General features: G+C 48.4%; 1 protein-coding gene across 1 annotated transcript; it reads right to left on the bottom strand.

The window, feature by feature from the left end:
- Positions 1-17,186: 17,186 nt before the first annotated feature.
- LOC129713069 (tetraspanin-5-like) lies at positions 17,187-67,476 on the bottom strand. Its single transcript, XM_055661947.1, has 8 exons — positions 67,370-67,476; positions 41,471-41,522; positions 37,937-38,080; positions 32,858-33,028; positions 30,259-30,384; positions 23,631-23,681; positions 22,357-22,470; positions 17,187-19,152 (listed from the first exon to the last, which is right to left on the bottom strand). Exons 1-8 carry the CDS (start codon positions 67,441-67,443, stop codon positions 19,081-19,083), a joined length of 804 nt encoding a protein of 267 aa, XP_055517922.1. The 5' UTR covers positions 67,444-67,476; the 3' UTR covers positions 17,187-19,080.
- Between the last annotated feature and the right edge of the window lie 818 nt (positions 67,477-68,294).

The following is a 68,294-nucleotide window of genomic DNA, read 5'->3' as shown; positions in this document are numbered from 1 at the left end:
CCGGCACGGCCGGCCACCTTACACATGCTCACAGCTACGGCCAGCACATCATCGGCCGCCCTGCGCATGCGCACTGCCAATGCAACTGGTCAGCGCTGGGCACTTTCTCACTCACTTTGAATTGTGGGAGATCTGGCCGCCATTGCTGTCCGGTCGCCGCCTCGCCACGACCGCTAAAAACCAACGCAGAATCACTCCCTGGAGCTGGATATGAATGTATATAAACTCCCTGGAGTAACTCTTGCTTCTGGTTTCCTGGTCCTCTGAAAATATTCCAAATGGAATTTAATCTGGAGGTAGTGGAGGGTTCATCTTCAAACTCCAAACTCTGAACAATAACAGCCTATTGCATTTTATCTGTTGATTTATTGCGTATATATGTATATCATGTAGGTCAATGTATATAAACACACTGAAACACATAAACATCTCCTGTTCTGGATTATGTTTACATATTCTTTTTTTTTTTTTATATTTTATTTTATTAGAAGTGCCTAATATATATTTTCAGAATACATTTTATGTACAGCTTCTTATTTTTTTTGTTATAATAAAGAAAGATGAGAATAAGAAAAATAAATTAGATAGTAAAGGATAGAAAAGCAGAGATATAGTGTGTGAAGAAAAAGAAAACAGATGAATGAGTGAAGAAAGTTGAGGAAAAGAAAATAGAAAAAAGAGAATAAGACATAAAACATTTTTTTTTTAAAAAGGTAAGGAGATCATTGTTTATAATCTTGACCATCCCTCGTCCAGTCCTGAAACAGTTAGTTTTTACAATTGTGTTGCACCATATGATTCCAAAAAGACCACTACATATTCTGTTTAAGAGGGGGTATAGTATTTTTAAATATTATATTTAAGAGGCAGTTAGATGTGGCCCTTGTGGCTAAAGGGATCAGGGGGTATGGAGGTATGGAGAGAAGGCAGGTACAGGATACTGAGTTGTATGAACAGACATGATCATATTGAATGGCCGTGCTGGCTCGAAGGGCCGAATGGCCTACTCCTGCACCTAATTTCTATGTTTCTATGTTTCTATGTTGTGCTGCAGCAAACAAGAATTTCATTAGGATGGAGAGTGACATTGTTAATTCAGAAACAATGGTTTTGAACTTAAAGAAAGGTAACTTTGAGAGTATGAGACGTGAATTGGCCAAGATTGACTGGCAATTAATTCTAAAAGGGTTGACGGTGGATATGCAATGGAAGACATTTAAAGACTGCATGGATGAACTACAAAAATTGTTCATCCCAGTTTGGCAAAATAATAAATCAGGGAAGGTAGTGCATCCGTGGATAACAAGGGAAATCAGGGATAGTATCAAAGCGAAGGATGATGTGTACAAATTAGCCAGAAAAAGCAGCATACCGGAGGACTGGGAGAAATTCAGAGACCAGCAGAGGAGGACGAAGGGCTTAATTTGGAAAGGAAAAATGGATTATGAAAGAAAACTGGCAGGGAACATAAAAACTGACTGCAAAAGTTTTTATAGATATGTGAAAAGAAAGAGATTAGTTAAAACAAATGTAGGTCCCTTGCAGTCAGAAACAGGTGAGTTGATCATGGGAGACAAGGATATGGCGGACCAATTGAATAACTACTTTGATTCCGTCTTCACAAAGGAAGACATAAATAATCTGCCAGAAATAGGGGACCGCGGGTCAAAGGAGTTGGAGGAATTGAGTGAAATCCAAGTTAGTCGGGAAGTGGTGTTGGGTAAATTGAATGAATTAAAGGCCGATAAATCCCCAGGGCCAGATAGGCTGCATCCCAGAGTAATTAAGGAAGTAGCTCCAGAAATAGTGGATGCATTAGTAATAATCTTTCAAAACTCTTTAGATTTTGGAGTAGTTCCAGAGGATTGGCGGGTAGCAAACGTAACCCCACTTTTTAAGAAGGGAGGGAGAGAGAAAACGGGGAATTACAGACCAGTTAGTCTAACATCGGTAGTGGGGAAACTGCTAGAGTCAGTTATTAAAGATGGGATAGCAGCACATTTGGAAAGTGGTGAAATCATTGGACAAAGTCAGCATGGATTTACAAAAGGTAAATCATGTCTGACGAATCTTATAGAATTTTTCGAGTATGTAACTAGTAGCGTGGATAGGGGAGAACCAGTGGTTGTGGTGTATCTGGACTTCCAGAAGGCTTTCGACAAGGTCCCACATAAGAGATTAGTATGCAAACTTAAAGCACACGGCATTGGGGGGTTCAGTATTGATGTGGATAGAGAACTGACTGGCAAACAGGAAGCAAAGAGTAGGAGTAAACAGGTCCTTTTCACAATGGCAGGCAGTGACTAGTGGGGTACCGCAAGGCTCAGTGCTGGGACCCCAGCTATTTACAATATATATTAATGATCTGGATGAGGGAATTGAAGGCAATATCTCCAAGTTTGCGGATGACACTAAGCTGGGGGGCAGTGATAGCTGTGAGGAGGATGCTAGGAGACTGCAAGGTGACTTGGATAGGCTGGGTGAGTGGGCAAATGTTTGGCAGATGCAGTATACTGTGGATAAATGTGAGGTTATCCATTTTGGTGGAAAAAACGTGAAAGCAGACTATTATCTAAACGGTGGCCGATTGGGAAATGGGGAGATGCAGCGAGACCTGGGTGTCATGGTACACCAGTCATTGAAGGTAGGCATGCAGGTGCAGCAGGCAGTAAAGAAAGCGAATGGTATGTTGGCTTTCATAGCAAAAGGATTTGAGTATAGGAGCAGGGAGGTTCTACTGCAGTTGTACAGGGTCTTGGTGAGACCACACCTGGAGTATTGCATACAGTTTTGGTCTCCAAATCTGAGGAAGGACATTATTGCCATAGAGGGAGTGCAGAGAAAGTTCACCAGACTGATTCCTGGGATGTCAGGACTGTCTTATGAAGAAAGACTGGATAGACTTGGTTTATACTCTCTAGAATTTAGGAGATTGAGAGGGGATCTTATAGAAACTTACAGAATTCTTAAGGGGTTGGACAGGCTAGATGCAGGAAGATTGTTCCCGATGTTGGGGAAGTCCAGGATAAGGGGTCACAGCTTAAGGATAAGGGGGAAATCCTTTAAAACCGAGATGAGAAGAACTTTTTTCACACAGAGAGTGGTGAATCTCTGGAACTCTCTGCCACAGAGAGTAGTTGAGGCCAGTTCATTGGCTGTATTTAAGAGGGGAGTTAGATGTGGCCCTTGTGGCTAAGGGGATCAGAGGGTATGGAGAGAAGGCAGGTACGGGATACTGAGTTGGATGATCAGCCATGATCATATTGAATGGCGGTGCAGGCTCGAAGGGCCGAATGGCCTACTCCTGCACCTAATTTCTATGTTTCTATGTTTCTATGTTTCTATTATCCTATCTGGGACACATGACAATAAAGTCTGAAGAAGGGTTTCGGCCCGAAACGTTGCCTATTTTCTTCGCTCCATAGATGCAGCCGTACCCGCTGAATTTCTCCAGCAATTTTGTTTACCCACATGACAATAAAACTCTCTTGACTCTTTTTTTTTTTAATTTATTTATTTATTTATTAGAAGTAAGTACAATACAGTGGTACAAAAATCATGTTGACCTATTACATTCTCTGTACAACTTCTTTTTTTTTTAAAGAGAAAAGTAAGAAGAGAGTAAGAAAAAAAAGAGTGGTAAGAAAAAAAAAAAAAAAAACAGATGAAGGGTTGCGGCCCGAAACGTTGCCTATTTCCTTCGCTCCATAGATGCTGCTGCACCCGCTGAGTTTCTCCAGCTTTTTTGTGTACCTTTGATTCTCCAGCATCTGCAGCTCCTTCTTAAACAATTATATTCTTGGCATGCACTGCCCAATAATAGTATAAAAAATTAGGTAGTGCAAATCCTCCCATCTCTTTGGGCTTGCACAAGTGATTTATTTTAATTCTATGTGCTTTATAATCCCAAATAAAATTTGAAATATTCGAGTCTAATTTAAAAAAAGTGTTTTGGTACATATATTGGTATAGATTGGAAGAAATATATTATTTGTGGTAGAGGTATCATTTTTATACCATTTATTCTGCCGATTAATGATAGTGGGAGCGTTCTCCAAAATTTAATCAGGGAATTAAATTTATTTAATAATGGTATAAAATTAGCGTTAAATATTGATTTACATCTTCTAGTAACTTGAATGCCCAAATACTTAAATTTTTCCGTTGCAATTTTAAATGGAAATTTTAATAGGTGATTCGCTTTCTGGGATTTTAATGACATATTTTCACTTTTATTCCTGTTTATTCTATAACCGGAGAAAGAGCCGAATTCCTATATTAGATTTAATAGATTCGGGATGCTCGTTTGGGAATTTGTCATATATAAAAGTATCCGAATATAGTGAAATTTTATTACTAGTATCTTTAGTATTATATCCCTGAATATCCGGGTGCCTTCTTATCCTTTCAGCAAGCGGCTCTATCATAAGTGCAAATAGCAGGGGTGATAAAACACAGCCCTGCCTGTTGCCCCTCGATAATTGAAATTTTGGAGATAACATATTATTAGTTAGTATTCTCGCCATTGGTTTATCATATAGTAATTTAACCCATCTGATAAAATTCTCTCCCATATTAAATTTTTGGAGTACTTTGTATAAATACTGCCATTCTACTGGATCAAATGCTTTCTTTGCATCCAAAGATATAACTGATAAGTCTTCCTTTTCCGTTTTGTATGAATACATTATATCAAAAAGGCGTCTCAGATTGTTAGATGATTGTCTTTTAGGTATAAACCCTGTATAAATCTCTGTGGCCCTTGTGGCTAAAGGGATCAGGGGGTATGGAGAGAAGGCTGGTACAGGATACTGAGTTGGATGATCAGCCATGATCATATTGAATGGCGGTGCAGGCTCGAAGGGCCGAATGGCCTACTCCTGCACCTAATTTCTATGTTTCTACGTTTCTATGTTGTGCTGCAGCAAACAAGAATTTCATTATCCTATCTGGAACACATGACAATAAAATCTGAAGAAGGGTTTCGGCCCGAAACGTTGTCTATTTCCTTAGCTCCATAGATGCAGCCGTACCCGCTGAATTTCTCCAGCAATTTTATTTACCCACATGACAATAAAATTCTCTTGATTCTTGACTTGGACTTAAGCAAAAAAGGGTTCTTGTGGAAAAAAGAGCTACCTTAAATTTAGTTGTGTCTGGTTGGGTAACTATGGTAGGGTGAAGACCATTCCATGCTTTAATTGTGCGGGGGAACTCATGGAGCAACCGGCAACTCTGGATAGATGAAATTTGGGTAGAGACCCTTCTTTAGACTGCCTCTGGTTTTAGTGTTTTTAGTTTAATTTAAAGATACAGCGTGGAAACAGGCCCTTCGGCCCACCGAGTCCACGCCGACCACCGTTCACCCGTACACTAGTTCTATCAGCACAACAGAATATAACCATATAACAATTACAGCACGGAAACAGGCCATCTCAGCCCTACAAGACCGTGCTGAACATTTATCCTCCCCTAGTCCCATCTACCTGCACTCAGACCATAACCCTCCATTCCTTTCCCATCCATATACCTATCCAATTTATTTTTAAATGATAAAATCGAGCCTGCCTCCACCACTTCCACTGGAAGCTAATTCCACACAGCTACCACTCTCTGAGTAAAGAAGTTCCCCCTCATGTTACCCCTAAACTCCTGTCCCTTAATTCTCAAGTCATGTCCTCTTGTTTGAATCTTCCCTACTCTCAATGGAAAAATCTTATCCACGTCAACTCTATCTATCCCTCTCATCATTTTAAAGACCTCTATCAAGTCCCCCCTTAACCTTCTGCGCTCCAAAGAATAAAGCCCTAACTTGTTCAACCTTTCTCTGTAACTTAGTTACTGAAACCCAGGCAACATTCTAGTAAATCTCCTCTGTACTCTCTCTATTTTGTTGACATCCTTCCTATAATTGGGCGACCAAAATTGTACACCATACTCCAGAATTGGTCTCACCAATGCCTTGTACAATTTTAACATTACATCCCAAATTCTATACTCAATGCTCTGATTTATAAAGGCTAGTACACCAAACGCTTTCTTGACCACCCTGTCTACATGAGATTCCACCTTCAGGGAACTGTGCACAGTTATTCCTAGATCCCTCTGTTCAACTGCATTCCGCAATTCGCTACCATTTACCATGCACGTCCTATTTTGATTTGTCCTGCCAAGATGTAGCACCTCACACTTATCAGCATTAAACTCCATCTGCCATCTTTCAGCCCATTCTTCCAAATGTCCTAAATCTCTCTGTAGACTTTTGGAAATCTACTTCATTATCCACAACACCACCTATCTTAGTATCATCTGCATACTTACTAATCCAATTTACCACACCATCCAGATCATTGATGTACATGACAAACAACAGTGGACCCAACACAGATCCCTGAGGCACCCCACTAGTCACTGGCCTCCAACCTGACAAACAGCCATCCACCATTACTCTCTGGCATCTCCCATTCAGCCACTGTTGAATCCATCTTGCTACCCCTGCATTAATACCCAACAATTGAACCTTAACCAACCTTCCATGAGGAACCTTGTGAAAGGCTTTACTAAAGTCCATATAGACAACATGCTTTACTCTCATCAATTTCCCTAGTAACTTCTTCAAAAAATTCAAGAAGATTAGTCAAACATGACCTTCCAGGCACAAATCCATGTTGACTGTTCCCAATCAGACCCTGTTTATCCAGATGCTTATATATATTATCTCCAAGTATCCTTTCCATTAATTTGCCCACCACTGAAGTCAAACTAACAGGTCTATAATTGCTAGGTTTACTCTTAGAACCCTTTTTAAACAATGGAACAACATGCGCAGTACGCCAATCCTCCGGCACTATTCCGTTTCTAAAGACATTTGAAATATTTCTGTCATAGCCCCTGCTATTTCTACACTAACTTCCCTCAATGTCCTAGGGAATATCCTGTCCAGACATATGTAGACATAGTACTCTGTAAACAATGTTATAAACGAGAAAACAAAATGGTGTATATTTATATATGATTTTACTTCGGAGTCACGTGAGTGACTATGTGATGACCCCGTCCAGCACGCATGCACGACATGAGCGTTCACGCAGTGCAACAGCGACGAACGGGAGTACGGGCGCTCCCGCTACAAGCTTGAAATAACGGACCGTTAGGTAAGCACTTACCCAGAGGTTCGAATGTACAAACTTTGCTCTTCTTTGTGCACCAGATTGAAAGCTGGAAAGAGCAAAGCAGCACAGGGAAAAACCGCCCCCGTTCGACTCCAGGGAAAGTATTCAAGGGTAAGTTGAATTTAAGGAAACTTCCCACCAATTCAGCATGCACCTCAAAGGGGGTTTACCCTCTCACTAAAAAGAGAACATGAGAGACAAGCTGAACTGGAGAAGTTACATACAAAGGGGTCATAAAGAAGTCTAAATATGAACCTTTGGAATTTGTGTTAAATTTACTAAAACCAAAACAAATGGCGAATGTCGCACGATTACTGACTTAACCACATTGAATACTTTTGTCTGGATTACACACGTTAATGGGAAATGTTTGCATAGCCAAACAATGGATTCCTAGGATACTTTATGGTAGGCATCGAATAATAGATGCATACTATTCAATACCCATCCATAAGATCATCGAAGATACCTAAAAGGTTACCTGGATGAGGTAACAACGGCAGCACAAATTATAGATTCATGTACTAACATGAGCCAAAACTGTTTCAAAGAAATTTAAATCAGCCCTGACACTTAAGGAACATGTTGTCATGGCATATCTCGATGATATTTAACAATAGGCAAAACCATGGAGTTAGCTAATTCAGCAGCATTAGCTACTAAAAACAAATTAAATGGTAACAACCAACCGACCATTCGACTAAGTGGCAAGAGTAATTGGGAACAGTAGCAGCATTGTCACCTACTCAACTTGGACCTCTGCATTAGAGCAAAGGTGCTAGCGGTTAAACAACATACAGGTCACTTTGACTGATCCATGAAATTGCCTATTTCAGACCTATAATGATGGAAAGAGAACATTGGCGTAGTACCAGTTCCATCATTTGTCAATGACCCATATCCAGAACAGGTGGCAGATGGACTAATCTAGAGCCATCACTACCACAGACACTGCACATAAAATCTAGTTGGAAATGTTGGGTGCGTTCTATGGGTTAAAAAGCATATTGTTCAAAAATGCACCATTTTGCATGTTCGTTTACGATTTGACATCACAATGGTGGCCTATACTAACCGCATGGGCGGGATAAAATAGTAAGATTAAACGAGAACTTAACAGTTTGAAGTTTAATCTGTATTTTATGAGGCGTTACGATGAGGGATTACGTGAAGAGCCCACTCAGCGCGCATGCGCGGCATACTTCCAAGCAGCGGTGTGGAATCACGGATAGACACAGTTATTGAAGTAAACATAGTAAAGAAAAGGAGACATCAGTTTATCAGTTTGACCCATATTATTGAGGGTGGGAGCGGAGGGCACGTAATCCCTCATCATAACTCCTCATAAAATACAGATCAAACTTCAAACTGGTAAGTTCTCGTTTAATCTTACTATTTTGCTTCGGAGTCACGTGAGTGACTTCGTGAAGACTTCAAAGCTCTGTGATTTCAAACCGTGTAACAGTTATTACTTCACGCACTGCCGAAGTCCTTGAGGGAGGAAGTATGTTATCGTAATCAACCATGAATCTGTTTGTAGAAAAACACAATGGTATTTTTTTAACAATAACAACAAAGAAATTAAATTGCTCCCCTGGGCTTAAATTAAATATTTGCAGTCTGTAAAAAAAAAATTTCTGCAAATAAAACAGGCTTTGCCAACGGCTTATTATAAAATTTCTGAACGGTCTTTCCCCCGACCATCCTGCTGTAGCCAGGATGTGGTCTATAGGCACATCCATTCTTTTACCCGTCGACGTGGATGCTGCCCTGGTGGAGTGAGATTTGTACATGTTAGTGTTTATCCCAGCAGCTTTTAGCATCTGCTTGAGCCATCTCGAAATGGTTTGGCTCGTCACCCGACCATAAGGTTTTTTATGACTGACCCACAAGGCTTTTCATCTCCCTCGAATACTTTTGGTTGTGTCTATGTAGGATAGTAGGTGGGTCATGGCACATAACCGTGTTTCTGGTGGGTAAGCCCGGAATTCCATGACTGGATTAGGTTCCTGGTCTGCTCTGTTTGATCATTCCCTGGATAACGACAGAGATCTGGTCTGGAGCTGTGAGCATGCTGTCCAGTCGCAATAGGTGCAGTGACTGGACCCTCTGTGCAGCTACAAGTGCCATCAACATGAGTGTTTTGAGCATAGATTGTTCCAGGTTGAGGGATCTGGCTGGTGGCCATCCCCTGAGGTATGTCAGGACCACACTGACATCCCATATATGGGTGTACCTTGGTCTAAGGGGTTAGTTGTAAATACCCTTCATTAGTTTGACCACCAGCGGGTGGGACCCCATGGCCTGTTGTCCTGGAGCTGGTTTTAAATAGACAGGCAGGGCAATTCTAGCTGTGTTGATGGCTCTGTAGCTGAGTCCTTCATCGTGGTGAAGGTTCGCCAGGAATTCCAGTACGTTGGTAACTGTAGCGGTTGAGTAGGTGGTCCCTGTATCCAAGCAGTACTTCTCCCATTTTTTTATGCTGGACAAGTGCTGTTTTTTAGTGGATGTTCGGAGGGATGCTGACATGGTGTCGACGGTTTGCTATTATAATCCCAGTCCCAGAAATGGTTTGTGCAGAATCTGCAACCCAGGAGTTTGATTTTTTCATGGCACGGGTGGCTTGTGCCCGACACTGGGTGTTAATAACTCTGGGTCACTGGGGAATACCATCGGAGTTTCAACAACCATGTCATGGAGCATTGGGAACCATGGTTGCGTAGGCCTGTCGGGTACTATCAAAATACCAGAAGCAGAGTCCATTTGTATTGTGCGTAGTGCCCGACTGATGAGGCAGAAGGGAGGAAATGCATAGAAGAAGAATTTCCCCAATCCAGCGCGAACGCATCTACTGCTGCTGCCTCAGGGTCTGGTTCCTAAGCGACATACATAGGTACCTGGTGATTTAGCCTTGATGCAAATAAATCGATATCTGGCATGCCATATTGCTTGATAACTTTTGCAAATTTTTGGGGGTTTAACATCCATTTGATGTTGTCATTAAATTTACGTGACCTGGTGTCTGGCACTGTATTTAGCTTACCTGGCAGGTAAGTTGCTGATAGCAAAATATGTCTTTCGACACACCATTGCCAAATTGTGTTGACCATCTTGTCGCATGATACCGATTTTATGCCGCCCATATGGTTAATGTAGGTCACCACCGTAGTATTGTCTATTTGTAACCGTACATGCAAGTGATGCATATTTGGGCATATGCTTTAAACCATAAAAGTCACCCAACATCTCTAGATAATTAATGCCCAGTGTAAGTGGTAATGATGACTCTGGGTTAGTCCATCTATTACCTGTGCTGGGTATAGAGTTAGTTGCTCCCCAGCCTTGAGTTTGGATAACTAACATAGGGTTAGTGATGATAATAGGGCTGAAAAACTATGCCAAACGTTTTTTGCCCACCACTGTAGTTCTGATATTGCTTCAGTGGGTAACTTCATGACACGATCATAACAACCTGTATGTCGTTTTTGGTGCCTGTACCTTTGCTCTTTGTAAGTTTTGACAGTGCAAAGGTCTGAATTGTGTAGCCGGAAATGCTGCTACCATTTTCCCAATTACTCCGTTACTTGTCGAATAGTTGGTAGTTCGTTGACCATTAAATTGTTGCATGATTGTGCCAATTCAACTATTTTGTCTCTTGGCAATGTTACAGTCTCGTAGACTGAATTAATTGTGAAGCCCAAGTAGTCCATGATTGTGGATGGCTTCAACTTAGATTTATCTGGATGTAAGACAATCCCAGGTTTTCGAATAACTGTTTGGTAGCTGATACAGCTAACATAGTCAATTCCATGGTCTTGCCTACCATTTAAGATATCATCAAGATATGCCATGACAATATGTTTTTGTCTTCTGAATATTGCCAGAGCTGGTTTTAGTATCTTGGTGAACAATCTTGGGCTGATGTGAACCCATTGGATAACGCTTTAAACTGCTATAGCTGCCCCATCCAGGTAAATTTCAGGTATCTGCGATGATCCTTGTGAATGGTACTAAATAGTAAACATCTTTAAGATGAATGCTTGCCATGAAGTATCCTTTGGAAATTAGTTGTTTGGCAGTAACAACCGTTTCCATTTTGAAATGTATATACTTAACAAACATATTTAGTGAAGTTAAGTCAATGATGATGCGACATCCACCATCTTTTTTGGGTTTAGTAAATATATTTGATACGAATTCCAAGGGCTTATGTTTCCCCATGATACCCTTTGTAATTAGTCTGACCAGTTCAGCTTGTCCCTCTCGTTTCTTTAACGGAGAGGGGAAAATACCCTTTGGGGTGAATGTTGAACTGGTGGCAATTTCTCTAGTATGAATTGTATTTGTATTCACTAATGCCATTGAGTATATACTGATCACTCGTGATAGACTCCCGTGCTTCTTTAAACAGATGTGATCTCCCCCCTGTTAGTATTACTCTATATGCTGGTAGGAACCAGACCCACCTACCTCCATGGTTATGTTGTCTGACGTGGCGGTGATGTTGGGGGGTGGCACATTTTCCATGGGGTCCGCTCTGGGCCCTGGTCTAAAGAAGACTTTCGGGGATAGAATGCGGACCCCGAGCTTTCACCAGTCCCATATGGTAGACGTTGACTGATGGACGCGATAGGGTGCTGCTGCTTAGGAAATATTGTTTTTGGTTTGCTCGTCCCGGCCCTGCCATCATGAGACCGAAAGTTTTGTAAAACCTCTTGCATGTCCTTCATATGCTTTGTGAGGTTTTTGCCAAAGAGCAGTGGGTCTGGCTCAGTGGCTGGGGTATGCACAACCCCGCAAACTTTGGATTTTATGGCAGGTCTTATGATTTGTTTACGAAGGTTGTGGTCATCTCCGTATTTGTCCACGGAACGAGCAGACGATGTGATGGCTGTCGTCAGGCTTTTAACGGCCTCCTGCACATGGGGTTCACCACGTAGCGGTCCACCACACCTAGCAGCTCTTCCTGTTCCTGCACCCCTTGCATACTCCCGAGATCTTCAGCCATCTTGTTCTTGACCAGCCCAGTCCTGGTCACCAAAGCTACCCTCGGGTATGGAGGAAGCAATGAGCAATGCACAAGACACTGTGGAGGGAGTGCCTGAACTCCCCCTGCGAGAGCTCCCCTCACGAAGTGCGTCCCGCTGGAGCTCCTGCTCCAGGAGCCGCTCCATGCGGGTCAGGCGGCTGTCTCCCCTCCCCGGGCGGGTGGAGAGACGTCCCCGTCCGACAAGTCGGAAGCCTCCGGCCGGACGCCTCTTCCGTGGCTTTACTTCCAGCCTGCTGCTCAGGCGCTAGCGGGCTGGGCTCGGCATGGTGTCGGGGTATAGCGGAGTGCCGGGTAAGCGGTCCTACAGCCTTGCTGCTGCCCCCCCCCCAGATGGAACGCTCCTCCGTGGAGTCGAGCGGGGGACAGGTTTGTCCAAGAGCCTTTCTTCTCTGCCTGAAAGCAGAAGGCTCCTTGTGAAAGAAAAACCAGACCTCAGAGCTTACCTGGCGGTCCGTTCTTTCACCTGTAGCGGGAGCGCCTGACTCCCGATGCGACCGCTGTTGCACTGCTGAACGTAATGCCGCGCATGCGTGCTGAGCGGGCTCTTCACGTAGTCACTCACGTGACTCCGAAGTAAAATCGATATCTTATGACAATTTGATCAACACAATCTGGTAATGGTGTGTGGACAAACATATTTGGCTATACGGAACACTAAATATTGATTTCTTTGCATTCCGACTGAATCACCACGTACCAATATATGTTGCTTGGGAGCTAGACCTTGAGGCAGCAGCAATGGATACATTTCCACTGAACTGGGGGGGGGGGGGACGGGGGGGGGGGGGGACTAATGACTATGTTTTTTCCCCTTTTCTGCCTCATCAGTTAAGTACTACGGAAAATACAGATGAACTTTACTTCAAACTTTGGTAGTACCGACTGGTCTACACAGCCATGGTTCCCAGTGGTCCTTGACAGGGTCATTGAAACCCATGACCAGTTTCACTGATCCACTCTGTATCAGGAGAAAGTCACCCATGCCATGACATAATAAGCACTGGGTTGCTAATTCCAAAAAGACCTTCTGATGAACCTGGGACTGTCAAATAGGACCATGGACACGACGACAGCATCTCACTGACTTCCATATCTCTCCAGTATAAGAAAGTGGGAACATACTGCTGAAGAACAGAAACCTACTATCAACCACCATATCTATGTATCGGAGTTCCTGGCCAACCTTCACCACGATGAAGGTCTGAACTATAGCACTATCTAATGCACTAGAAATGCACTGTCAGTCTATCTAAGACAGACACCAAGGGGAACAGGCCATAGCACCTCGTCCACTGGTGGCCAAATTAAAAAGAGGTACCCTCTATTCAAAACCCTAGACCTAGATATATCAAGATCTGGGATGTCAACGTTGTCCTGACTTACCTAGGGATGGCCATCAGCCAGATCCTGACTCTGAAGACAGCTTCCCTGTATACGGTCATGCTGATGGCTTAGTCTCAGCATAGGGTCCAAATAACATTCATCATTCAGGAGCTGGTAAAACAGATTAAACCAGGAACTTCAGGACGCATTATGGAATTCCGGGCGTACCCACCTGACCATCGTTATGTGTTAAGACTCACCTTCTACAATATCAACAGAACCTAAAATTCCCGAGGGAGACGACAAGCACAATGGGTCAGCCACTAGTAAGCCACTGGGTCAGGGTACCGAGCCAAGCCAGTAGATGGCTCAAGCAGGTATTGGGAGCTGCTGGAGTGGATACCGATATTACACATCTCACAGAGCAGCATCCATGTCGGCGGCTAAACAGTATGGATGTGCCATTGGACCTACCCTGATAACAGCAGGATGGTCCATGGAAATAATTTTTTAACATTCTACAACTAGCTGTTCCAATTGCAGAGAGAATTCTAGACGCTGCAAAACATATATAATTTAAGCCCGTGGGAGCGTTAATTTCTTTGTTATTATTGTCAAATAATACCATTGTTGGGAATGGGAGGGGAGTTGAAGTGCTGAGCCACCGGGAGATCAGGTTGGTTATTGCGAACCGAGCGGAGGTGTTGGGTGAAGCGATCGCCAAGCCTGCGCATGGTCTCACCGATGTAGAGCAGCTGACACCTCGAGCAGCGGATGCAATAGATGAGGTTGGAGGAGATGCAGGTGAACCTCTGCCACACCTGGAAAGACTGCTTGGGTCCTTGAATGGAGTCAAGGGAGGAGGTAAAGTGACAAGTGTAGCATTTCCAGCGGTTGCAAGGGAAAGTGCCAGGAGAGGAGGTGGTTTGGGTGGGAAGGGACAAATTGACCAGGGAGTTATGGAGAGAGCGCTCTGCGGAAAGCCAACAGGGGAGGAGATGGGAAGATGTGGCCAGTGGTGGGCTCCCATTGGTAGACAAAAAATCTGGAGAAAATCAGCGGGTGAGGCAGCATCTATGGAGCGAAGGAATAGGCGACGTTTCAGGTCAAGACCCTTCTTCAGATTGATGTCGGGGGTGGGACACTAAAAAGAAAGGAAGAGGCGGAGACAGTAGGCTGTGGGAGAGCTGGGAATGGGAGGGGAAGGAGGGAGAAAGCAGGGACTACCTGAAATGAGAGATGTTCATACCGCTGGGGTGTAAACTACCCGAGCAAATATGTGGTGCTGCTCCTCCAATATGCGGTGGGCCTCAGTCTGGCCATGGAGGAGGCCCAGGACAGAAAGGTCGGATTGGGAATGGGAGGGGGAGTTGAAGTGTTGAGTCACCGGGAGATCAGGTTGGTTATTGCGAACTGCGTGGAGGTGTTGGGCAAAGCGATCGTCAAGCCTAGTCTTGGTCTCACCGAGATTGATCATACGCTGAATAATCCAACCATGTTTTTGTTTGGAAGTGGAAAGAAATAATAGAATTTGCATTACTTGCAACGTGTAAAAAGAGTTGAGATACTGTATTGTAATTTTGCTGCATGTCATTGTGGGATATATCATGTCTTGATTGGTGAAATGTTTAGTTTGTGACTTAATTTGAAGCAGAAATAATATGTGAATGCTTCATTGAGTATAATTCCGACTGGTAACTACACACTTCGTCATAGTACATTATCGCACACGTCATGCAATCCATCTTAAATGACCACCTAAACTGTCATTTGGCAACTTAAAAAGCTGCCACGGTTGCCCAGCTGACAACAGAGCAAAACAATTAAGTGAGAGCCCTGCTAGGTGTATAATATTGTTGACACTGTCATAGGCCTTTCTTACACATGCTGTCACAACGCACTGTAGTCTCTAAACAACCCTTCATTGGCTTCCATTTCAGAATAATAGTGTTTTTAGTGTAATAGTGAGGGGCCTCCCAATGGAACAGCCACAAACAATAACATCTTTGTATGCCTTAAGCTGTTTGTGGTCAAAAGATAGCATTTGTTCTCCAAGTTGGATCTTTTTTTGCCATGCCTGTTTGAGAACCATCTCTTTAACTTTAAACTGGAGAAAGTGGACAATTATGGATCTCGGAGGGGAGCTCGGGCTTGGTTCTGTGCCAGGGCTCTGTGTGCTTGGTGAATCTGTAAATCTGTCCTTTCAAGGATTGACATTTCACTTCTGAGCAGTTTCTCCACAAACTGAGGTACTGAGCTGCCTTCCGTACCCTCCGGCACACCGTATATCCGCATATTATTTCTTTGGGATCTGATTCCAGAACGTTCAGTTTGTCGACAAGTAACTTCTGGTCTTTCAGTGTTTCCTGGAGTACGGTGTTTGCAGCAACACTCCATGTTTCCTGGAGTACGGTGTTTGCAGCAACACTCCATGTTTCCTGGAGTACGGTGTTTGCAGCAACACTCCATGTTGCCAGCTCCTCTATTCGGGCGGCGGCTTCTTCCAGTTTAATTTTGGTCTTGAATTGCTTGCGCATTCGCCGCCATCTGATGATTCATTTCATGTTTAAGTTCGGCCAGCTCTTCCCTCATATCCCGCTTGAATGTTGCATTGTCTCCACCAGCCTGTTTGTTTTTGTCTTTGTCGCTTCCGGTCTGTCCTTCTGTTTCTTGCATCTTTCTGCTCTTTGTTTTGACTCCCCCACTCGTACTGTACTCATTAAAACGTAAATACTCGCTTGCTTGGAATTTAGGGGAGGTTTATTTATCTGACTGTACGGAGCTCTCTGTCTAATCAGCCACCATGTTCTGCTGCCTACTGGAAGTCCAGGAGACCCTTCTTCAGACACTACTTAACCTCATCTACTGCTCTAGATGTCAGCTGATCTACATCGGTGAGACTAAGCGGAGGTTGGGCGATCGTTTCGCCGAACACCTCCGCTCGGTCCGCAAGAACCTACCCGACCTCCCTGCCCTGCCCCGGGATGCCCAGTTGTCTGCAGTCTGACTGTCCTTGTTTACATTTTTGCACTTCAACCCCCCTCCCATTCCCAATCCGACCTCTCTGTCCTGGGTCTCCTCCATTGCCAGAGTGAGCAACACCGGAAATTGGAGGTACAGCACCTCATATTCCGCTTGGGGAGCCTGCGTCCGCTGGGCATGAACATTGAATTCTCCCAATTTTGTTAGCCCTTGCTGTCTCCTCCCCTTCCTTAGCCCTTGGGCTCCTCCTCCTCCTTTTTTCCTTCCTTCTCCCCGCCACCCCCTATCAGTCTGAAGAAGGGTTTCGGCCCGAAACGTTACCCATTTACTTCGCTCCATAGATGCTGCTGCACCCGCTGAGTTTCTCCAGCATTTTTGTGTGACCATTCTTCAGACTCTGGATTACTGGGTGATGTCTGGGGAAGGGTCTCGACCCAAAATGTCTCCAATCCTATTCTCCAGAGCTGCTGCTTGACCTCCAGCAATTTGGGTCTATCTACATAGGGATATGGATGATGTATTGGCAGAGAAGAGTTGGTCTTGGTGGCCACAGACATTGAGGGCTGAAGGGCCTGTTCCTGTGCTGTACTGCCAGTTTAAGGAGAGGGGAGACTGGAGCATTGTTTTCCAGTCTACAAACACCTCAGCAACACAGAGCATCAAAAGCCAAGCTTCTTTATTCACTTTTAAAAAACAAATACAAATATTCATATATTCACCAACAAAAATGTTGTGTAGAAAGAACTGCAGATGCTGGTTTACAGTGTAGACACAAAATGCTGGAGTAACTCAGCGGGACAGGCAGCATCTCTGGGGAGAAGAAATGGGTGACGTTTCAGGTCAAGACCCTTCTTCAGATAATAATGTTGTGGTGTATGGAAGCTGGTGGCATGACAGAGCCCCCCGTCTCTCTGTGTCCCCACACACACACCTCAGCTTAGCAGGGGTCAGCGTGACTGGGGGTGTCACTGAATCAGGGGCAATGCCCACCCCTCTCTACCCATGAACGGCCAAACAAGGGCCGGTGCTGACCCCCCCCCCGCTCCGGGGCAGGGAACATGGCCTCTGTACTGGTGCCAGCTACAGCTGCCGGTCATGGGCTACAGGGGGCTGTCGTGGGCTACAGGGGCCTGTTCTGGGCTACAGAGGCCTGGCCTGGGCTGCAGAAGCCTGCCTGTAGCAGACACAACTGCTACTGCAGCCCAGGGCTCAGTGACAGTGGTAGGGTTGACAACTAGCCCGTATTAGCCAGGACATCCCGTATATTGGGATAAATTGGTTTGTCCCTTGTCCCATATTTGACCGCTACTACTCGGGTCGAGGGGACCATCGGGTCGGAGTGCCACGTCCGGCCCCACCTCACCCGTCCCAATGTAGTGCAGCAGCAGCAGCAGCAGCCGTGTCTCGCCCGTGGCCCCGTCGGTCGGTTGGCAGCCCGGCAGCTGTCCAACGTTTGGACCTTCATTTACCACCAACACCACCACCCCTCCTTCTCATGTCCAATCATCGGTTCAGGAGTTGGATGGGCCAAAACTCCTCAGCTGGCCCGCCGGCTGGGCTTTGTGTGCAGTCCAGTACCAGTGCCAACTCATCATTCACCCAGCCACGGCTGAGTCGCTCAACGAATTGCCCCGTATTTTGACCTTTTGTCTGTTATTTGGGAGTGAGAAAGTTGGCAACCCTACCCCCCTATATGTACACTATGCGCGTGTGCCCAGTGTCTACACTGTCCACATGCTATGTAAACTACATGGTGTGTACACAGTCCCTGTGCCGACAGTGTGTACACCAGACAAGTGCCCACGGTGTGTACGCTGCCCGAGCCCTCGACGTACACAGAACAAGTGGTGTACACCGCCCCCCCCAGCCCACGGTGTGTAGAGAACATTGACTTCTCTAACTTTAAGTAACCCTTGCCTTCCCTGTCTACATCCCTGCCCCCTCTGCCCAGTTCTCTGACAGTCTGACTGTCCTTGTTTACATTTTTGCTTTGTTGTTACCTTCTCCCAGCTAACAATGACATACTCTACATTGTCCTTGATCTCTATCCCCTTTGTCTTGTTTTCACACCTTACATTTCCTTATCTCTGTATCTCCCTCTCCCCTGAATCAGTCTGAAGAAGGGTCTCGCCCCGAAACATCACCCATTCCTTTTCTCCAGATGCAACATGTCCCGCAGAGTTACTCCAACATTGTGTGTTTACCCATCTCCTGTGCTGTTGCCCAACAGTGTAGCACGGACTAGAGGGTAACGGTGGCTCCAGTCTGCGTCAGCGCTGCCCTGCAGTAAACGCTCATCACCTGGCACCATCACTGACAGTGCACAAACAACTCCTCACACACACCCGCAGTGCCCAGCATGGCAGGACGACCCTCGCCAGGAGATCAGGGCCAGTCTGCTGGCACGGTGGTGCTGGAGATACAGACGGGCAGCACAGATCCACCCACTGGGCGAACCAGCAAATACAGTCACGATTACATTGTCCTTTGGCACAAAAATACACATTCTTTGACAGTTTGCGACGCTGAACTCGATGCCTGGATCCCGGGCGGTCAGAAGCGCCAGCCAGCCTTTATTGCTTTGATTTCACCAATCAGAGAACGCGCAAGGTAAATGGAGAATATCTGATGGAAACAAGATGGAGGTAAGAGTCAGCAGCGGAACAATGCCCACACACACACACGCCAACAATGACATCCCCACAGAATGTGCAGCAACTCAGTGTTTCACTTGCAGCAGCACGTCTGTACGCACAGATAACATGCAATAAAACAAACAAAATCCATTCATTAATATCCACAATACAGGGACTAAAGTTGATGCCTCACAGCACCAGAGACCCGGGTTCAATCCCGACTACGGGTGCTGTATGTGTGTGGAATTTGTACGTTCTCCCCGTGACCACGAGGGTTTCCTCCGGATGCTCCGGTTTTCTCCCACACTCCAAAGGCATGTAGGTTTGTAGGATTATTGGCCCTCTGTAAATTGCCTCCCAGTGTATAGGGAGTGAATGAGAAAGTGGGATAACATGGAACTAGTGTGAACGGGTGATCGATGATCAGAGTGATGTTCAGGGCCAAAGACCTTGTGTCAACGTTGTATCACTAACTAAGCAAATCTAGAACATATTCAGAACAAATCTAGAACCAATCTAGAGCTAAACTAAACCTAAACTAAACTAAACCAGTGCCACAAAGCCCAAAGTCGTTAATGCAACCAAGTTAATGTTGGTGTAGTATAGCGTTCAAGTGTCTGATGGTTGGTGGGAAGAAGCTGTTCCTGAACCTGGATGTTAGTTTTCAGGCTGCTGCACCTTCCCGATAGCAGGAGTGAAATAAGAGTGTAGCCAGGGTGGTGTGGGTCTCTGATGATGATAAGGCCAAATTAAGTTAAAAATATAAGAAGATCCTGGACTAGCTTACAGCTTATATTTAGTCTCAAATTAGGCTTGCCTCAGGTTGCGGTGTGTGAGATAATGAATACTGTAACATTTGTTTCCCAAGTGACGAGAGAGGAAGCAGAGAAGAAGCTAGATCTCTGATGGATTTGAGAGGTAAAATGTCTTACACCAAGTGTCTGATGTTTATGAGGGAGGAGGTGACGAGAGAGGAGAAGCTAGATCTAGTTAGAATGATTTTGACAAATACCTTTGATGTATTTGAGAGGTAAAATGCCTTACACCAAATGTCCGATGTTTATGAGAGAGGAAGTGACAGAGAGGAAACTAGATTCAAGGGGCAATACCAAATGGCCAATGTTTTTAATATATCTTGAACCATGTGACAAAATGCCTTTGATGTGATGCATTCTGTAGAAACCTTTATTTTCCTGTACCTCTGACCATGACTAATGTCCGTGGAATGTGCTACGGTGAAAAAACCCCCACTATATAATACAATGTAATTCTGTTGTTCAGGGAAGTGGATGAGGACGGTGAAATGTCTGTAATTGCTCACTTGACTAGTTCTCCCTCCCTTCCATCGGCCGAATATAAGTAAAGTTTTGAACTGGTCTTTATTCTCTGGAGCGCAGAAGGTTAAGGGGGGACTTGATAGAGGTCTTTAAAATGATGAGAGGGATAGACAGAGTTGGTGGGATAAGCTTTTCCCTTTGAGAATAGGGAAGATTCAAACAAGAGGACATGACTTCAGAATTAAGGGACAGAAGTTTAGGGGTAACATGAGGGGGAACTTCTTTACTCAGAGAGTGGTAGCGGTGTGGAATGAGCTGCCAGTGGAAGTGGTGGAGGCAGGTTCGATTTTATCATTTAAAAATAAATTGGATAGGCATATGGATGAGAAGGGAATGGAGGGTTATGGTATGAGTGCAGGCAGGTGGGACTAAGGGAAAATAATTGTTCGGCACGGACTTGTAGGGCCGAGATGGCCTGTTTCCGTGCTGTAATTGTTATATGGTTATATGGTCTACCAAACAGTTTGTGTTGGCTGTTTATTAAGAAGCGAACCTGTTAAATTGTTATAAAAGTAACTTTTTCAATGATGCTGCCTTTGAGGCAGCGAGTCCTATAGACTAGACTTTAGAGATGCAGCGTGGAACCAGGCATTACAACCCACCCAGTTCGACATGACCAGTGATCCCCGCACATTAACACTATCCACAAGGGACAACTTACAATTTTAGCACATCTACAAATCTATATGTCTTTGGAGTGTGGAAGGAAACCGGAGCACCCGGAAAAAATCCATGTGGTCACAGGGAGAACATACAAACTCTATACACAGTCAGTACCTGAAGCAAGGATTAAACCCGGGTCTCTGGTGCTGTGAGGCAGCACCTTTACCGCTGAGCCACCGTGCCACCGCAATGGAGATGAGGAGGAATTTCTTTAGTCAGAGGGTGGTGAATCTGTGGACGACTGTAGAGGCCACGTCAATGGATATCTTTACGGCAAAGATTGATGATTAGTATGGATGTCAGAGGTTATGGGGAGCAGGCAGGAGAATGGGGTGTGAGGGAGACAGATCAGACATCTTGAATGGTGGTTTAGGCAAGATGGGCTGAATGGCCTAATTCTGCACATTTATCTTCTGGTCTGTCACTAGGGTCACCCTGGTTGTACCTTCCCAGAGATACCCTCCCCCCACCATCCCTACTGGTCTTGTCTCCTGGTCGGAGTGATGACACGGGATCTGGGGGAGGGGCAAAGGGTCAGGGGTCAGAGTGAGGGGTCAGGTGGTCGCTGTGAGGGTTGAGGGTTCGGTGTTAGCGGTGGGAGTGAGGGTCGAGGAGTCGCGGTGAGGGGTCCACGGTGAGGGTCGTACTGAGGGGTGAGGGGTCGCACTGAGGGGTGAGGGGTCGCACTGAGAGGTGAGGGGTCGCACTGAGGGGTGAGGGGTCGCAATATGGGGTGAGGGGTCGCACTGAGGGGTGAGGGGTCGCAATGAGGGGTGAGGGGTCGCACTGAGGGGTGAGGGGTCGCACTGAGGGTGAGGGGGTCGCACTGAGGGGTGAGGGTCGCACTGAGGGTGAGGGGTCGCACTGAGGGGTGAGGGGTCGCACTGAGGGGTGAGGGGTCGCACTGAGAGGTGAGGGGTCGCACTGAGGGTCGGCACTGAGGGGGGAGGGGTCGCACTGAGGGTGTGGGGGTCGCACTGAGGGGTGAGGGGTCGCACTGAGGGGTGAGGGGTCGCACTGAGGGGTGAGGGGGGTCGCACTGAGGGGTGAGGGGTCGCATTGAGGGGTGAGGGGTCGCAATATGGGTGAGGGGTCGCACTGAGGGGTGAGGGGTCGCATTGAGGGGTGAGGGGTCGCACTATGGGGTGAGGGGTCGCACTATGGGGTGAGGGGTCGCAGTGAGGCATTCTTACCTGCAGGAAGGCGATGACGAGCAGGGCTCCAGCTACCAAGTAGATGTTCCGGGGCAGCCAGTCCTCGAAGGCCTGAACACAGCCCTTGGTGTAGATGACCAGGTTGTCCTTCACCTGATCACAGACAGAGGTCAGTGTCGCGCACCGTCACCATGCCCAGTACCCCGTCTCATCACATGTACCCCACTAAGCACCATACACTCACACACAAGCACAATGGGTGCAGGGGGAGATACAGAGTGCAGCTCAGCACTTCCATGGAGTCCAATGTCCGCAATGGGGTAGAGGCGAATCAGACAGTAGTAACCCCCTGCCCGTACGCACACGCACACACGTGCACACACACACGCACAGGGGACACTCACACGCCCACACACACACACACACACAGGACACACGCCCACACACACACACAGGGGACACATGCGCATACACATACACACACACGCGTGCACACACGCGCACACACACACACAGGGGACACTCACACGCCCACACACACACACAGGACACATGCGCATACACACACGCGTGCACACACGCGCACACACACGCACAGGGGACACTCACACGCCCACACACACACACAGGACACATGCGCATACACACACGCGTGCACACACGCGCACACACACACACACACACAGGGGACACACACACGCCCACACACACACACAGGACACATGCGCATACACACACGCATGCACACACGCGCGCACACACACACACACACAGGGGACACACACACGCCCACACACACACGCCACATGCGCACACACATATACACACACGCGCACACACACAGGGTAAAACACACACACATGTGCACACACAGGGACACATGCGCACACAGACACACACAGGGGACACAGGAAATGGGGTGGGGGAGAGAGGACACAGGGTAGGGGTGGGATGGGGAATTTGACAGAACAGATGGGGGGGGGGGGGGGGGGTTGGAGAGGGGACACGGGGAAAGAGGGGGGAAGGTGAGGCAAGATGAGGTGGGGATGAAGAGGATGAGTTGGGAGGGGAGGGGGCAGAGGGGGACATGACGGGGGAGGGAATGGGGCACGACAGAGTGGGGGGGGGGGAAGGGGTGGTGAGACATGACGGATGGGAGGGGTGGAGAGGACACTGGGCGGTCAGGACCCTGGTCTCAAGCAGTGGGCAAGGCGGGTGTGGTGATCATTCAGACCGTGTATGGCCCGACCCATATAGGACCCCCTCCCCTCCCCCTCCCCCTCCGGGCAGCACGGCGACGGGGGCCTCCTTACCTGGCCCTTGGCGCGGATGTCGTACCCACACTGGGTGTTCACCACGTTGTGCTGTAAGGCAGGAACAAAGTCCCACGTCACTCTGACTCAGCACCCCCCCCTCAACAACTCCCCCCCCCTCCCCCCCAAAACCCCCCCCCTCAACACCGCTCTCTCCCCCATAACCCCCCTTCCCTCAACGCCCCCCTCTCCCCTCAACACCCCCCCTCTCCCCTCAACGCCCCCCCTTCCCTCAACGCCCCCCTCTCCCCTCAACACCCCCCTCTCCCCTCAACGCCCCCCTCTCCCCTCAACGCCCCCCCCTTCCCTCAACCCCCCCCTCTCCCCTCAACGCCCCCCCCTCCCCCCTCAACGCCCCCCTTCCCTCAACGCCCCCCCTCCCCTCAACACCCCCCTCTTCCCTCAACGCCCCCCTCTTCCCTCAACGCCCCCCCTCCCCTCAACCCCCCCTCTCCCCTCAACACCCCCCCTCTCCCCTCAACGCCCCCCTCTCCCCTCAACCCCCCCCTCCCCTCACGCCCCCCTTCCCCTCAACCCCCCCCCCCTCTCCCCTCAACCCCCCCCCCCCTCCCCCTCAACAACACCCCTCTCCCCTCAACACCCCCCTTCCCCTCAACAACCCCCCTCTCCCCTCAACAACAACACCCCCTCCCCCCTCCCCTCAACCCCCCCCCTCTCCCCTCAACCCCCCTCTCCTCCCCTCAACAACACCCCCTCTCCCCTCAACAACCCCCTCTCCCCTCAACGCCCCCCTCTCCCCTCAACAAACCCCCCTCTCCCCTCCCCCCTCACCCCCCCCCTTCCCCTCAACACCCCCCCCTCTCCCCTCAACCAACGCCCCCCTTCCCCTCAACAACGCCCCCTCTCCCCTCAACGCCCCCCTCCCCTCAACCCCCCCCAACAACGCCCCCTTCCCCTCAACAACACCCCTCTCCCCTCAACGCCCCCCCTCTCCCCTCAACCCCCCCCTCTCCCCCTCCACGCCCCCTCTCTCCCCTCAACGCCCCCCTTCCCCTCAACAACACCCCTCTCCCCTCAACGCCCCCCTCTCCCCTCAACGCCCCCCTCTCCCCTCAACGCCCCCTCTCCCCTCAACTCCCCCCTCCCCTCCCAACAACCCCTCTCCCCTCAACGCCCCCCCTCTCCCCTCAACCCCCCCCCCTCCCCCTCAACGCCCCCTCTCCCCTCAACGCCCCCCTTCCCCTCAACAACGCCCCCTCTCCCCTCAACGCCCCCCCCCTCCCCTCAACGCCCCCTCTCCCCTCAACGCCCCCCCTCTCCCCTCACGCCCCCCCCCCCAACGCCCTTCCCTCAACGCCCCCCCCCCCCTCCTCAACGCCCCCCCCCTCCCCTCAACGCCCCCCCCCTCCCCTCAACGCCCCCCCCCTTCCCTCAACGCCCCCCCCCCCCCAACCCCCCCCCCCTCCCCCCCCTCCCCAACCCCCCCCCTTCCCTCAACGCCCCCCCTTCCCTCAACCCCCCCCCTTCCCTCAACGCCCCCCCCCTTCCCCCAACCCCTCCCCCCCCCCCCCCTCCCCGCCCCCCCCCCCTCAACGCCCCCCTTCCCTCAAACGCCCCCCCTTCCCTCAACGCCCCCCCTTCCCTCAACGCCCCCCCTCCCCCTCAACGCCCCCCTTCCCTCAACGCCCCCCCCTTCCCTCAACCCCCCCCCCCTTCCCTCAACCCCCCCCCCCCTTCCCTCAACTCCCCCCCCCTTCCCTCAACGCCCCCCCTTCCCTCAACCCCCCCCCCCCTTCCCTCAACGCCCCCCCTTCCCTCAACGCCCCCCCCCCTTCCCCTCAACGCCCCCCCCCCCCTCCCCCAAACCCCCCCCCCTCCCCTCAACCCCCCCTCTCCCCTCAACGCCCCCTCTCCCCTCACGCCCCCCTCCCCTCTCCCCTCAACGCCCCCTCTCCCCTCAACGCCCTCTCTCCCCTCAACGCCCCCCCCCTTCCCTCAACACACCCCCCTTTCCCCTCAACAACACCCCTCTCCCCTCAACGCCCCCCTCTCCCCTCAACAACACCCCTCCCCCCTCAACACCCCCCACCAAGTTTAGGGAGAGGGAAGTTTGACTTGACTTGCAGATGATTAAAGTGGTCACAGCTGGAGTACTCCACACTGTGCTGGTCTCCACACTGTGGAGTGGATAGTTTCACACTGACAGCTATGTTCTGCACACTATCCATTCAAAATCAGATAATAGACACTGAGTAACTCAGTGGGTTCTCTGATAGGAAAGGATGGGTGATATTTTAGATCCAGACCCTTTTTCAGACAGTTCGTTACCCATCCTTTTTCTCCAGAGACGCTGCCTGACCCGCTGAGTTACTCCAGTACTTTGTGTCCATCTTCAGTGTAAACCAGCATCTGCAGTTCCTTAGTCATCGAAACATAGAAAGTAGGTGCAGGAGTAGGCCATTTGGCCTGTCGAGCCTGCACCACCATTCATGGCTGATCATCCACAATCAATAACCCATGCCTGCCTTCTCCCCATATCCCTTGATTCCGCTAGCCCTTAGAGCTCTATCTAATTCTCTTTTAAATTCATCCAGTGAATTGGCCTCTACTGCCATCTGTGGCAGAGAATTCCACAAATTCACAAATAGAGTCTTACAACGTGGAAACAGGCCATTCGGCCCAACTTGCCCACACTGGCCAACACGTCACAGCCGCACTAGTCCACCCGCCCACGTTAGGTCCATATCCCTCCAAACATGTACTATCCATGTACCCGTCTAACTTTCTTAAATGTTGGGATAGTCCCAGCCTCAACTGCCTCCTCTGGCAGCTCGTTCCATACACCCACTCTCAGATTCCTACATAAAATCAGATAATGCTGTACATAAATAAATCAAGTCAAACTCAAGTACAATAGGTAGAGTAAAGGGGAAGATACAGAGTGCAGAATATAGTTCTCAGCATTGTAGCGCATCAGTTCCACAGACATGCAGTATCTGCATTCAGGCCATCAAATCTCCCCCAATAACAATAAACTTCCCCACGTTGTCAATATTCCTGGGAATCTCCCACTACCCCTTCAATCTGAGGGAGCGCAGTGGCACAGTGGGTAGAGCCGCTGCCTCACAGCGCCCGAGACCCCTCTTCCATCCTGACCTCGGGCTCTGTCTGAGGGGAGTTTGCACGTTCTCCCTGTGACTGCATGGGTTTCCTCTGGGTGCACCGGTTTCCTCACACATCCCAAAGACGTGCGGGTTTGTAGGTTAATTGACCTTCTGAAAATTGCCCCTAGTGTGTACGGAGTGGATGAGAAAGGGGAATAACATGGAACTAGTGTGAACAGGTGCTTGATGGTCAGCATGGACTTGGAGGGCACAAGAGCTTGTTTCCATGCTGTGTCTCTAAACTATAGTCCCCCTCCAGCCATCTACCACACCCTGTCTCCTACATCGAAAGGTCAAGGTGGAAACATCTTTTGCAAATGTTGTAAATGGTGTGACTTGTGGAAGAAAGCAATGAATTATCCAGCATTTACTCCATAAAATTAAATATTCAGTCAAAAGTGTGAGCAGACGGTTGGCATGGACTTGATGGGCCAAATGGCCTGTTTCCATGCTGTATCTCTAAACTAAACTAATCCCCTTCTTAAGATACAAAATGCTGAAGTAACTCAGCAGGACAGGCAGCATCTCTGCAGAGAAGGAATGGGTGACGTTACGGGTTGAGACCCTTCTTCAGCCCGAGAGTCAGGGGAGAGGGAGACACTGAGATATGGAAGCGCAAGGTGTGAAAACGAGACATCAAAGGGGAAAATGGGCAAGGATAATGCAGGATGGTTCATTGTTAGCACTAAGTGATGAGGAGGCAAACAAACAGTAAAATTAATCAGGAAGACAGTTGGAGAACTAAGATGGGGAGGGACGGAGAGAGAGGGAAAGCAAGGCTTACTTGAAGTTAGAGAAATCAATATTCATAACGCTGGGTTGTAAGCTGCCCAAACACAAATCCCCTTAGAGTCATAGAGTGATACAGTGTGGAAACAGGCCCTTCGACCTAACTCGCCCATACCATCCATGGGAGTTATTTACAAGCCCCCAAACAGTAGCCAGGATATAGGGTACATTACATCAGAGGATACAATTGCCATGTAAGAAAGGTAATGCTACGGTGGCCAATATGCAGGTAGATTGGATCCCAAGAAAGGAGTTGTGTAGAGTGCCTCCAAGATGGATTCTTAGAGCAGCTTGTAGTACCAGGGAGAAGGCAGTTCTGGACTTAGTGCTGTGTAATGAACCGGATTATAAGGGAACGCAATGTAAAGGACCATTAGCCGGCAGTGACCACAATATGACAAGTTTTAATCTGCAATTTGAGAGGGAGAAGGAGAAATCAGATGTGTCAGTATTGCAGCTGAGCAAAGAGTCATGAGGGAGGAGCTGGCCAAAGTTGACTGGAAAGGAAGGGATTTCTGGGAATAAACCACAAGATGCAGGATCTTTTTATTCCAAAGAGGAAGAAAGATACTAGGGGGAGAAAGAGGTGACCATGGCTGAAAAGGATAGCCAAGGACAGTAATCAGCTAAATGAGAAGGTATATAACATTGCAAAGATTAGTAGGAAGCCAGAGGATTGGGAAGCTTTTAAAGAACAACAGAAGGAAACTAAAAGGACAATATGGGGAGAATAGATTAAATATGAAGGTAATAATAATATAAAAGATCATAGCAAGAGTTATTTGAGTTATATAAAAAGCAACAGAGGCAAGAGGGCAACTGGAGAATGATGCAGGAGAAATGATAATGGGAACAAAGAAATAGCAGAGGAGTTGAATAACGTTTTTGCATCAGTCTTCACAGTGGAAGGCACCAGCAACGTGCCTGAAATTCAAGAAAGTCAGAGGTGAAAGTTAGTGGAATGGCCATTACTGGTGCTTGCAAAGCCAAAAGGGCTGAAGGTGGATAAGTCACCTGGACCGGATGGACTGCACCCTGGGTAGGGTTCTGAACAAAGTGGCTTTGATCGTGATATTTCAAGAATCACTAGAGACAGGAGATTGGAAAATTGCCAATATCACTCCGCTGCACAAGAAGGGAGCAAAGCAGAATAGTGGGGTCTATAGGCCCGTTAGTCTGGTATAAAGAATGAGGTCATGGAGTACTTAGTTCACGATAAAATAGGCCAAAGTCAGCATCTTGTTTGACAAATTTGCTGGAATTCTTTGAAGAAGTGAATAGCAGGACAGACAAAGGAGAGTTAGTAGATGTTGTTTACTTAGATTATCAGAAAGCCTTTGATAAGGTGCCACACGTGAGGCTGCTGAGGAAGATGGGAGCCCATGATACAACGAGCAGTTACTAGCATGGATAGCAGGTTGACTGCTTGGCAGAATACAAGAGTGGCAATAAAGGGTTGGCTGCCAGTGACTAGTGGAGTTCCACAGGGGTTTGTGCTGGGGCCGCTACTCTTCACTTGGTACATTAATGAGTTGGACGAGCAATTGAAGGCTTTGTGGCCAAGTTTGCAGATAATACATAAATAGGTGGAAGGGCAGGTAGTGTAGAGAAAGCAGGGACCCTGCAGAAGGATTTGGATAGATTGGGAGAGTGGGCAGACAAGTGGCAGATGGAATATAGTGTAGCAAATTGTGGAGTCATTCATTTTGGTAGTAGGAATAAAAGCGTAGATTATTTTCTAAATGGGGAGAGATTCCATAAATCGAAGGTGCAAAGGGACTTGGGAGTGTTGGTGCAGGATTCCCAAAAAGTGAATCTGCAAGTCGAATCGGTAGTAAAGAAAGCAAACTCAATGCTAACATTTATTTCAAGAGGGCGTATATACAAAACAGGAATGTAATGCTGAGGCTCTATAGTGCGCTGGTCAGGCCACATTTGGAATATTGTGACCAATTTTGGCCTCCATATCTGAGGAAGGATGTGCTGATTCTGGAGAGGAGGTTTACAACAATGATCCCAGGTCGACAAAAATGCTGCAAAAACTCAGTGGGTGAGGCAGCATCTATTGAGCGAAGGAAATAGGCCACGTTTCGGGTCGAGACCCTTCTTCAGACAGATGCGAGGGTGGGGGGGGGGGGGGGGGGGGGGGGGGCGGGAAGAAGAAAGGAAGAGGGCAGAGGCAGTGGGCCGAGGGAGAGCTAAGAAGGGGAGGAGAAAGCAGGGATTGCCTGAAATTAGAGAAGTCAATATTCATACCACTGGGGTGTAAACTGCACAAGCAAAATATGAGGTGCTGCTAGTCCAATTTACGGTGGTTATTTTAGGAAGGAGATGAGGAGATTTTTTTTGTCAGCAGGTGGTGAATCTATGGAATTCTTTGCCACAGAAGAAAGTGGAAACCAATTGAGTGAATATATTTAAGGCAGATATAGATTCTTGATTAGTACAGGTGTCAGGGATTATGGGAAGAAGGCAGGAGAATGCGATTAGGAGGGAGAGATTGAATGGGCCGAATGGCCAAATCCTGCTCCTGTCACATGATCTTATCTTTCCAGCTTGACAATATCTTTCTTACAACATGGTGCCAAGAACTGACACAACTCTAACAGAACCCTGTGCATTAACCAATTGATTTTGTACACTTGTGGTTTTAGTGGTGAACACGAGTTGGGAATGCAGTGTTGGTCAGCGTGGAGAAGGGTGTCCATACTTACTGCGGGGTCAGGGATGCAGCAGGAGAAGGGAACGCCACACCGCTCCCGGCTCCCGTTGTCCTCCGAACAGTTGAAGTAGACGTTGTTGTTCCAGTCGTCAACGCCACCAGCACCGCAGCACTGCATCTGTGGGAGAGGAGGTAGAGTGGTGAGAGGAGGCAGAGAGGGGGGAGGAGAGAGAGGGGAGAGAGGGGAGAGGGGGGAGGGGGGAGAGAGGGGAGAGAGGGGAGAGAGGGGAGAGAGGGGAGAGAGGGGAGAGAGGGGGAGAGAGGGGAGAGAGGGGGGGAGAGAGGGGAGAGAGGGGAGAGAGGGGGAGGGGAGAGGGGAGAGAGGGGAGAAGCAGAGAAGGAGGAAGAGGGAGGGAGGAAGCAGTGTGGGAGGAGGGGGGAGGGAGGGGGAAGAGGAGGGGGGAGGGAGGAGGGGGAGAGAAGGAGGTGTATTCACAGGGCAGGAAGCCACGATTGACAAACAGGAAACAGCACCCACAGAGGAAGTGGTTTCAAGTCTGTTCCCGCCTGATAGGAAACAGGGCAGCTCCCAATGTGAAGTTCCAATGGCAAGAGTTCAGGATAAACAATGGCTCAGTAAGTGGTCAGTTACTGTAGATTGTCAGAGCATTATTGTGTAGTGCAGCCAAAACAAAGTCCACCAGTGAACCATGGAACTGCAGAAGCTGCTTTAAAAAGCTAGACACAAAGTGCTGGAGTATCTCAGCGGGTGGGGTCAGGCAGCATCTCTGGAGAGGTGACGTTTCGGGTCGGGACCCTTCTTCTGACTCCGTAGCCCGGTGCTGATGCAAGATTGTGGTTAAGGATGTGCTGTGTTCAAGAGCATGAAGCTGTTCTTGAACCTGGAGATCACGGTTCTCAGGCTCCTGCACCTTTTCCTGATGTAGCAGGGAGATAGTTCATAAATTCAAGGAGCAGAATTAGGCCATTCGGCCCATCACGCCCACTACTCTATTCAATCATGGCTGATCTATCTTTCTCTCTCAACCACATTCTCCCCGATAACCCAACACATGTACTAATGAAGAAAACCAAGAGATGAGTGTGTGGGCAGGGTGGTGTGGGTTTGTGATGATGCTAGCTGTGTTCTTGAGGCAGCGCCTCCTGTAGCCTCCTCCGTTTCTGGGCTGTCAGGTCACTGAACTAAGCTGTAATGCGAGTACGCTCTCCATGGTAGAGTGTTTGGTGAGATTGTGAGCAGGATGGGCTTTCGTTGTGATGACATTAATGTGTGGAGCCCTGGATAGATCATCCAGAGGTACGCACACCCAGGAACTTGAAGATCTTCCCTCTCACCACCACCGTCCCATCACAAGACACGTTGTGGACCCTCAGCCTTCCCTTCCTGAAGGCCAATGTTGTAATTCTGACACAACTCAACCAGATTATCCATCTCCCGCCTCTCATCATTATCGAGTCTCCCTCTCATCATTATCCTCTCTCTCTCTCCTCTCTCTCTCTCTCTCTCTCTCTCTCGTCAAGGATCCAGTCACACGGGAATAAACAGAGACACAGTTCCCTGTGCTTGATATGTTTGGAGGGGATGATGGTGTTGAACGCCAAGGTTTAGTTTACTTTAGAGATACAACGTGGCAACAGGCCCTTCCGCACCGATCAGTGATCACCCCGTACATTAACACTATCCTACACTCTGGGGAGAAGTTGCATAAGCTAATTAGCCTGTTTCCATGCTATATCTCTAAACTAAACTTATGAAGGTAACTTAACGGTTGTGTTGTAAGAGACACTGATCAGACTACAAAGTCTTCAGGTGCCCTGCAACGTATCGACTCAGAAGATAGATGCCAATGCTGGGGTAAATGCAGAAGAGTCTTGAACCAAATTGTCCTTCTATCCAGAGATGCTGCCTGTCCCGCTGAGTTACTCCAGCATTTTGTGTCTATCTTCGGCATGAACCAGCATCTGCAGTTCCTTCCTACACTTATCGACTCATCTCCAAACTCCCGCTGTCTGCAACCCACAACTGCCACTTGGGAACACAAGACACGTGTGGGTTTGTAGGTTAATCAGCCCTCCAGTAACTTACCGCCAATGTGTAGGGAGTGGGATAACATGGAACTAGTGTGAATGGGTGACCGCTGGTTTGCACGGACACAGTGGGCCCAGGGCTCTGTTTCAATGTTGTATTTCTAAAATGAACAAATAAACCTTTTTTTTTTTTAAATAATCCGAATGTCCTCATCTTTGCAGCAGATTTATTTTAGTTAAGAAATACAGAGCGGAAACAGGCCCTTCGGCCCACCTAGTCCACGCCGACCAGCAATCACCGCACACTAACGCCATCTTATGCGCACTCGGACAATTTACAATTTTACCGAAGCCAAATAACCTACAAACCTGCACGTCTATGTAGTGTGGCTGGAAACCGGAGCACCCGGAGAAAACCCACGTGGGGGGTCACGGGGAGAACGTACAAACTGTGTACAGACATCACCCATAGTCAGGTTGGAAGCCGGGTCTCTGGCGCTGTGAGGCAGCAACTCTACCGCTGGTGTTTGGGGTTCCCGTGGTGACACATCCCACTCTCCTGCAGCAGCGGATGGGGAAGCACAGGGGAGAGGAACACGTACGTATTTCTGAATGGCATCAATGAGGTTCTGCAGGTCGATGTCCTCTCGATACACCCCGATGTTGTCTCGGACAAAGCTCTGCACCTGCTCCTTCACCCAGTCCTGGAACACAAAGCCCAGGATCCCCGCCGCCAACTCCACCGTGAAGATCGTGCCGATGATCAGCGAGAACTGCAAAACAGGATGGCAAACCATGGGCTCATGCAGAACAGGCAGGCACTGGAACCCCCAACCCTCATCTCCCCCAGTGTGATCAGTGTATAACATCATGAGGGGAATAGATCAGGTAGACGCACAGTCTCTTGTCCAGAGTAGGTGAATCGAGGACCAGAGGATAGACACTAAAAGCTGGAGTAACTCAGCGGGTCAGGCAGCATCTCTGGAGAAAAGGAATAGGTGACGTTTCGGGTCGAGACCCTTCGTCAGACTGAGAGTCGGGAGAAGGTAACAAGCAAGGTAGGCCGTAACCAGAGGGTATAAGTTTAGGGTGATGGGGGAAAGATTTAATAGGAATCTGACAGGTATCTTTTTCACACAAAGGTGGTGGGAATAGGGAACAAGCTGCCACAGGAAGTAGTCGAGGTAGGGACTATCCCAAAGTTTAAGAAACGTTTAGACAGGTACATGGATAGGACCAGTTTACAGGGATATGGGCCAAATACAGGCAGGTGGGACTAGTGTAGATGGGGCAGGTTAACCTACAAACCTGTACGCCTTTGGATTGTGGGAAGAAACTGGAGAAAACCCTCGCGGTCACGGGGAGAATGTACATACTCCGTACAGACAGCACCTGTAGTCAGGATTGAACCCGAGTCTCTGTCGCTGTAAGGCAGCAACTCTACCGCTATGCCACCATAGTCCTCCACCTGTTCACCTCATCCCCGCCCTGAGGGGCAGCACTGTGGCACAGCAGCTTCACCCCACAATGGATGTGCCCAATATGATGCCAAGTTAAACTATTCTCTTTGCCTGCACGTGATCCATATCCCTCCATATCCATGAGCCCATCCAAAAAACACCACTGTCCTCTCAGCGTCCACAACATCAAGGGAAGTGAGTTACAGGCACCCACCCACACTGTAAAACACAACCTTGCCCTCTAGTCTTTGACATTCCCACCCTGGGAACAAGGTTTTGACCCAATCCATGCCTCTCATAATTTGATATACTTCTAGTAGTTCCACTCAATCCATATCTGCCCAACCTCTCGTTGTAGCTAATTCCCCAGAATCCCGGCATCATTCTGCCATAACTCACATAGACACGTCAGCATCTCTGGAGAAAATGGATTCTCTCCCCAGATGCTGCCTGATTTCAAACATTTTTTGTCTATCTTTGGTATAAACCACTTATTTATAACATTCTGGTAAACCTCCTCTGCCCCTATGCAAAGCTTCTTTTCTAAAAGCTGATAAGAATCATTTCCTCCTTTCTCGACCTCCCTGCAAATTCACACCGAGCATGTCCCAGTTAGAGGTTATTCCCATACAAACCCGCCCTCATTCAAATCAAGTCTTCATCTGTAGAAAAACAACAGATTACTCGCTTGCTAAACTAGTTGTTTGTGTATTTAGTTCAGTTCTTGATTTTATTTAATAGATATGGTGTGAGATATTCAGCCCACACAGTCCACACCGACCATCGTTCAATGAATAGTTCCATGCTATCCCACTCTCTCATCCACTCCCTACACAAGGAGTGATTTACAGAGGGCCAATTAACCTGCAAACCCGCTTGTCTTTGGGATGTTGGAGGAAACCGGAGCACCCAGAGAAAACCCGAGTGGTCACAGGGTGAACGTGCAAACTCCGCACGGACAGCATCCAAGGTCAGGATTGTACCCAGGATTCTGGCATTGTGAGGCTGCAGCTTTACTTTAGACTTTAGAGATACAGCGTGGAAACAGGCCCTTCGGCCCATCAGATCTGCACTGCCCGTAAGCTAACACTATCCTACACACTAGGGACAATTTACAATTTTTACGGCCAATTAACCTGCAAATCTGTATGTCTTTGGAGTGTGTGAGAAAACGGGAGTACCCGGAGAAAATCCATGTGGTCACACGGGGAACATACAAATTCCGTACAGGCAGCACCCGTAGTCTGGATCAAACCCGGGTCTCTGGCGCTGTGAAGCAATGACCCATCAGGAGTGGGGATGAGATGAACAGGTGGAGAACAATGAGTAAAGGCCTTTAGTCATAGAGTGATACAGTGCGGAAACATGCCCCTCGGCCCAACCTACCCACACCGACCAACATGTCCCATCTACACCAGTCCCACCTGCCTGCACTTGGCCCATATCCCTCGAAACCAAAGGATCTCGACCTGAAAAGTCACCCATTCCTTCTCTCCAGAAACATAGGAAAAATAGGTGCAGGAGGAGGCCATTCGATCCAGCACCGCCAATCACTGTGATCATGACAGATCGTTCCCCAATCAATAACCCATGCCTGCCTTCTCCGCATATCCCTTGATTCCACTAGCCCCTACAGCGCTATCTAACTCTCTTAAATCCATCCAGTGACTTGGCCTCCACTGCCCTCTGTGGCAGGGAATTCCACAAATTCACAACTCAGGGTGAAAAGTTTTTTTCTCACCTCAGTCTTAAATGGCTTCCCCTTTATTCTAAGACTGTGGCCTCTGGTTTCTGTGTGAAAATGTTCCCAACATTGGGAACATTTTTCCTGCATCTAGCTTGTCCAGTCCTTTTATAATTTATGTTTCTATAAGATCCCCAGAGATGCTGCCTGTCCCACTGAGTTACTTCAGCTTTGTGTCAATCTTCGGTTTAAACCAGCATCTGCATCTGTAAGTTCCTTCTTACAAACTATCCATGCACCTGTCTAAATGTTTCTTAAACATTGCCTCAACTATCTCCTCCGGCAGCTCGTTCCATATATCTGCCATCCTTTGTATAAAAGAAAAGTTGTCTCTCAGGATTCAATTAAATCTTTTACCCCCTCACCTTAAACCTATGTCCTCTGGTTCTCAATACCCATGCTCTGGGTAAAAGTGGAACTCGTGTGGAATTACCCTTTCCATTCCCCTCATAATAGACAATAGACAATAGGTGCAGGTGTAGGTCATTCGGCCCTTCGAACCAGCACCGCCATTCAATGTGATCATGGCTGATCATCCCCAACAGTACCCCGTTCCTGCTCTCTATATCCCTTAACTTCGCTATCCGTAAGAGCTCTATCTAACTCTCTCTTGAAAGCATCCAGAGAACCAGCCTCCACTCTGAGGCAGAGAATTCCACACACTCACAACTCTGTGTGAAAACGTTTTTCCACATCTCCGTTCTAAATGGCTTACCATTTATTCTTAAACTATGGCCCCTGGTTCTGGACTCCCCCAACATTGGGAACATGTTTCCTGCCTCTAGCGTGTCCAAACCCTTAATAATCTTATGTTTCAATAAGATCCCCTCTCATCTTTCAAAACTCCAGAGTATACAAGCCCAGCCGCTCTAATCTATCAACACTTGACATTCCCGCCATCCCAGCAATTAGCCTCGTGAACCAAAGTGGATAACCTCACATTTATCCACATTAAACTGCATCTGCCATGCATCTGCCCACTCACCCAACCTGTCCAAGTCACCTTTCATCCTCATAGCATTCTCCTCACGGTTCATACTGCCACCTAGCTTTGTGTCATCTGCAAATTTGCTAATGTTACTTGTAATCCCTTCATCCAAGTCATTAATGTATATTGTAAATAGCTGTGGTTCCAGCACCAAGCCTTGCAGTACCCCACTAGTCACTGCCTGCCATTCTGAAAGGGACCCTTTAATTCCTACCCTTTGTTTCCTGTCTGCCAACCAATTTTCTATCCATGTCAGCATCCTACCCCCAATACCATGTGCTCTAATTTTGCCCATTAATTTCCTATGTGTGACGTTATCAAATGCTTTCTGAATGTCCAGGTGCACTACATCCATTGGCTCTGCCTTGTCCATTTTCCTAGTTACATCCTCAAAAAATTCCAGAATTTTAGTCAAGCATGATTTCACATTCGTAAATCCATGCTTGCTCGGACCGATCCTGTTACTGCTATCCAAAATGCGGCTATCTCATCTTTTATTATTGACTCCAGCTTCTTCCCCACCACCGATATCAGGCTAACTGGTCTATAATTCCCCATTTTCTCTCTGCCGCCTTTCTTAAAGAGTGGGATAACATTAGCTACCCTCCAATCCACAGGAATTGATCCCAAATCTATAGAACATTGGAAAATGATCACCAATGCCCCCACGATTTCTAGAGCCACTTCCTTAAATACCCTGGGATGCAGACCATCAGGCCATGGGGATTTATCAGCCTTCAGTCCCATCAGTCTATCCAACACCATTTTCTGCCTATTGTGAATTTCCTTCAGTTCCTCCGTTACCCCAGATCCTCTGGCCACTAGTACATCAGGGAGATTGTTTGTGTTCTCCTTAGTGAAGACAGATCCCAAGTGCCTGTTCAACTCATCTGCCATTTCCATGTTCCCCATAATAAATTTACCCGTTTCAGTCTTCAAGGGTCCAACCTTGGCCTTATGAACTATTTTTTTCCTCTTCACATACCAAAAGAAGCTTTTACTATCCTCCTTTATATTCTTGGCTAGTTTACCTTCGTACCTCATCTTTTCTCCCCGTATTGCCTTTTTAGTTACCGGCATTTCTCTTGCTCTTTAAACTTTACCCAATCCTCTTGCTTCCCGCTCATCTTTGCTACATTGTACTTCCCTTTTATTTTTATACTGTCCCTGACTTCCCTTGTCAGCCACGGTCGCCCCTTACTCCCCTTGGAATCTTTCTTCCTCTTTGGAATGACCTGATCCTGCACCTTCTGTATTATTCCCAGAAATACCTGCCATTGTTGTTCCACTGTCATCCCTGCTAGGGTATCTTTCCAGTCAACTTTGGCCAGCTCCTCCCTCATGGCCCCATAGTCCCCTTTGCTCAACTGTAACACCGACACATCTGATTTACCCTTCTCCCTCTCCAATTGTAGAATAAAACTTATCATAAACTTATCTTAAACGTTTCTTAAACAGAATGTTTCTGAGTGCAGGGTGTGATACTCACAAACTTGAGCAGGCAGATGTTTTCACGCAGGGCTCCAATGCAGCCAGCAAAGCCCAGGATAAAGGTCAGCAGGCCCACCGTGAGAATCACCCAGACTGGGTCGAAGCCTTTCAGCTCCGTGATCGACTGGATGTTCAACACGCCCTGGTAATGGAGGAAACACCAGCATTAACCTGCACACACACACACACAAGGCCCAGGGCCAACACTGTTAACTTGCACACACACACGGCCCAGGGCCAACACTGTTAACCTGCACACACACACACACACACGGCCCAGGGCCAACACTGTTAACCTGCACACACACACACACACACACACGGCCCAGGGCCAACACTGTTAACCTGGCGCACACACAAGGCAGGGCCGATACCAGGGCCAGCATTGTTAACCTGGCTAACAGACAGGATTGACACTGTTAACCTGTGTAACAGAGACAAGACTGACACTAAGTCTGAAATCGTTAACCTTGTTTAGTTTACAGTTTGTCACGTGAAGCTTTTGTGCATGCTATCCAGTCAACTGAAAGATACAGACAGACCTGACACTGGAGTTGCCAACTGTCACGTATTAGCTAGGACATCCTGTATATTGGGCTAAATTGGTTTGTGCCACACGGGATCGCCGTTGTCCCGTATTTGACAGCTACTACTCGGGTCGAGGGGACTGTGGGTCGGAGCGCCACGTCCGGACCCACCTCACCGGTCCCGACGTAGTGCAGGAGCAGCACCTCGCCCGTGGCCCCGTCGGACAGCAACCCGGCCAGCTGTCCAACCTTCGCTTACCGTCGACACCATGGCTGCTCATCGGTTGATCAGTTGGATGGGGTGCCGGAATATGCGCGCAACTTCGCACGCCTCCGGCACCCGGGCCAAAACTCCTCAGCTGGCCCGCCCGGCTGGGCTTTGTGTACAGTCCAGCACCCGGGACAACTCATCATTCACCCAGCCGCGCAGATTCGGTCAACAAATTGCCGTGGGGAATTTGTCCCTTATTTGGGAGTGAGAAAGTTGGCAATCCTACCTGACACCATTAATGTATTTGATGTAGACAGGGCTGACACTAAGACACAGATATAACCCTCTTATCCGTGGTTACGTCTGTGCCCGGGTGGGACTAGAGAGGGACTCTGCGGTGTTCACGGGCACCCTGGGGGGTTTCTGGGACACTGGGGGCAGAATGTATCCCTACCGAGAATGGAGACATTATTATTTAATATTCAGTATTGAAGAATATTTGTACGAAGGAACTGCAGATGCTGGTTTACACTGAAAATAGACAGGCAGCTTGAAGAAGGGTCTCAAGCTGAAACGCCACCCATTCCTTCTCGCCAGAGATGCTGCCTGTTACTCCAGTGCTTTGTGTCTCTCCTCTCTCAGGATGGGATCTACGCTCACCCAGACACCTGTGCCCCGACCACCCACTCATCACCTGTGCCCACTCACACTCCGCGGGCTGACTGCGGGAGCACGCGGTTGCTCGGCTCAGCACGGATGCCCATCACTGCCATGAGACATCGCCAGGGGGCACTGCCCTTGCATTGGGTGTGTCGGGCCGAAGGGAGAAGGGTTGAGGGTGCAGCACGGACCCCAACCCTTGATCACCAACGTGCTGTGAAACTCCTGCAGCTCAAGACGGGTGGCACGGTGGCGCAGCGGGTAGAGTTGCTGTGCCAGAGACCCGGGTTCGATCCTGACTAATGGGGCTCTCTGTACGGAGTTCGTACGTTTTCCCATGACCTGTGTGGGTTTTCTCTGAGATCTTCAGTTTCCTCCCACACTTCATAGACGTAGGGGTTTGTAGATTAGTTGGCTTGGTACAAGTGTAAATTGTCCCTATAACCATATAACCATATAACAATTACAGCACGGAAACAGGCCATCTCGGCCCTACAAGTCCATGCCGAACAAATTTTTTTTCCCCTTAGTCCCACCTGCCTGCACTCGTACCATAACCCTCCATTCCCTTCTCATCCATATGCCTATCCAATTTAGTTTTAAATGATACCAATGAACCTGCCTCCACCACTTCCACTGGGAGCTCATTCCACACCGCCACCACTCTCTGCGTAAAGAAGTTCCCCCTCATATTACCCCTAAACTTCTGTCCCTTAATTCTGAAGTCATGTCCTTTTGTTTGAATCTTCCCTATTCTCAAAGGGAAAAGCTTGTCCACATCAACTCTGTCTATCCCTCTCATCATTTTAAAGACCTCTATCAGGTCCCCCCTTAACCTTCTGCGCTCCAGAGAATAAAGACCTAACTTATTCAACCTAGGTGAATAGGTCCCCTGGCGTGTGTTAGTGCAGGGATCGCTGGTCGATGCGGAATCGGTGGGACGAAGAGCCTGTTTCCGCGCTGTATCTCTAAACTAAACTAAAGGGGAAGCGTCGAGGGAGAGTTAGCAAGAGTTAGCAAGACGTTGGGGCCATGTCAGGGTGAACAATATTGTGCATTTATATAGCATCAGGGAGTGATATTCACAAACTGGACAGCGTGCGCTAATCTCACACATCCAGCGCTGCCCATCCCCAATATACCCCGGTCCACACTTTTGGTCCTTCATATGTTCATAGCCATAGGAGCTGAATGAAGTCATTCGGCCCATCAAGTCTACTATGCCATTCAACCATGGCTGATCTATCTTTCCTTCTCAATCCTATTCTCCTCCCGATAACCTCCGCCACCTGTATGAACCAATAATGTGTCAATCTGCCCCATTAAAATACCCATTGACATGGCCTCCACAGACGTCTGTGGCAAAGAATTCCACTGATTCACCACCCTCTGACTGATGAGGGTGTAATGACTTTGGGCGGAGACCCAACCTCTGGTTTGGTTTAGTTTAGAGATACATTGTGAAAACAGCCCTTTGGCCACCGTGTCGGCACCGACCAGCGACCCCTGTACATGAATACTATCCAACACCGACCAGTGACCCCTGTACATGAACACTATCCAACACATACCAGCGACCCCTGTACATGAACACTATCCAACACATACCAGCGACCCCTGTACATGAACACTATCCAACACATACTACAGACCCCTGTACATGAACACTATCCAACACATACCAGTGACCCCTGTACATGAACACTATCCAACACATACCAGCGACCCCTGTACATGAACACTATCCAACACATACCAGCGACCCCTGTACATGAACAATATCCAACACATACCAGCGACCCCTGTACATGAACACTATCCAACACATACTACAGACCCCTGTACATGAACACTATCCAACACATACTACAGACAATTTACAATTATACAAAACCAATCAACCTACAAACCTGTACATCTTTGGATTGTGGGAGGAAACTGGAGAAAACTCATGCAGGTCATGGGGAGAATGTACAAACTCCACATAGACAGCTCCTGTAGTCAAGATCAAACCCGGGTCTCTGGCGCTGTAAGACAGCAACTCTACCGCTGCACCAACTCTTCTCACCGCAAGTTGTGCCCCCGATGCCCAGTGCCCAAGGATGGGTTGATCAGGGAGACACAGCAAGCTTACCTTCTCATTCCACGCCCAGAAGGTGATTGCAAGGAGCCCAGCACCTGCCACCTGCAAGAGAGAGAGAGAGAGAGAGTGAGCGAGCGAGAGAGAGAGAGAGAGAGAGGGAGAGCACAGTTCAACAGGCAGCCACACAAAACAAGTGTAAATAATAAAGTGGATTCACTTCACAGCTGTTGTGGGTTTAAAATGCAGAACCTGCTACAGGAAGGGGTGGTGTTACAAGTAGGAGCAGATGGGCAGGTGGGCGCGTGTGGGCAGGAGGTGGTAGTGAGGGGAGACAGGTGGGTGAGCAAGGGTACATACACAGGGCTAGTCCCGGCTGGCAGGACCGGGAACCTGCCTGAAGGTTGGCGGTGGGTGGAACTGGGAACTGGAGACATCAGACGCAAGGAGCAAGGACTGGTCGGCTGGTAAACCGGGTTAACGCCTCCAATGTCAGCTGCAGGAGATGCCCTGGGACACAAAGATGGCCGTGCGAGGAGAGGAGAGGGACGTCGGTTGATGCGAACTGCTCCAGTACATCGAGCGCGCGGGCCGACCGGACTGGATAATGGCGACAATAATGGCGGTGCCCACGTGTGTAATATATGCAAAACGACTGTGTAGTTGTCTAAGTGACAAGTAAAGCACAATTGACGATTGAGTATTTAAGACCCAATTTCAGTTTACTTACACAGAGCAAAAACAGGCCCTACGTGTCCGTGCCAACCAATGATCCCCAAACACTAACACTATCCCACACACATTTATAATTGTTACAGAAGCCAATTAACCTACAAGTGTGCACATCTTTGGAGTGTTGGAGGAAACCAGAGCACCTGCAGAAAACCCACTTGGTCATGGGGGGGGGGGGGGGGGGGGGGGGGGGGGGGGGGGGGGGAGGTACAAACTCCATACAGACAGCACCCGTAGTCAGGATCGAACCAAGCTCTCTGGTGCTGTGAGGCAGCAACTCTACTGCAGTGCCACGTACGGGCAGACGGGGTAGGTGGATGAGTCCTCTACATTATAGTTATCTTCAGGTACATAAGTAGTTTAGATATTCAGTGTACAAGATGATGAGAGGAATGGTGGATATAAAATGCTGGAGTAACTCAGCGGGTGAGGCAGCATCTGTGGAGAGAAGGAATTGGCGACGTTTCGGGTCGAGACCCTTCTTCGTCTGAAGGTCATAAGTGATAGGGGCAGAATAAGGCCATTCGGCCCATCTACTTTCCTCTGCCAATCAATCATGGCTGATCTTTATCTCCTAACCCCATTCTCCTGCCTTTTCCCCCAAAACCCACTTTTGTGGTCAAGAACTGTCACATGGCCTTCATCAGTCAGGGCATTGAGTAGAGAAGTTGGGAGTCATGCTACAGTTATATAAGGTGTTGATGGGGCGGCATTTGGAGTAAATATCCACCACTCATTTTCCGGCAACTGATGGTCCAGGCACCTCCTTTAATCCGGACAAAATTCCAAGAGCGCACTTGAAATCCCCCCCCCCCCCCCCCCCCCCGACTACGGAAGCCTCCCGAAAATGAGGCGGTGATCTCGTCCTCATCTGGATTAGTGCAACCAATGGGGCTCTGGAACTCCGGCCTGGCCAGAGCCGGCAGATCACCTTCCCCATCGCTGACTTCCAAGCCCCACTTTGCGGGCCGGTGTCTCGGCCCCTCAGCGGCCCAGGCAGAACATTCCGGTACCGCTGGACTCTACTCGGAGGCTGTGACCTCTGTTGGTCCCGTAAAATGGAACTGCAGAAAGGCTCTGGAGCCATCAGCCTCACCTGCTGGTTGACTGGCACCACAGGTGGCATTGCCTGTGCTGCCTGCTCTATCATCAGGAATCATCTGCCTGATGAAGCTGCACAAGCGGAGATCATTATGACATTGAACACATTTGGATAGGAAGAGTTTAGAGGGTTATTGGCCAATTACATGTGAATGGGACCAGTCCAATATCCAACTTGGTCAATATGGACAATGTGGGCTGAAGAGCCTGTATCCATGTGACTGAGATCAGCTGCTCTCCCCTCACCGGGGGCATCACGGTAACACAGCGGTAGAGTTACTGCCTCACAGTGCCGCAGCCCTGGGTTTGATCCTGACACCAGGTGCTGTCTGTGTGGAGTTTGCACGTTCTCCCCGTGATTGCGTGGGTTTCTTCCCTCACCCCAAACATGTACAGGTTTGTAGGTTAATAGGCTTCAGTAAAGATTGTAAATGTTCCCTAGTGTGTAGGATAGTGTTAGTGTGCGAGGGTTGGTGCTCGCCGTGGACTCGGCGTGCCTGTTTCCGCGCTGTATCCCTAAACTAAACTAAGCTCCAGCCGTGCCCCCCCCCCCCCCCCCCCCGGGTCCACCCCATCCTACGCACAGAGATGTCCCCATGGACACAGCCCCATTTCCAGCAGCCGCCCACTCTTCCTTCCCTCTCCATATCGGAGACTGCTTTCCTGAAGCCTCCAACGTTCCAGGCTGACCGCTCCCCTGGCAACATGACGAGCCACTTCCCTTCTAATCGGACCGTTCCTTTGTTAGCCACAGTCGGCACACTTTCCCCTGGGATTTGGGATATGTTTTTCAAACAACATGCGATTACCATCATAGCCTCCGGTTCCCACAGCTAGTTCGTGCCCCCAACACACAGCTCCCTTCATTTTGATTCAGTTCAATTCTACCAATGTTGTAGATTCCATGTATTCTCCCACACCAGCGTTACTGATTTGGTTTTCCCAGTCTCTATGTGAACATAGGAGCGGCACAGTGGTAGGGTTGCTGCCTCACAGCGCCAGAGACTCGGGTTCAATCCTGACTACGGGTGCTGTCTGTGTGGAGTTTGCATGTTCTCCCTGTGACTGCGTGGGTTTTCTCCGGGCGCTCCGATTTCCTCCCACACTCCAAAGACGTGCGGGTTTGTAGGTTAATTGGCTTCTGTAAAGATTGTAAATTGTCCCTAGTGTGTAGGAGAGTGTTAGTGTGCGGGGGTCGCTGGTCAGTGTGGACTCAGTCGGCCAAAGGACCTGTTTCCGAGCTTTATCTCTAAACTAAACCAACTCTGCTGAATTATTGTCCAGTGGGCAGACTATTTCTCAGGCCTCAATACCACTTCCACAGATTCCTGCCCTTCTAATTTCCTAGCTTCACACTGGTTCTTCAAGCTTACATCTTTCCGCTCGACCAGCAATCCCCGCACACTAACACTATCCTACACATCAGGAGGAGGCCACTCGGTCCCTCGAGCCTGTCCCGTTCCTTCGGCCCCTCCCCCCGCCACACGGCCCCTTGAGCCTGCACCGCCACAGGGCCCTTCGACCAGCAATCCCCACACACTAACACTATCCCACACATACTAGGGACAATTTTACATTTATACCAAGCTGATTAACCTACTAAAACCCACGCAGGTCACAGATAGAACTTAAAAATAGCGTACAGACAGCACCCGTGGTCAGGATCGAACCTGGGTCTCTGCCGCTGCAAGGCAGCAACTCTACTGCTGCGCCACCGTGCGGCCCTAGTCTGTGCCAGATCTCCAGAGTCTGCAACCCTGTCCACTCGTGAAATAACCTCCCGCCACATGTTAGTGGGACAGAGAATCCCAGAGATTCACCTCCCCCTGAAAACAGAAGATTCTAGACTCCACGCTTTTAAAATCAAACTCCTCGTTTCACCCACCAGTGAAAACATCGCATTGTTGCCCTTTATGTCCTTGTTACACAGTGGAATTCCCTTTTGTTCATCTACACAGCAATGAATAAAGACCCAGTCCCCCATACCTCCCTTGATCAGGCAACCTTGTAGAGTGTGAGTGTATAGTCATGTGTACTGACGTACAGTGAGAAGCTTTTGGTGCGTCCTCACCAGTCAGTGGAAATTACAATTAATCCGTCCACAGTGGACATGGAACATGATAACATGAATAATGTTTAGTGCAAGATAAAGCTAGTAACGTCTGATCAAAGACAGTCTGAGTGTCTCCAATCAGGTAGATAGTAGTTCAGGACCACTCTTTAGTTGGTGAGAGGGTGGTTCAGTTGCCTGACAACAGCTGGGAAGAGACTATCCCTGAATCTGGAGGTATGTTTACACACTTCTGTACCTCTTGCCCGATGGGAGAGGGAAGAAGAGAAAGTGTGACTCGTCCTTGATTATGCTGCTGGCCTTGCCGACTCAGCATACTGGCACATTGGTTAGAGATGCTGCCTCACAGTGCCAGAGACCCGGGTTCAATCCTGATCACTGCTGCTGTCTGTGTGGAGTTTGCACGTTCTCCCTGTGACCACGGATTTCCACCGGGAGCTCCGGTTTCCCCCCCCACATCCCAAAGACGCACGGGTTTGTAAGTTAATTGGCCCTCGTGTGTAGGGAGTGGATAAGAAAGTGGGATAACTATGTTAACATGTGATCGATGGTCAGCATGGACTTGGTTGGCCAAATGGCCTGCTTCCATGCTGTATCTTTCAATCAATAAATCCCCTGAGTCAATTAACCCATTTGGTCCGCCAAGGCCAACTGGATCTCCCGGTTGCTAACTCCCCTTCCCATTCTGACCTTCCCGTCCTGGGCCTCCTCCATACCCACACAAACTACAATGACCAGGTTCAGGAATAGCTACTTCCCCACAGCCATCAGGCTATTAAACTTGGCTCGGACAGCACCTCATATTTCGTTTGGGCAGCTTACAACCCAGTATGAATATTGAAATCTCCAATTTTAGGTAACTTCCTCGCCATTCACCCTCTCTTTCCTGTGCACCCACCCCACTCCAATATACACCCATTTCCCGCTCACTATCCTGTCTCTTCCCCCCCCCCCCCCCCCGTCTCCTTCCACCTCTAGGCCTCCCCCTGGCTTCAGTTTACTCCTCCTCCAATCAAACCCCCCTCAACTGTATTCACCTATCTATCGCTTGCCAGGTTTTATTCCGCCCACACCCGTCTTCCAGCATTCTACCTGCTATTACAATCAGTCTGAAGAAGGGTCCTGACCCAAAACGTCACCTATCCATGTTCTCCTGCGATGCTGCCTGACCTGTTGAGTTACTCCAGCACTTTTGCATTTTTATGGTAAACTACCATCTGCGGTTAGACACAAAAAGCTGGAGTAACTCAGCGGGACAAGCAGCATCTCTGGAGAGAAGGGATGTGTGACTTTTCAGGTCGAGACACTTCTGCACACTAAAATTCACGGGAAAAGGAAACAAAAGATATAGACGGTGACGTGGAGAGATACAGAACAATGAATGAAAGATATAAGTAATGATGATAAAGGAAAGGCCATTGTTAGCTGTTTGTAGGGTGAAAATGAGAAGCTTGGGTGGGGGAGGGATAGAGAGGGAGAGGGAATGCCGGGGCTACCTGGAGTGAGAGAAATCAATATTCATGCCACTGGCCTATAAGCTGCCCAAGCAAAATATAAGATGCTGTTCCTCCAATTTGCGTTTAGCCTCACTCTGACAATGGAGGAGACAGAGGACAGAAAGGTCTGTGTAGGAATGGGAAGGAGAATTAAAGTGTCCAGCAACGGGAGATCAGGTTGGTTCAGGCAGACTGAGCGAAGGTGCTCAGCGTAATGATCGCCCAGTCTGCGTTTGATCTCGCCGATGTATAAGAGTCCACATCTTGAACAATGGATACAGTAGATGAGGTTGAAGGAGGTGCAAGTGAACCTCTGTGGGACCTGAAAGGACTGTCGGGGTCCCTGGTATCGAGGGAGGAGGTACGTGGTGAGGGGGTGGTTTGGGTGGCAAGGGATGAGTCACCCAGGGAGTTGTGGAGGGAATGGTCGCTGCGGAAGGCGGAAAGGGGTGGAGATGGGAAAATGTCACTCATGGTGGAATCCTGTTGGAGGTGGTGAAAATGTCAGAGGACTATGTGTTGTATGTGACAGCTGATGGGGTGGAAGGTAAGAACTAGGGGGCACGGTAGAGAGCATTCTGACTGGTTGAATCATGGCCTGGTTCGGCAACTTGAACGTCTAGGAGCGACAAAGACTACAAAAAGTTGTGACCACTGCCCAGTCCATCACCGGCTTTGACCTCTCGACCATCGAAGGGAACTATCGTAGTCGCTGCCTCAAAAGGGCAGCCAAAATCATCAAGGACCCACACCATCCTGGCCACACTCATCTCACCACTGCCAACAGGAAGAAGGTACAAGAGCCTGAAAACTGTAATGTCGAGGTTCAGGAACAACTTCTTCCCCACAGCCATCAGGCTATTAAACACAACAAATAAGCTCTGAGCTCTGAACAGAAAAAGACTATATTATTATTTGTTATTTGCACTATATTTGATATTTATTGAACTTTTTCTTTTTTTCCCCGTTATATACAATGTTGGATAAACAGCGTCTGATTAGGAACAGTCAACATGGATTTGTGCCTGGAAGGTCATGTTTGACTAATCTTCTTGAATTTTTTTGAAGAGGTTACTCGGGAAATTGATGAGGGTAAAGCAGTGTATGTTGTATATATGGACTTCAGTAAGGCCTTTGACAAGGTTCCTCACGGAAGGTTGGTTAAGAAGGTTCAATGGTTGGGGATTAATGGAGGAGTAGCAAGATGGATTAAACAGTGGTTGAATGGGAGATGCCAGAGAGTAATGGTGGATGGTTGTTTGTCAGGTTGGAGGCCAGTGACTAGTGGGGTGCCACAGGGATCTGTGTTGGGTCCACTGTTGTTTGTCATGTACATCAATGATCTGGATGATGGTGTGGTAAATTGGATTAGTAAGTATGCAGATTATACTAAAATAGGTGGGGTTGTGGATAATGAAGTAGATTTTCAAAGTCTACAGAGAGATTTATGCCAGTTGGAAGAGTGGGCTGAAAGATGGCAGATGGAGTTTAATGCTGATAAGTGTGAGGTGCTACACCTTGGCAGGACAAATCAAAATAGGACGTACATGGTAATTGGTAGGGAATTGAAGAATGCAGGTGAACAGAGGGATCTGGGAATAACTGCACAGTTTCCTGAAAGTGGAATCTCATGTAGATAGGGTGGTAAAGAAAGCTTTTGGTGTGCTAGCCTTTATAAATCAGAGCATTGAGTATAGAAGTTGGGATGTAATGTTAAAATTGTACAAGGCATTGGCGAGGCCAATTTTGGAGTATGGTGTACAATTTTGGTTGCCTAATTATAGGAAGGATCTCAACAAAATAGAGAGAGTACAAAGGAGATTTACTAGAATGTTGCCTGGGTTTCAGCAACTAAGTTACAGAGAAAGGTTTGAACAAGGTAGGGCTTTATTCTTTGGAGCGCAGAAGGTTAAGGGGGGGACTTGATAGAGGTCTTTAAAATGATGAGAGGGATAGACAGAGTTGACGTGGATAAGCTTTTCCCACTGAGAGTAGGGAAGATTCAAACATGGGGACATGACTTGAGAATTAAGGGACTGAAGTTTAGGGGTAACATGAGGGGGAACTTCTTTACTCAGAGAGTGGTGGCTGTGTGGAATGAGCTTCCAGTGAAGGTGGTGGAGGCAGGTTTGTTTTTATCATTTAAAAATAAATTGGATAGTTATATGGACGGGAAAGGTATGGAGGGTTATGGTCTGAGCGCAGGTATATGGGACTAGGGGAGAATACGTGTTCGGCACGGACTAGAAGGGCCGAGATGGCCTGTTTCCGTGCTGTAATTGTTATATGGTTATATGGTTGAAATATTCACATATTCTGTTGTGCTGCAGCAAATAAGAATTTCATTGTCCCGTCCAGGACATATGACAATAAAACACTCTTGACACCGTCTCCGTTGTGACTATGGGGAGGGGTACCGAGGGCGGAGTTGCGGGATACGAAGGAGATGCGTGTGAGGGCCTCATCTATGATGGGAGAGGGGAACCCCTGCTCCCTAAAGAATGAGGACATCTCGAATGTCCTGATGTGGAACACCTAATCCTGGGCGCACATGTGGCGTAGGGAGCAGGGAGGTTCTACTGCAGTTGTACAGGGTCTTGGTGAGAGCACACCTGGAGTATTGTGTACAGTTTTGGTCTCCAAATCTGAGGAAAGACATACTTGCCATAGAGGGAGTACAGAGAAGTTTCACCAGACTGATTCCTGGGATGTCGGGACTTTCATATGAAGAAAGACTGGATAGACTCTGCTTGTAATCTCTAGAATTTAGAAGATTGAGGGGGGATCTTATAGAAACTTACAAAATTCTTAGGGGGTTGGACAGGCTAGATGCAGGAACATTGTTCCTGATGTTGGGGAAGTCCAGGACAAGGGGTCACAGTTTAAGGATAAAGGGGAAATCCTTTAGGACCGAGATGAGAAAAACATCTTTCACGCAGAGAGTGGTGAATCTCTGGAATTCTCTGCCACAGAAGGTAGTCGAGGCCAGTTCATTGGTTATATTTAAGAGGTAGTTCAATATGGCCCTTGTGGCTAAAGGGATCAGGGGGTATGGAGAGAAGGCAGGTACGGGATACTGAGTTGGATGATCAGCCATGATCATATTGAATGGCGGTGCAGGCTCGAAGGGCTGAATGGCCTACTCCTGCACCTATTTTCTATGTTTCTATGTAGACGGAGGAATTGGAAGTAGGGGATAGAGTCTTTGCAGGAAGCAGGATGGGAAGAAGTGTAGTCAAGAATGTTGTGGGAGTCAGTGGGTTTGTAATAACGTCAGTCGATAGTCTATCTCCTGTGATGGAGATTGTGAGATCAAGAAAGGGGTGGGAGGTGTCGGAGATGGTCCAAGTAAATTTGAGTGCAGGATGGAAATTGGTGGTGAAGTTAATAAAGTCCACGAGTTCTGCATGGGTGCAGGAGGTAGCACCAATGCAGTCGTCAATGTAAGGGAGATAGAGCTCGGTGATAGAGTCGGTGTTCACCTGGAACAGGGATTGTTCAACGTACCCTACAAAGAGGCAGGCATAGCTGGGACCCATGCGAGTGCCCAGAGCTATGCCTTAGATTCAGAGACATTGGGAAGTGGAAGGAGAAGTGATTAAGGGCGAGGGCCAGCTCTGCTCGGTGGAGGAGAGTATTGGTAGAGGGAAATTGGCTGGTTCGGTGGTCGAGGATTAAACAAATATCTATGACCTTCCTGGTGATGGATGGAGGTGTAGAGTGACTGAAGATCCATAGTAAAGATGAGGGAGCGGGGAGCTCGGAAAGCAGAAGTCATTAAAGAGACTAAGGGCATGTGGGGTATCTCGGACATTGGACAGGAGAGATTGGACCAGAGGGGATAGGATGGGGTCGAAGTATGTGGAAATCTGCAGTCCCTTGCAATGAGTTTATTGGGTTGGAAACACTGAGACAATACGCTTAGATCATGTGTAGGAAGGAACAACATATGTTGGTTTAACCAAAGATATAGGCGCACAAAGCTGTAGTAACTCAGCGGGACAGGCAGCATCTCTGGACAAGGAATGGGTAATGTTTCCGGTTGACACCCTTGTTCAGACAGAGTCAGGGGAAAGGGAAACGAGAGATATAGACGGTGATGTAGAGAGAACAAATGAGATATACAAGCAGTAACGATGATCAAGGAAAGGTGGAGCTCACAATGATCCATTGTTGGCTGTGGGCTAGGTGATAATTAGTTATACACAGTGAAACTCAACAGAACCATATATACACAAACCCACCCTCCACACATTGCCTGAGAGCTTGAACACCTTGAACCCCTAATTCATCAGGACTTAAACCCTTTTAAGGTGTGCACTGGTGTCCTGTTACAGTTGGTTTCCTGACCGTCCGGGGACCAAGATAGTGACCTTGCCTTCCTGGCGGCCCTGACTGGATACAATGGCCACAAACAACCGCTCCTGCTTGCTGAGAGAAGCAACAACTGTGGCACATACATGGCACCATTCCTGACGAGTCCCACGCTGGGATAGCAGGGGAAGCCCCAACCCCACATAGAATCACAGCCTGGGGGGAGAGTGTCGGGGAGGGTATTTGGGTATTTACACGATGGATTCTGACTGATTCCTGATCAGCGCGGGTGTCGGAGGTTTGTGGGGACAAGGGGTTGAGAGGGAAAGACAGATAAGCCATGATTGAATGGTAGTGGACTCGATGGGCCGAATGGTCTAATTTCGCTCCTATGACTTATGACGGAGGGCATGTGCAGCTTGGACATAGGACCAATGTGGGGTGACATGGTGTGGGTGTGCGTGGGCGTGCGAGTGCGTGGGTGTGAGCATGCGAGTGCGTGGTTGTGCAAGTATGCGGGTGTGTGGGTGTGGGCGTGCGAGTGCATGGTTGTGCAAGGATGCGGGTGTGTGGGTGTGAGCGTGCAAGTGCGTGGTTGTGCAAGTATGCGAGTGTGTGGGTGTGAGCGTGCAAGTGCGTGGTTGTGCAAGTATGCGGGTGTGTGGGTGTGGGCGTGCGAGTGCATGGTTGTGCAAGGATGCGGGTGTGTGTATGTGTGTCTGGGTGTGTGAGTGTGGGTGTGCGAGTGTGAAACACGGCCAAGCTGATTCAGGGATGATTGGATGAGGAGTAAGCAGAGCAGTGTGCCGGGCCTGGCTTCACCACATGGGATCCTTCCTCCCCTGAAGCAACGGCCTCACTGCTGCACTCGCTGACACACGTACACACGTTCCAGTGAGTAACGGAGCCACCAGTCGCTGCATGCTACTGCCTGGTCCAGTCACCGTGAGCAGCCCTCCCTCTTCCACCCCAGCCCCAGGCTGCTCACCGTACCGGGCCAGTCCCAACCTGACTCACCAGGAAGCAGCTGAGTAAGAGGCCGTCAGAGATAGCAAAGTGGTTAGTTTCGAGTTAGTGTGGAAACAAGCCCTTCACAGCACGCACCAACGATAATGAGGATGTAACTAGGAAAATGGACAAGGGAGAGCCAGTGGATGTAGTGTACCTGGACTTTCAGAAAGCCTTTGATTAGGTCCCACATAGGAGATTAGTGGGCAAAATTAGAGCACATGGTATTGGGGGTAGAGTACTGATGGATGGAACATTTGTTGGCAGTAGAGTAGAGTAACTCTACAAAGACTAGGGTTTAACGGCAGTGACTAGTGGGTTACCGCATGGCTCGGTGCTGGGACCGCAGTGACTAGTGGGTTACCCCATGGCTCGGTGCTGGGACCGCAGCTATTTACAATATACATCAATGATTTAGATGAAGGGATTCAAAGTAACATTAGCAAATTTGCAGATGACGCAAAGCTGGATGGCATTGTGAACTGTGAGGAGGATGCTATGAGAATGCAGGGTGACTTGGACAGGTTGGGGGTGTGGGCAGATGCATGGCAGTTTAATGTGGTTAAATGTCAGGTTATCCACTTTGGTGGCAAAAACAGGAAGGCAGATTATTATCTGAATGGTGTTGTTAGGAAAGGGGAAGTACAACGGGATCTGGGGGTCCTTGTTCATCAGTCACTGAAGGTAAGCAAGCAGGAACAGCAGGCAGTGAAGAAAGCTGATGGTATGTTGGCCTTCATAACAAGAGGAGTTGAGTATGGAAGCAAAGAGGTCCTTCGGCAGTTGTACAGGTCCCTGGTGAGACCACACATGAAGTATTGTGTGCAGTTTTGGTCTCCCAATCTGAGGAAGGACATTCTTGCTATTGAGGGAGTGCAGAGTAGGTTCACAAGGTTAATTCCCAGGATGGCGGGACTGTCATATGTTGAAAGAATGGAGTGAATGTGCTTGTGTATACTGGAATTTAGAAGGATGAGAGATCTTATTGAAACATATAAGATTATTATGGGATTGGACACGCTAGAGGCAGGAAACATATTCCCGATGTTGGGGTAGTCCAGAACCAGGGGCCACAGTTTAGGAATAAGTGGTTGACCATTTAGAACAGAGATGAGGAAAAACTTTTTCACCCACAGTGTTGGAATTCTCTGCCTCAGAAATCTTTGGAGGCCAATTCTCTGGATCCTTTTAAGAGATAGTTAGATAGAGCTCTTAAAGATAGCAGAGTCAAAGGAAATGTGGGAAAAAAAGCAGGAATGGGGTACAGATTGTGGATGATCAGCCATGATCACAATGAATGGTGGTGCTGGCTCGAAGGGCCGAATGGCCTCCTCCTGTACCTATTGTCTACTGTCACCCATACACGTGCACTAGTTTAATTTAAATACAGCGTGGAAACAGGCCCTTCGGCCCACTGAATCTGTGCTGACCAACAATCACCTATACACTATTCTATCCTACACACTCAAGGGACACCTTACAGAAGTTAGTTAACCTACAAACCCACAAGTCTTTGGGTGTGGAAGGAAACCAGAGCACCCAGAGGAAACCCATGTGGTCACAAGGAGAACGCACAAACCCCACACAGACAGCATCCGAGGTCAGGATCAAACTTGGATCTCTAGTGCCAGGTGGTAAGAGGAAGGGAAATCCAAAATTAAATCTACTTATGAAGTGATGCTAAATCAGTATTTTACACTGGAGCACAGACCATAACAGCACAGAAACAGCCCATAATGCCCGAGCAGACCCTAATGCCAAGTTAAACCAAGTTGATCCATATCCTTGCATATCCGTGTTAGTTTAATTTAGAGATACAGCGCGGAAACAGGCCCGTCAACCCACCAAGTCCACGCCGACCAGTGATCCCCGTACATTCACACTATTGTACACACATTAGGGACAGTTTACATGTATACCAAGCCAATGAACCTACAAACCTGTATATCTTTGGAGTGTGGGAGGAAACTGAAGATCTTGGAGAAACCCCACATGGTCATGGGAAGAACGTACAAACGCTGCCGGGACTGAACCAGGGTGATCAGCGCTGTAAGGCAGCAACTCTACTACTGCACCATCTTGCCTGTCTAAAAGCCTCTTAAACGCCGCTATTGTATCCGATTGCACCTCCATCCCTGACAGCACGTTCCACACACCTCTCATTCACTCTGTGTAAAATACTTGCCCTGCAAATCTCCTTTAACCCTTCCCCCTCTGACCTTAAAGCCAATTAACCAGCTACTTATGGTATTGTTATACCACTCCGATGCTTCTTATAACTGTATAAACTTCCATCATGTTTCCCCTCAACCTCTGATGCTCCAGTGAAAACAATCCAAGTTTGCCCAACCTCTCTCATGCCTAATATTCCCTAATCCTGGCAATATCCTGGTGAACCTCTTCTGCAGCTTCCCGCAGGCTCGGTGGCTGAAGGACCCGTTTCCACGCTGTATCTCTAAAGTGTAACGGTGGTGTCGAGACACGGGCCAGCTCACAGTCAGCAGATCACTGGGTTGGATATATCCTGGGTTACTGAGCGGAAGAGATCATCTAGTCTCTGGTTACACATAGAAGGTAGACCAGTACAGCATAGGACAAGGCCCTTCGGCCCACAATGTCCATGCTGGACATGATGCCATAAGCTAATCACCTCAGCCTGCATGTGATCCACATCCCTCCATATCCATTAACGCCACTTGAATGTTACAATCTTCCAAATTACACATAATGCAGGACGGGGAAATGTCAAATGCTGCACCCTTGTTCAAAAAAAACTGGTGCAGGAATACAGCAGGTATAGATAGATCAAGGAAGTTGAACCCAATGGTGGGGCCACTATTAGAAACAGTCAGGGATTGAATGAACAGTCGTTTGAACGTTGGAACTGTATCCTATTTACTAATGGGTAACTGGGCCTGTTTAGTGTTGAGAGATACAATGTGGAAACAGGACCATCGATCACCCGTTCACACTAGTTATATGTTATCCCACTTTCTCATCCACTCCCGACACAATCGGGGCAATTTACAGAGAGCCAATTAACCTGCAAACCTGGATGTCTTTGGGATGTGGGAGGAAGCGTTTGAGAGGGGCAAAGCTTAAAGGAGATGTGTGGGAACAACATTGTTTTAAAAACGGAGGGTGGTGAGTGCCAGGAACGTGATGCCAAGGTTGGTAGTGGAGGCAGATGCAATAGTGGTATTTAAAAGGCTAGCTAGGCACATGGATATTAAAGGAATGGAGGTATATGCATTACGTGTGGGTAGATAAGAAATTATCTTGGCATCATGTTCGGCACAGACATTGTGGGCCAAAGGGTTTGTTCTTGTCAAGTTGGAGCACCCAGAGAAATCCCATGCATTTACAGGGAGAACATACAAACTCCGTGCAAACAGAATAGAACCTGGGTCTCTGGCACTGTGAGGCAGCAACTCTACCGCTGCACCACCACGCTATCCTAACTAGTGGACCGGGAAGATGTGTCGTTGTCCAGGAGCCGACACCAGAACCACTGCCTTTCATCGTGTAGATCAATGACCTCTAAGGTGCAGCCCAGACCATCACACAAATCAACCTCCCTTCCACTGACTCCATCTACATTTCACCCTGCCTCGGCAAGGTCAACAGCATAATTAAGGACCGTGGCCACTCACTCTTCTCCCATCAGGCAAGAGATACAGAAGTTTGTAAACACACACCTCCAGATTCAGGGACAGTTCCTTCTCTGCTGTTATCAGGCAACCGAACCATCCTATCACCAGCTCGAGAGCGGTCCTGAACTACTATCTACCTCAATGGAGACCAGTATGCGATTGCATGCGTCTAGCACGACCAAACGTGGTCGCTTGAGGCGTACGGCTGTGCGGGGCCGGTCCCACTTCTAACGACGGAGGCGTATGGAGTTGTGCGGAGCTGGTCCCGACATCATACTCACCAATCAGCTGGGCAGGAGGTGGGCCGACTGAATTTGTATGTCGCACGGCGTCGGGCGGTGACGTCATCATGCAACGGCACGCCGGGCGGTGACTTCATCGCGCAACGCTAGGCGTATGCCATAAAGACGCTGCGTACGCCCTCAATGCGCCTGTGGGCCGACAGGCCGTTTTGCGCGCGGAATTTTCGGACAGTGCAAGATTTTCGGAGCCCCGCGCGATGTCGGGACCAGCCCCGCACAATTCCATACGCCTCCGCGGTTCGAATTGGGACCGGCCTTGCGCCTCAAGCGACCACATTTGGTCGCGCTAGATGCATGCAATCGCATGCTGGTGGGACAGGCCCTTAACTAAGATCAGACTATACTGGCTTAACCTTCTACTAAACGTTACTCATGTTATTCCCTGTGTCATGTATCTGTAAATTGTGGATGGCGTGAATGTAATCATGTATTGTCTTTCGCTGACTGGTTACCACACAACAAAAGCTTTTTACTGTACCTCGGTACACGTGACAATAAACTAAACTCAAATTCCAAGAGTTCCAGTATCCCAGGAATGAGTGGATTAACCTATGATGAGCGTTTGACGGCACTGGGCCTGTACCCACTGGCATTTAGAAGAATGAGTGGGGACATCATTGAAACATACCGGTTCGTGAAAGGCTTGGATAGAGTGGATGTGAAGAGGATGTTTCCACTAGTGGGAGAGTCTGGGCCTAGAATTAAAGGACGTTATTTTAGGAAGGAGATGGAGGAATTTCTTTAGTCAGAGGGTGGTGAATCTGTGAAATTCTTTGCTATAGAAGGCTGTGGAGGCCAAGTCAGTGGATATATTTAAGGCAGAGATAGATTCTTGATTAGTACAGGTGTCAGAGGTTATGGAGAGAAGGCAGGAGAACGGGGTCAGGAGGGAGAGATAGATCAGCCATGGTTGAATGGCAGAGTAGACTTGATGGGCCGAATGTCCTAATTCTACTCCTATTTCTTATGACCAAGAGGCCACCAAGCCAGGCGACTCTGTGTTAAAGTGGATCTGTAATCATTCATTACAGTCGTTCCACCCTTGTAAACATCTACTCCAACAGCTGCCTTTCACACTCGATTCTGTTTATCCTGCATGTACACACTGTGGACGGATGGACAGCTTGATTGTAATCTTGTAGAGTTTCCCTGCTGACTAGTTGGAATGCAACAAAAAACCTTTCACTGTACCTCGGTACAAGTGACCATAATAAACTAAACTAAACTGAAGGGCAAATGTGGGACAAGCTGCAGAACGGGTTTGGAAATAAACATTCAGGATGTTGTGATCTGTAAATAGTGGCACAGGAGACCAAGAGCCAGACAGTCGGGATGAACCACAACTAGTGGAATGAATCCACCACAGGAAATATTTTTTTAGTGTTTAGAGATACAGTACGGAAATAGGCCCTTCGGCCCACTACGTCCGCACCGACCAGCAATCCCCGTACACTAATACTATCCTACACATACTAGGGACAATTTACATTTGTACTAAGCTAATTAACCTACAAGCCTGTACATCTTTGGAGTGTGGGAGGAAACCGAAGATCTCAGAGAAAACCCACGTCTTCACGGGGAGAACGTACAAACACCGTACAGACAGCACCTATAGTCAGGACCGAACCCGGGTCTCTGGCGCTGTGAGGCAGCAACTCTATCGCTGCACCACCATGCCACCCCTTGAATTGAGAGATTGAACGGCGTTGGATTTCAAGGAGATCTGCCCACCCGTGAACACAGGACACTGAGAACAGCTTGCAGGCAGTGCCTCACTCACTCAGCAGCCAAGTGTGTGGTTAGCCGGCGGTGGCAGAGTGTGAGAGGTGGCTCGCTTCACTGGTGGGTTAGTCATGCAGGGGCACATGAAGCAGGATGGGCCCAGGTTCACTACAACCAACGGGACAGAGTGATCTCATGAAAACATACAAAGTGCTTGCAAACTGACTGAGTTTTGTCTCAGTAACTGAGACTTGCAAACTATGACTTCCCTGCAAATTCATTGTGATCATGGCTGATCGTCCCCAATCAATAACCCGTGCTTGCCTTCTCCCCCCATACCCCTTGATTCCACTAGCCCCTAGAGCTCTATATAACTCTCTCTTAAATCCATCCAGTGAATTGGCTGCCCTCTGTGGCAGGGAATTACACAAATTTACAACTCTCTGGGTGAAAATGTTTTTTCTCACTTCAGTCTTCAATGGCCTCCCCTTTATTCTAAGACTGTGGCCCTTGGTTCTAGACTCGCCCAACATTGGGACCATTTTTCCTGCATCTAGCTTGTCCAGTCCTCTTATAATTTTATATGTTTCTATAAGAACCCCCCTCATTCTTCTAAACTGCGGAGCAGAGAGATCTGAAAAAACCTCGAAAGAAAAGTCTGAAGTCTCTCAGTCTGAAGAATCTACACCTGAAACGTCACCTACACATGTTCTCCACAGACGCTGTCCAACCAGCTTACTCCAGAGTTACTCCAGCACTTTGCGCCTTTGTTTGTAAGTCAGCATCTGCAGTTCCTTGTTTCCACACCTCAAAGTAATTAGTTGACCAGTTAGGGCAGAGGTGTGGGAGATTCCTACAGCTGGAAGTGATATGAATCTTTGGAGGTCTTTCTGTTTAGGTTCATTATTGTCATGTGTACCGAGGTACAGTGAATGGTGGTTCAGACTGAATGTATTGAAGGGATATCAAGGGAAGCAGGTTAGTGGAGGGAAGGGATATTGAGGCAAAAGATCTACGATGATTTTAATTTCAGTTTAGTTCAGAGATACAGCGTGGAAATAAATGGGGAGCGAGAATTGGAAGAGCAAATATGTAAGGAGATCGCAGATATTAATAGTAAGCACAAGGTAGTGATTGTGGGAGATTTCAATTTTCCACACATAGACTGGGAAACACATTCTGTAAATGGGCTGGATGGTTTGGAGTTTGTAAAATGTGTGCAGGATAGTTTTTTGCAGCAATACATAGAGGTACCTACTAGAGAAGGCGGTGCTGGACCTCCTGTTACGAAATGAGACGGATCAGGTGGCAGAGGTATGCGTTGGGGAACAGTTCGGGTCCAGTGATCACAATACCATTAGTTTCAATATAATTATGGAGAGGGTCAGAACTGGACCTAGGGTTGAGATTTTTGATTGGAGAAAGGCTAACTTTGAGGAGATGCGAAAGGATTTAAAATGAGTGAATTGGGACATTTTGTTTTATGGGAAAGATGTGGAAGAGAAATGGAGGACATTTAAAGGTGAATTTTTAAGAGTACAGAATCTTTATGTCCCTGTTCGGATGAAAGGAAATAGTAAAAATTGGAAAGAGCCATGGCTTTCAAGGGAAATTGGACACTTGGTTTGGAAAAAAGAGAGATCTACAATAATTATAGGCAGCATGGAGTAAATGAGGTTATTGAGGAGTATAAAGAATGTAAAAAGAATCTTAAGAAAGAAATTAGAAAAGCTAAAAGAATATATGAGGTTGCTTTGGCAAGGAAGGTGAAAGTAAATCCAAAGGGTTTCTACAGCTATATTAATAGCAAAAGGATAACGAGGGATAAAATTGGTCCATTAGAGAGTCAGAGTGGACAGCTATCTGCAGAGCCAAAAGAGATGGGGGAGATATTGAACAATTTATTTTCTTTGGTATTCACCAAGGAGAAGGATATTAAATTATGTGAGGTAAGGGAAACAAGTAGAGTAGCTATGGGAACTATGAGATTCAAAGAAGAGGAAGTACTGGCACTTTTGAGAAATATAAAAGTGGATAAGTCTCCAGGTCTGGACAGGATATTCCCTAGGACATTGTGGGAAGTTAGTGTAGAAATAGCAGGGGCTGTGACAGGAATATTTCAAATGTCATTAGAAACGGGAATAGTGCCGGAGGATTGGCGTACTGCGCATGTTGTTCCATTGTTTAAAAAGGGTTCTAAGAGTAAACCTAGCAATTATAGACCTGTTAGTTTGATGTCAGTGGTGGGCAAATGAATGGAAAAGATACTTAGAGATATTATATATAAGCATCTGGATACACAGGGTCTGATTAGGAACAGTCAACATAGATTTGTGCCTGGAAGGTCATGTTTGACTAATCTTCTTGAATTTTTTGAGGAGGTTACTCGGGAAATTGATGAGGGTAAAACAGTGGATGTTGTAGCAAGATGGATTCAACAGTGGCTGAATGGGAGATGCCAGAGAGTAATGGTGGATGGTTGTTTGTCAGGTTGGAGGCCAGTGACTAGTGGGGTGCCACAGGGATCTGTGTTGGGTCCACTGTTGTTTGTCATGTACATCAATGATCTGGATGATGGTGTGGTAAATTGGATTAGTAAGTATGCAGAAGATACTAAGATAGGTGGTGTTGTGGATAATGAAGTAGATTTTCAAAGACTACAGAGAGATTTATGCCAGTTGGAAGAGTAGGCTGAAAGATGGCAGATGGAGTTTAATGCTGATAAGTGTGAGGTGCTACATCTTGGCAGGACAAATCAAAATAGGACATACATGGTAAATGGTAGGGAATTGAAGAATGCAGTTGAACAGAGGGATCTGGGAATAACTGTGCACAGTTCCCTGAAGGTGGAATCTCATGTAGATAGGGTGGTAAAGAAACTTTTGGTGTGCTGGCCTTTATAAATCAGAGCATTGAGTATAGAAGTTGGGATGTAATGTTAAAATTGTACAAGGCATTGGTGAGGCCAATTCTGGAGTATGGTGTACAATTTTGGTCGCCTAATTATAGGAAGGATGTCAACAAAATAGAGAGAATACAGAGGAGATTTACCAGAATGTTGCCTGGGTTTCAGCAACTAAGTTACAGAGAAAGGTTGAACAAGTTAGGTCTTTATTCTTTGGAGCGCAGAAGGTTAAGGGGGGACTTGATAGAGGTCTTTAAAATGATGAGAGGGGATAGACAGAGTTGACGTGGATAAGCTTTTCCCACAGAGAGTAGGGAAGATTCAAACAGGAGGACATGACTTGAGAATTAAGGGACAGAAGTTTAGGGGTAACATGAGGGGGAACTTCTTTACTCAGAGAGTGGTGGCTGTGCGGAATGAGCTTCCAGTGAAGGTGGTGGAGGCAGGTTCGATTTTATCATTTAAAAATAAATTGGATAGTTATATGGACGGGAAAAGAATGGAGGGTTATGGTCTGAGCGCATGTATATGGGACTAGGGGAGAATACGTGTTCGACATGGACTAGAAGGGCCGAGATGGCCTGTTTCCATGCTGTAATTGTTATATGGTTATATGGTTAAATAGACCCTTTGGCCCACCAAGTCCGCACTGGCCAGTTATCTCCAACACACTAGTTATATCTAAAGCACTATCAACAATGTTACTGAAGCCAATTAACCTACAAACAAGTACATCTTTGGGATATGGGAGGAGACCGGAGCACCCAGAGACAACCCACGCGGTCACAGGGAGAACGTGCAAACTCCATACAGACAGCACCCGTAGTCAGGACGGAACCCAGGTCTCTGGCGCTGTGAGGCAGCAATTCTACAGCTGCGCCATCGTGGCGCTCATCTTTAAAGTGGGAAGTAACACTGGTGGCCCACACTGAGCAGAGGCCATCTCAAACAGGAGCCTCCAGCCTTACATCCATCCCAGAAACACTAACATCCGACACATCCCCACTGTCGGGGAATGTAACTCGACAGCCAACACCATCTCTCCAAGAGCAACAATGTGGTCAAGCTGGAGAGGGGACAGGGAAGATTTACCAGGATGCTGCCAAGAATCGAGGGTGGGAACTATAGGAGAGATTGAGCAGGCAACGACTTTATTCCTTGCAGCGCAGGAGGATGAGGGGTGATCTGATACAGGTGTATAAAATCATGAGCGGAATAGATCGGATGAATGCACAGAGTCTCTTGGCGAGGGGGGAAAGATTTAATAGGTACCTGAGGGGTAACTTTTTCACATGGGTGTATGGAACGAGCTGCTGGAGGAGGTAGTTGAGGCAGGGACTATCACATTGTTTAAAAACCTATAATATACATGGATAAGACAAGTTTAGAGGGATATGGGTAGTGTAGATGGAGCAGGTTGGTCAACATGGATAAGTTGGGCTGAAGAGCTTGTTTCCACGCTGTATCACAGGTCAGTGCTTGCTATCCTGCAGTGTTACTCCCCAGAGCTCTCCCCGGTCACCAGTGTGATCAAACACTCTCCCTTGCCCGCTGACTCTAACTGGGTGCGGGCAGTTACCTCCCCATCAATGAACCAACGTCCAGGACTGTTCTTTTATCTGTCGTAAGATTGTTTATCTTACTTGCAAGATTCACTTCCTCTTTCGTTTCCGTTTCAGTCAGGACGATGCTGCATAGTTATCCAACGTGTGAAGGAAGAGGCCAGTGAGAACCAGGGGAAAGCTTCCAGAGACAGGAGGAGCTTCCTATCTGGCCCTTAGGAATGCTGGGGCAGTATCACATTGATTCAGGCTGAGAGCGGAGGCGTGGGGCAGGGGCATGTCACGGTCAAACATTGTGTAAACAAAGTGAACTCCTCCAAACTGGTGTCGCACAGTCAGACACACTGACACAGACACACACACAGACACACACACACACACAGACACACACACACAGACACACACACACACACAGACACACACACAGACATACACATAGACATACGTACACACACACAGACACATACGTACACACATACACACACACACACACACAGACGTACACACACACACAGACATACACACAGTCATACATTCACCCTCACCAGAGACATACGTGCACACTCACACAGAGACAGAGACACACACATAGATATACAGAGACATATATGCACACACTCACATAGAGCCACACACATTCACACAGACACATCAGAGATATATGTACACACACAATGCACATCAGAGATGTATACACACACACACACTCACAGGGACACACACTCACACACAGACATACGTACACTCACACACAGAGACATGCAGAGACACTCACACAGAGACATAAAGACACACACACACACACACATAGAGACACACACACTCACACAGAGACGTACACATACAGACATACGTACACACACAGACATACAGAGACACGCACACTCACACACACTGACAGAGACATACACAGACATACGCACACACACACACACTCACACACTCAGAGACATGCATACACAGACACAAAGACACTCACACAGAGACATACGTACACACACACTGAGACATACACAGAGACATACGTACACAAACACACACACAGACATAGACACACACACACAGACGTACACACACACACACATACAGAGAGACATACACAGTCATACATTCACCCTCACCAGAGACATACGTGCGCACTCAGAGACAGAGACACACACATAGATATACAGAGACATATATGCACACACACTCGCATAGAGACACACGCATTCACACAGACACATCAGAGATATATGTACACACACACACACATCAGAGATGTATACACACACACTCACAGGGCCACACGCTCACAGAGACACACACAGACATACTTACACACGCACAAAAAGCGAGACACATCCAGACACATTCTTACACACATAGAGACGCACACAGACACATACGCAGACACACAGGCACATTAACACATATACACGCATAGACAAACGCAGACACACATGCACAAACACATACGCAAACAGAGACACACACACAGAGCCACACAGACAGAAAGTAAATATTGACAGTGGATGAGGGAGCTGTTATCACAGCATGTTTGCGATGCCACAGCATTGTGCAAGATGACACAACTAGTGGGGGTGGGGGCGAGGAGGGTGCCAGGCAAGGCAGCCAGTCTCACAGAGTGCGTGTGTGTGCTGCAATGTATGTTTGTGCTGATAAATGCAATCCCGAGCATGCAGACTGGACAAAAGGCTAGGGTGGTGACTGAGGACAGGGATGTTCACAGCTCCCAGCCCTTCACTGCTGCTCAGTGAGGCAGCCACAGTCCCGTGTTCACCAACGTGCCGTAGAGTCAGGCGCTCACTAAATGCAGCCTATTGGCATGCTGTCTCCTGCACAGAATGTCCCTATTCGAGAGGCAGGAACAGAGAGTGAACAGCCTGCAGATGCTGGAATCCAGCAGCAACACAGTGTTGGAGGAACTCAGCGGGTCAGGCAGCATCTGTGGAGAGACATTTCGGGTCGGGACCTTTTAGTTGAGTTCAGAGATACAGCGCGGAAACAGGCCCTTCATCCCAACGAGTCCGTACCGACCAGTAATTCCAGCACACTAACACCATCCTATCCCAGGGACAATTTTTTACATTTATACCAAGCCATTTAACCTACAAACCTTCACGTCTTTGGAGAGTTGGAGGGAACCAAAGTTCTCGGAGAAAACCCACGCATGCCACGGAGGGAACGTACAAACTCCTTACAGACAGCACCTGTAGTCAGGATCAAACCCCTCTTCAGACTGACTGTAGTGGGGGGGGGGGGAGAAGCTGGTAAAGACATGTGGTAGCGGAACTAAGCCTGGCAAGTGATAGGTGGATACAAGTCTGTACGGATGTTTTTGTACGATCTCCCAGTGACCACGTGGGTTTTCTCCAGCTGCTCCGGTTTCCTCCTACACTCCAAAGACTAATTGGCTTTGGTAAAAATTGTAAATTGTCCGTGGTGTAGGATAGTGCTAGTGTACAAGGTGATCGCTGGTCGGCATGGACTCTGTGGGCCGAAGGGCCTGTTTCCGCACTGTATCTCTAAACTAAACTAGAGAGTCTCGACTCAAAACGTCACCTGTCCATTCCCTCCACAGATGCTACCTGACCCCCTGAGGGAGGGGGAAGTGGGATGTTACTTACAATTAGAGAATTCAGTGTTCATTACATCACATAATGACTGACCCGCCCCAATCCCTTTGTTCTGTACACAACTGACACAGGCATGTGTCCACCACACTGTGATCTCCACTCTGCCCCAACACACACAATCTGGAAGCAAAGGTCCAGATCCCTGCCAACTGCTTCCTGGGATTACTCCTGAATCAGCTTACCTCTGTATTCCCCAACTCTGAGAAATAGTTCCTCACATCCACTCTCCCACAACCTGCATCACTGGAGATAGGTCAGTGAGATGGTCCAAACCTCCAAAGTCAAATGGGTCACAATCCACATTTACGCAACTGCTTCCAATACGACCGTTTAGCCCGAGATTTCATTAGGAAGATGAGAGAGAGAAGCCAAATCACAGAACAGAGAACGGTACATCACAAGAACAGGCCGTTCGGCCCCCAATGCCCGTGCCAAATATGATACCAAGCCGATCACATATCTACCTGCACGTGGTTTTTTAAATTCCACCATTGCATCTGCCTCCCCCACCAGCAAGTTCCAGGCACCTACTCATCTCTGTGTAAAAAAACTTGCCCTGCACATCTCCTTTAAACTTTGCCCCTCTCACCTTAAAGCTGTGCCCTCTAGTATTTGATTCTGAGATTCTGACCCTATTAGATCAGTACGTCAGGGTGTCAGGGGTTATGGGGAGAAGGCAGGAGAATGGGGTTTGGAGGGTGAAATAGATCAGCCATGATTGAATAGTGGAGCAGACTTGATGGGCCGAATAGCCTAATTCTGCTCCTAAAGCTTATGACCTTATGAGTTATCTATACCACTCATAATTCTACATACCTTTCCCAAGATTGAAAAACTAAATATCAGCGGGCACAGCTTTAAGGTGAGAGTTGCAAAGTTTAAAGGAGATATGCGGGGCAAGTTGTTTTTTTAAACGTGGAGATATCAGCATGTGTGAGAATTCTCAGTTAACAGAGCCACTGCCTCACAGCGCCAGAGACCAGGGTTCAATCCCGAGCTCAGGTGCTGTCTGTGTGGTGTTTGCATGTTCTCCCTGTGACCATAGGTGTTGCCGGCCACTGTAAACTGTCTCCCAGTGCAGGGGTGGGTGGGTGGGTGAGTGGTGGAATCAGGAGGAGAGGAGACACTGTGGGAGCGAATAGCCAAGTGATGGAATATGAGTTCTAGTATTCAGGGGAACTCGCTGAACTGAGGGTCTGTTCCTGTGCTGGGATTCCATACCTCATAACCTGGTGCCCACACAACAACTTTCCCCTCAATGTCGGCTAGACAAAGGAGATAGTGATGGACTTCAAGAAGCAAAGCGCTACCCATGCGCCAGTTTGCATTGATGGTGCTGAAGCAGAAATGGTTGAAAACTTTATGTTCCAAGGTGTCGATATCACCAACAACTTCTCCTGGATATTGAAGCAACAACCAATGCCTAAACCTCCTTAGGATGTTCGACATGTCCCCTACAACTCTCACCAACTTCTACAGATGTGCTGTGGAAAGCATTTTATCAGGATGCATCACAGCTCGGTTTGGGAACAGCTCCATCCAAGACCGCAAGAAATTGCAGCAAATTGTGGACGCAGCCCAGACCATCACACAAACCAATACCCTTCCATCGCCTCCATCTACACCTCACGCTGCCTCAGCAAGGGCAAGGCCAGCAGCATCATCAGGGACCAGTCTCACCCCGGTCACTCCTTCTCCCCTCGTCCATTGGGCAAGAGGTACACAAGTGTGAAAACAGATTCAGGGACAGTTTCTTCACAGTTTTCTCAGGCAACTGAACCGTCCTATCACCAACTAGAGAGCAGTCCTGAGCTAATATGTATCTCTTTGGACATCCTCGTTTACTCTTTAATCAGACTTTATCTTGCACTAAATGTTATCCTGTCTGCCTGTCTGATGGAGGCCAATGTGCCTAAAGCCTTTTTAACCAGCGCCTCCACCTTGAAGGAAGCATACGGTGTGATGCCAGGGTAAGGGGTGGCTGTGTCTGCCATCTCTCCCCACCACAAGATGCGTTACACCAGCTGCAGGTTGCAGCGTTTCCTGCACAAACCTGGCGCCGCTCTCGCCCCTCGCTCTCACCCGCAGCGCAGGCGGCAACAGCGGCTCCTCGTCCCGGTCACCGGGGGCAAAGTGTCCAGGGTAAGGCCGGGCCGGACCGGACCGTCCCGGGTCAATGCGGCCAGGACTCCGGGAATTTCATTGGACCACCCATCCACCCACTCACTCACTCCCGCCCGGCGCTGCCACTCGCCCCACCTCCCCCACACCGCCGCGGCGGGTCCCCCTCCCCTTTCCTCCCCTTCTCCTCCTCCTCCTCCCTCCTCCTCCTCCTCCTCCTCCCCCTTTCCCCCCTCCCTCCCCTCCATCCCGCTCCCCCCGCCCCCTCCTCTCATCCCTCCCTCTCCTCTCTCCTCCCCCCTCGCCCCGCCCCGGCCCCACTCACCCCAGAAGACGACGTTGAGGCCGAACAGCAGGTACTTGTAGAGGCAGCTGACCTGCCGCTGCTTGTAGAACGGCATCTTCACACACACTCCCTCCCTCCCTGCCCGGGACACCAGCCCCGCGCTCCCTCCCTCCCTCCCCGAGTCGCTCTGTCTGTCTGTCTGTCCCCTGTGTCCTGTCCCCGGCGGCGGCTCCTGACTGAAGGCGGAGCAGGAAGCGCAGCGGCCGTCCCCGCCTCACTACAAACCCGGAACAAGGTGGCAGATGAGAGGGAGGGACAGAGACAGGGTGACGGTGAGGCCATGGGAGGGGTTGTGGACCGCTCTGTGTCCATGTGTTGTCTGTAATCCCCGGGTGTGCGGTCACTACACTTAGCCCCTTCTCACCTTCAACTCATAGTTGAGTAGAGTTTATTGTATTGTGTCCCGAGGTACAGTGAAACACTTTTGTTGCGGACCAACCTGCCAGCGGAGAGTCTTTACCTGTTAAATCAAGCCGTCCACAGTGTACTGTTACAGGATAAAGGCTGTACGTGAATCGTGTACATAAATATACGTGAACACTATACATTATTACATATCACTATACATTGTATTACTATATTATACATTACTACACCATACACCTCACCCACTCACACACACACATTCGCACAAACCCACCCACTCACACACACACCAACACACACCCACCCCCACCCCCACACATGCACACGCACCTACTCACACCCCCACACCCACACACCCTCCACACCCACACACGCCCCCATCCACACTCACACACATACACACACCAACCCACCCACACACACACCCACCCCCACCCACACCCACCCCCACACACACACCCACACATGCACTCGCACCCACCCCCACCGCCACACATGCACACGCACCCACACATGCACACGCACCCACACACACCCCCA

This window comes from Leucoraja erinacea, chromosome 34 (assembly GCF_028641065.1).
Source record: "Leucoraja erinacea ecotype New England chromosome 34, Leri_hhj_1, whole genome shotgun sequence".
NCBI lineage: Eukaryota > Metazoa > Chordata > Chondrichthyes > Rajiformes > Rajidae > Leucoraja > Leucoraja erinaceus.
This window is presented reverse-complemented; position numbering and strand designations above follow the sequence as displayed.

Excerpts from the sequence above, each read along its gene's own strand:
- LOC129713069 (XM_055661947.1), bottom strand. The coding sequence starts at position 67,443 with ATGCCGTTCTACAAGCAGCGGCAGGTCAGCTGCCTCTACAAGTACCTG. Across the intron at positions 41,523-67,369 it reads GGCCTCAACGTCGTCTTCTG|GGTGGCAGGTGCTGGGCTCC; the intron begins GGGTGAGTGGGG and ends CTCTCTCTTGCA. Across the intron at positions 30,385-32,857 it reads TTGATGCCATTCAGAAATAC|ATGCAGTGCTGCGGTGCTGG; the intron begins GTACGTGTTCCT and ends CCTCTCCCACAG.